At 39.0% G+C, this 72089-nt stretch overlaps 2 protein-coding genes across 3 annotated transcripts; one reads left to right on the plus strand and one right to left on the minus strand.

Moving 5' to 3' along the window:
* Window positions 1–8657: 8657 nt before the first annotated feature.
* Window positions 8658–40826, minus strand: GALC (galactosylceramidase). 2 transcript variants are annotated; one of them, XM_054275903.1, is made up of 17 exons: window positions 40401–40826; window positions 39347–39415; window positions 37394–37457; window positions 35313–35426; window positions 33796–33935; window positions 31661–31699; window positions 26058–26188; window positions 23742–23897; window positions 21595–21719; window positions 20266–20393; window positions 19721–19810; window positions 18206–18295; window positions 17726–17870; window positions 17168–17348; window positions 14788–14951; window positions 13153–13229; window positions 8658–11382 (listed from the first exon to the last, which is right to left on the minus strand). In XM_054275903.1, exons 1-17 carry the CDS (start codon window positions 40824–40826, stop codon window positions 11239–11241), a joined length of 2283 nt encoding a protein of 760 aa, XP_054131878.1. In that variant the 3' UTR covers window positions 8658–11238. The 2 variants fall into 2 exon arrangements, with proteins under 2 accessions (XP_054131878.1, XP_054131879.1); XM_054275904.1 differs by lacking the exon at window positions 26058–26188 and adding an exon at window positions 28154–28281 and having other exon boundaries at window positions 8659–11382; window positions 40401–40601.
* An 8557-nt stretch (window positions 40827–49383) lies between these two features.
* On the plus strand, window positions 49384–50421 carry GPR65 (G protein-coupled receptor 65). Its single transcript, XM_054276233.1, has one exon. It carries the CDS (start codon window positions 49384–49386, stop codon window positions 50419–50421), a length of 1038 nt encoding a protein of 345 aa, XP_054132208.1.
* Window positions 50422–72089: the final 21668 nt, after the last annotated feature.

The following is a 72089-nucleotide window of genomic DNA, read 5'->3' on the forward strand; positions in this document are numbered from 1 at the left end:
CTTTCCCTGGGAGTTAGCTCCATTCCCTCACTTAAAACATCCTACAGCTAGCTCAGGCTGCTGCTCAGCCAGCTGCTCCCAGGAAGCCTGCCTCACTCCCTTGGCCCAGGGGCTGACACAAGCCCTGCTCCGGGTGTGGTGTTTTCCGTGTTAGAGCCCTCAGAATCCTCTGCTCTGCCAAGCGCTGCGCACAGCTTTCTGAGGCATTGGATTGTAGCTCTATTCTCTTACTAGAACTCCTCCTCCTCCTCCTCCTCAGCTTCACTGCTCTGTGCTCTGCAACACAGCCCAGGGCAGCCCAAGCTCCCACAGTGCTGCAGCACCATGCCCAAACAGCTGGATCTTCATTCCTGGCGGGGAATCCAGCAGCAGGAGCTCCCACCGGGTACTGGCAAGAACAGATTTACACCAGCATCTCTCCCAGGCTCTTCCTTCTCTCTCAGGAGCTAAAGGCTCTGTCTTAAAAAATTCACTCACTAAATAATGCAGGAGGAGCTTTTCAAAATTATTCAAAACATTGCTAACAGGCTGCCAAGCTGCATGCCTGCACTGGTTATACAAAGCACAGTCATCCTGGTGTTATCCTGCTGGCTGAGACAGGGCCCTGTTACTCACCTGCTCCAAAGATAACTGCAAAGAACCACTGTCCTCAACAGGCCACATGATACCCTGGGATCTCTCTTTCAGTTTCTTGCATATCCTTCACTTATCCAAGCACATTTTTGGTAAGCAATTTGCCTTCAAAGCACTGTGGGTGAAAGGGAAAACCTGTCAAAGTTTCAGTAACCACATTTCTTTCTTGCTTTTGCACAAGAGACTTAAGTTATAGCAAGGAAAAGCAAAATGAAAACCTGAGATGTTCCTGAAGATAGCTTTCTGTCAGAGCAAACAAGGAAAAGAGACATGACCCTGGAGCACAGAGCACCTAAAGGCCTGTAAAACAACCAGAGGAACTTCACAAAGAAAACAGACAAAGAAATACACAGACAGGATTAAGATTATAAACCAATAATCAAAATTTCTCTAGTTTTTCAAAAAAGACACTACTTCTCATTAGATAGAGGGGCATGACACTCCCACAGAAAACATTATCTTCTTCTCCCACGGAAACTCTCATTAAATACTGGTCTTAGGAGCCACATAAGACAAACAAAGCAAATAAGCACCAAGGTTCTTGCCTTGTGCATTCTCCCCACCCAACATATGATATATCCACCCTTTAAAAAAGCAAACCTCAGGGATGCCTTACATAAAAACAGGACTACAGAACAGCCACCATTTCAGTTTCACACATCCTCCAGTTATTGCAACAATCTCTGGCAAAATCAGAAACATTTCTGACTTTGTTTTCCAGAAGACAAGGCATGGTGATACTTTTTCCTGTCAGGATCTTGTATTTTTGTTTTAATTTACACAAAGACTTTCTGCTTCCCAGTCCCTGCATAGGCAGGGACTTTCTAGAGTAAAGGCACAGAGAGAAAACCAGGGAGCCCATAACGAAGGATTTCCTTGAGTAAGGTGTTGCTGGAGAGGCTGAGATAGCCCACACTGATGTGCAGAGTTGTGCTGCCTGACCATGGGGGTCTGAGAGGGACAGGGAAGGACATCACCTCAGGAAGCCTGGGGCTCAATTCAGAGTGAAAGCAAATAGCAAATAGCTGGCTATTAACCTACAGCACATAAAGCTTTTGAAAACCTGGCATGAGGGAGTGAATTGCTTTCCCGGTAATCACTGCTCATTTACCTCTCCCATATTTCAGATTATGATGTTCTGAGACACTTGCTAATGGACAAACCCATCCTCCCTTTCTGCTTGCACACTGTTGACCTCTTTCTTTTCATAAGTTTCTCAATCACCCCAAAGTCAGCCAGTTCCAATCCCAGACATGATCTTTGTGTCCCCCTTCACATGTTTACAGGGCTGCTGCCTTTCCTTGTCTCCAGAGCCCTCTGAGCAAAGGACTGCCTCGCTCAAGTCTAAGCTGGATGACAATTCATTTCAGTACAAATCTGATTCTTTCTCACAGTGTCTCCATCCCTTGCAGCTGCCCAAGCTATCAATTTCATATTTTAAAACTTCAGCAGAAAAATGAGCCCCACACCTCAGAAAACCTCAGACTGCTGGGAAATAACCATCTTGCAGCTGTACACTGTAAAAATCTCCTGCACAGCATTCTCCTCCACTCGAGTCTGGGGTTTCACCCTGTGATCCCACCTGCACACGAGCACAGCTCTCCCAGACAGCCTCAGAGCTCACACAGCTGCACACAGCTCACAGGGAGACCTTCTGACAGTGGGGCTGGGGCACTGCAGAAGCTTTTAGGATATAGGCTGAGGCAGTGAAGAGCAAACTCATTGTACTCTAAAAATAATCACTGCAGATCCTTTCTTAGCTTGAATGAGAGTTTAAAATTACCAAGACTCACACAAAAGCTGTGCCACTGGCAGCAATTAGAAATTGGCTTTTTCTTCATTTAATGGTTTAGATCCAGACAAACCACTGTAGGTAATAGACACTTTACAAAGCATTTGGAGTTTTATAGGTTAATCTGCTTTAAGGAGATGCAAAATTATTAAATGAGGAATTAGTATTCCTTGTAAGGGAAGCCTTGAGTTTTGTGCACAGAAGGCCGCCTCTAGTCTCAGCCTTATCTTCCCTCTCAAGCAAAGCTGCCTTCACTCCTGGTTTTTCATGGCTCAGAGAGGCTGGCCCCAAAGCCGCAAGGCAGCCGCTCCCTTAGCCATGCTTCCACTGCCATCTAGTGCCCCCCGCACAGACTGCAAGGGCCCCTTTCGCTTTACGAACTTGTCACAAAAGATAAAAAGTCCTGAGGTTCATGTCAAACCTCAATTTTTCATTCGGAAACCAATCTTTGCGATACCACTATAGATTTTTTTTTTCCGAGAACAGATCAGACTTGCTGTAATGAGGTGGGGTTTTTTTGCAGCCTGAAGTATGAGCTGCCCCTCCTGACTGTCTGGGCTCAGTGCTGATTTCAAATACCGTGTCAGTCACACTCAGTGAACTGGAATAGCATTGTTGTTTATCTGGTTTTGGTTAGGACTGAGAGACTTTTCACAGGGACTTGGGTCTCCAGAGGAGAAGAAGCAGCTATAGTCACACAATAATGTCAGCAGTGCTCATTAGCTTCAGGAAAACACTGAGGAAAGGGGACTGCAGATGGAAAAGTGGACTGGGCCTTGTTTTTCTCTTGTGCCGCTCTGCTCTTTTGCTGGGTACAACTTACATCATTTTTTTCAGCAGAAAAGGAGAGACCCTGGACATGAGAGCATATTATGAACTCAGGTTTTTACAGGTGCAATAACACTCCTCCTGCCTTTTTAAGTCATGTTAAATACACAGGGACCGATCAAACTCTGAGAAGACACTATGTAAACTTTACATCCTTACACTGTGTGTTTCTCTATCAAACAAAGCCATTTCCAACCTATCCTACTCATCTCTATTCTACTGGCCCCACTAGGAAGGCAACTCTGAAGCACAGCATGTTCCCTTACCTTTTCCAGATCTCCTTACAGGGAGTGGGCAGCTGTTAGTGATATTATGTTTAACTCACTGATTCCACCACTCTTGCCTGTTTTTTCTCTACTGTGAGACTGCTGGACTGTGAACCCACAGGATTTCAGTGTATACAGGATCAATGGAATCCTTTCCAAAACTTTGTGAAGAGATCCCCACTCATAGTGTGACTATCCTTAGGTAGAGCATTATCCCTGTTCTATACAGACACAAGGAACAAAAAAGGCAGCATGTTCAGTGGCAGATTGAAATGAAAATAAATCATCCCTTCCAGTCCCCTACCACCTCTAACACAGAGCAGAGGCACACCCTCAGCAGATTGTTCTCAGGGCAGTCATTTCCTCCCAATTTCAACAGGAAGTGACACTGAGCTGTTAACCAATGTTGTCCCCACTAATGCATTAAGTCTTTGTAGGAAGGAAGTTAAAGCAGCAGCTCTGTTTTTACTTAGGTCTACTAAGCAAGAGTGCTCAGTGCCATGGTATTCCTGTGTGCTTCCTTGTGAGGAAACTGAGGCATGTGAAATGATCCCAGGAACAATGCTAGGATTTACTCCAGACTCTATCCACCACTCATTTAAAGCTCTGATAACTGTAGTAAATTTAAATTTATTTAAAAACCCAAATACCAGGAGCACTATACACAATGCTCCATAATCACTTAAAATCAGAAGAGTACATTTTGAAAACTAAGTATATGTTCATAGGAAATTCATTATATTCTGATTGCAGAGCACTGTTCCAACAGAGAGAAACCTAAACAGAGACTCTCTAGAGCATGCAACACATATTTCTCTCATTTGCAGTAGAGCACACTGGCAATATCTGCATGGTGTTGAGGTCCTTGCAGATTAAAGCGGGATGTGGCCCACCATCTTTTGAAGTGGTAGAAATGGGGAGAAAAAGACATTTCAGTTACAAAATGCAAGGCTAAAAGATCAAAGGGCAGAAAACACCATCACACTTAGAATTAGCATGTTACTGTAGAAGAAACTAGCTACATTTTCAGAGAAACTGCCCTCTGAAATGACTTAGTACAGATAACTAACACCGGCGGAAGTCTTCAAAGGCATCTGAGGGTGCCGTGTAGGCTCATCAGGGAGGCTGCTGAACACAGAATTACTGTAATCAACTTTTGATGTAATAAAAGCAACCAAGTACCTTTTCTGCATCAGACTTCTGGAAGAAAAAAATAAAATAAAAAAAAAGAAAAACAACAAAGAAACATGGTTCAAAGGAAGAGAAAGAAAATCCTCCAGACTATTATATTCCAGTGCCTGCTAGTACAATAAAGTGATCAAAAACCTGCCTCACTTCCAGGAGGTTGAGTTCCACAGAGAAGGTACAGAAGATTGGCATTTATCATTCCCAAGTCACCATGTCACACACAAGAAAAACACCCATCTTCAATCACTGAGCATGTTACCCAGGTAGCCACCCTATATGGCACTGGAGAATGTGTGGGAGAAAGGAAAAATACAGGTAAGGTGGCTTGTGCCTTGGGAGCTAAAACACCACAAGAAATTTTAGATGCCTACATGGCCCTTCTGCTACCTCCTTGCAGAGCCAGTTTAGATTAATTTTATTTATTATAAAAATCAAGTGATATGACAGTATTCAGATTCAGCATAAGAAAAATATCATTAGCCGCAATACAGAGTTAAAAAGATTCAACTGTTCAAAAAAAGAAGATTGTTGTATTTTCATGTGGCTAAATATTCGTTTGAGAAGGGTGACAGATATCCCCTAAGTAGTCACCATTTTAAAAGTACAATCAGGAAAGGAAAATAAAACCAAGGTATGTACTGAATGTATTTACACATGGGGAGGCTGGAATTTTTGTTGTGGAGATTTGCTAGAACTAACATTTTGGAAAAAATATTTATATTATACTATAGTATTTGAAATAAGTCTCCCATGTGAAGCAACACCATAAGAGGAACTCCCATTGGCTTGGGAAGTGGGTGTTCACAGTTGATGTATCTGTATGAAAGCATTCATCTAATCAAAGTATTTTGTCTCTCAAGGTAGAATCACAGGTGTTTCATGAAGGGCCCAAACCATGCTGCAAGTAAATACTAAAGCTCAATAAAAACAAGATACTTTCTGCAGTATCAACCTTGCTTTTATCATGAATCGGGAAGAAAAGTTGAATGATCTCCCTGCATCCCTTACACAGATCATAAACAAAAGCAATGATGCTGTTTGTCCCAAAATCCATAGAATAGCCACCTAAAAAGAGTGGAAGCTCTGTCACCCTTTTGTCTCAGCACTCTACTAAGGCAGGTCCTAAAATGCACAGTCTGTCTAGCGAGGAGATGGGCTGAATGATCAACAGGGTATTCTCAGCCTCCTCCTTCAGGTACAGGCCTGCCCTGCTGCACTGAGCATGTCCCGTATAATGCTGGCAAAACAATTGGTTTAGGACAAAGTATCAGCTGGCTGCAAGAAAAAAAAATAAGCTGAACCATTAAACAGCAATCTTAGACAGAACAGGAAATAGGCAGCTCATGCCAGAGACGCTGTGGATCCCAGTGAAGCTTTACAGATCTCTGCACAGAGCCATTTGTGTGCACCTCTGCTCAACACAGAACCTGCCTGATCTCTGGCCAGTCAACACTACCATTTACTGCTCCCACTACAGGAGCAATCACATCAGAAGGGAATATGGACATCCCTAACAGGATTTGCTGCTAGCTATTGCCAGCTGCTCTTTCAAATGACTCTGTTAACACTATACAATCAAGCTAAGAGGCTACAGAGTCACTCCTGAGTGATCTCAGATTGGCCAATGTACAAAAAACTTCCCAAAAACTTGGAAGGGGCGTGGCAGCAACAGAGAAATATTTGTCTTCTATTTTCCATAAAGCTCTGCTGCTATGCTCACAGGGAAGGAATCTTCTGCAACCAGGAGAGGGACTGAGTCACACCACACAGATGTGCCTTTCAGCTGCATAACCTGTTCTCATGTTTTCTAACCTTTTCTGATTCCACTGTTTTTGGGAAACAGCAGTGCCTACAATTAGCTAAACAACATTTGCTTTTTAGCAACAATGAAGTCTTGTGCTCTCTATAGGCATTTTAACTGAATCATTGTCCATGGGAAACAGTAAGGAAGATGGCTGTGCTTTCCAGCAGTAACTGAACAAAGGAAGTCACGTTAAATCCAGATTGTTCTTTGCTTTTCCCTGCACTATTTGGGAACATGTGTGCAGTTGGGGTGGGTTTTGTTGGTGATGCTCTTTTGTTTTTTTTAATAGTCATTTTGTTGTTACCTCCTCCATTTTAGACCATGAAGGATTCCCAGACCATAGCTGCATAACATTAGAATAACATTACACGCTAGGTTTAGTTTCCTCTTACATACCCTGAAGTTAATTCTGTACTGAGACACCCCCTACAACAGTAATATCTTTGAAATGCCTCTGTGAGCACAGTAAAACCAAAGATTACTGTTTTCCTGCCCTAAGTGAAGTCAAACTCAGTCAGGTACACTTGATACCAAGAGAAAAGGCATTTTTAAAAAATTTAAAAGTCAACACTCCAACAAATACTTTTAGGATACTTTCATCTCTGCTTTCCTGAGACATGTAGGTTTAGCCTGGGGTACACAAAAGAAAGAGTCAGGTTTAATGCACTCATTGCAAAATTACCAGGAGCTCCTGACAAAACTGGTGTTGGGTTGTGTGTCTGTTTCTAACCTTATCCAAACATAATTCCTTGAGGGAAAAACCAGAGTTTCACAGTTGTTTGTCTTAGCCACTATGAAAACCACAGAGAAGTATCTTGGCACACAGCAAAAGCTTGGCAACACTGCTGCAGCACACATTTTCCTCTCCTCAATTACTAGTGGCCTTTTGGGCTTTTTTTAGAACACAAGTTCTAGAAACACAACCCTTATTGTTTCAGCAACACTTGGGCATAAATGGAAGGAGCACAGCAAGAGGAATTTGCTCATGCTGACTTTTCAATGTACACTACTCTCAGAATTCTAAAAGAGCTACCTGATGATTCCACTGCCAGCCTAGGAAGCCTTCAAAACTAGAGGGTTTCTACAACCTGTCTGCCACTCCCAGCATGTGCCAGACTTGTATGAATGCAGTACTTACAAAGGGTTTAAAAACAAACAAAGCACAAACAAAAACCCACAAAAATCAACCAAACAAACAAAAATACCAAAACATCAAAGAGAGGATAATAAAGTCTCCAAGCATTGTCCCTCTTTGGCCATATCACTGAAATAAGACAGCTATAATTACGATTGTTAAATTCATAATACCCACTCCCCTCCAGAAAATGGACTCTGGATAGAAACTTCAGGTAAACCAATGAAAATTTATAAAATTAAAACAAACAACCTGCTGCTATGATGCAGTAAAACTGATTCTATAAGGCAAAAGCAAACCACTACCACTCCAAATCAAATCTGGAAGTAGAAATTTAGTTTTGATACCGAGATACAAGGAGGCAGCTGCAAAAGGAGCCTAAAGAGTCTCCTGTAATTTTAAAGCAAAGGAGTCCTAGTGTTTTGCATGAGTTTGAAAATCCCAGAACTGCTCAAATCTAATTTCAAAGGTGGGGTGGCAGAGAAGGGACAGAATTGATTTTGATGCAGTGTTTGTGTAGGTGGCAGCACATAGCCAGTTACTGGAAGGCAATAATTCCAGGGTAAGCCATATCTACTGGCACAATGGACTGGGAAACATACCTAGCTCGCTGGAATTTCTCCCTTCTGTGTAAAATCAAACCCTAAAGTTTAAGTTTATCTTAAAGATAAAATAATGTGTTTGAAGACAGATTCAAAAGGATATTCAAAAAAAAGAAGCCTTTAAACTACAGAAGTACAACACTGTCTGTTTCCAAACCTAGAAACTGACTTTCAGCTAAATCTCACATGACCTTAGTATTCAGCAGTTTTGCATCACTGGTCCTCAAATACAATTTAATTCCCTTCACTAAATTAAAAAAAAAATCCAAATCAAAAAACCAGAAAGAAGCAAAATGTATATTGAATGCTATAAGAAAATCATTTTATCAATAGCACAAGTCCTAATGAATATGGATTTTGAGATATTTTTAATAAGGAATGGTTGGCTATACTCTGCAATCCAATCAAGTTAATGTCAAGCCTATTTATCAGATATCACAATGAAAAAATTGTCAGCTTTCTTGCTGGAGAAAAACAAGACCCATTTTACAGAAGCATCCTGCACAAATAAAGCGTTTTTAAGTGTTTTATTTGTCCATTTGGAATGATTAGCATTTATAATCAACAACATAAATCCACCCTCAGTGAAAAACCCAACAGCTTGTTATTGCCAAACATATTACAGTCTACTGAAGGGTGAAGAATTACAGACATATAAAGATGAATAACATTATGTCACCATTAAATCACTTACTCTGTTCATAACACTTTAATCCTCCAACATTGTAAATTAAGATTAGGGGAAAAAAATCAACATTTCCAGTGATAAAATACATGGTGCTTAGTACACAATATAACAATACAGTGTATTACAGTAGTGCATCAGAAAGTTAAAAAAATGGACAGCTCCTTTGGAATAACAGCATCATTGCTGATCTCTCTGCTTGCAGCCACAGAAGATACCAGGAAGTCTCCAAGAAGCATCCAACTACAGAAATCCATCAGAGCTAAAATAATTTATTCTGAGGTTATTATACTCATATTACCTGAATATGAAGACCTAAAATCAGATTCTTTCACATGTGGAGTGACCAGTGACATTCCTTAGGAAATCAGGCAAGCAATGAACAGATCTTCATCCATACTTGAAAATTACATGGAAAATTGCCTTTCATTTTTCACCCACTTAAGTAAACAGTTACTTAGCATATGGAAGTCTTCTACTAGAGTTTTAAAGTTTAGTGGTTTAAACCATTTTTGAAGGTTACTGGCATGTATGAAATTTCCAAGTATGAATAAGCAGTATCAATATAACAGCTAAAAGACACAACATTTTTACTTACTAGAGACAGAATTTTTAAAACAATTCCCCAAAAATGAAAATGGAAAATCAACTTTATAAAAATTTTCCAGGAATGATTTGTATAACATTAACTTTATATTAGATGACAACTTCAAAGACTGAAGTTAACAATTATTGGAATCAGCCTTCAAAATAAAGGGGATCAGAAGAATAATCTCTATAAATCAAAGTACACTGAAAACCTTTTTCTCCAGATGTTGCCTGCTACAAATGGCCTCATACAGCTATTAGAGCCTAATCAGGTATGTGGAACAACTTGCTTGTCAATTAAACAGGATGTGAATGTGAAAAGTAGATGGACACAGGAAGTACATTTCATTAAGACAATGGGTATCATCTTCCTTCAAACTGGCCAACAACAAACAGGAAAAACTCTGGAGCCAATTGAACTGCAAATGCAGTGAAGAAAAACCCATTCAGTACCTCATGTTCTCAATTAATTGCTTTTTTTATAATACAGTAACTTGGGGGAAAAAATAAAATGAAGCAACAGCTAAATAGAATCCCTCCATTCCCAAAGATCTGAATTATCCTCTGAATTTCACTCCATGATACCTAGGAAAAGTTTAAAAACAAATACCCTTGTGTCATTACCACTGCTTGGCACACTGAACAATTCCCTCTGTCCACCAACTGCTATTTACCTTTTAATCAGTTTGAAAACCATTAAAGGCAAAGACCACTTTTTTTAAAATTTCTTTTATACCAGGAAGTGATAGTATCCATATCTCCTTTGTGCCACAGTAATATAATAAGCTAAATATCATTGTTAGGCTTTAATTATTTTCTATTCAAAGCTCTAAATCTATCAAAAGAGAGAGATGTTTGCCCAAGTTTCTAGGAACAAAAGGCCAGTTTCCACATGTGACCTGACATGGAAATACCCATGATGCAATGTTTTTACTCTTTGTGCTATGCAAAAAACCCCACAATATTATCATCAACAAACTGTAAGCTATGGTATCTTTTCATCCATTTCAACCCTTTCAGTGGAAAGAGGAGGTAGATTAGAAGTAAGCCACATGCTGCACTCCCTGATCAGTCATAAGGCACATTTCCATTCCACTGAAAATAGGATATATTTTAGGGCTGGCAATGAAAGTTGAAAGATGTAATCAAATGCATTTGGAGAACTGCAATGTCTAGTCACAGACTGTAGCAAAAAAACAGACAAAACATCTTTTTTTACTATAGGAAATCTAGGTACTTTATCCAAATGAAATTTGAGAATGATGGACCTACAAAAGCACAGAGCCCACTGGCTCATAAGGCTTACTGGCATTTAATTCTTTCTTTCACAGTGAAAGCAATGGACGTAATAGAGGAAGTGCTAAAAAATGCAGCTTAGGATGAATCTGTCGTCTGTTAATTTCTAAAGTTATCTTAGAAGTGAGCTGGTAAGTTAAGATGTTGTTATTAAAAGATATTTAAATCCAAGAATTTGTTTTCATCGTTACCTTGAACTAAAATTTGCCCCCAAAAACTGAAGGGCAAAAATCCCACAGCAATAGGGGATAAAGCTACAATCATGTTGATATCTACTCAAGTAAACTTTAAACAATTACCACGGACTGAATCCAGACTCTTTGCCAAGAGATCAATCACAGTTAGCCCTCAGCTCTCCAGTTTGTCTTGGCTCTTACACAAAGTAACATGAGAACCAGGTTCTCCAAATGCCAAAGCCACCTCAGCAAGCTTCAATGTGAAAGTTGTCAAACTGTGCAAACTCAAAGGAGCGAGTTCCGAGGGCAGCCCAGCCGTTCCCCGGTTTGGAAATGGTGACATTCTCCCAGAGAGGATAACCATTCAACAGTCCTGAGGCTGAGTTGCCCTGTCAAAAAAAGGAAAATGTTAGCTTTGTAAAATCCAAGGTCTGTGTAGACACTGAGCCTGTTCACATGGGAGATTAGACAAAGCAGAAGGATGTCAAGTCACCTTTCAACTACATTTCACATATTTTTCATGCAGAGATGCATCTAAATATTGTATAGAATCCTCTGGTGTCTATCAGCTCTGTGGAATATATTCCTATATAATGTATTCCTTTACAGTGAATACATTAAAGGCTCCTCTTCTCCTACTCACAGCTTTGCTAACTCAGTGTAGAACCTGAAGTGTAAACTGGTTTTCCTCTTCCTTATATCAGACTCTTTCAAAACAGCCCAACTTTCTTAAGGTGCTATGATACACTTGGCACTGCTTCTGCAGAATGAGGCAAAAGTCAAAAGTAAAGAAAGATGTAATTTAGCAATCAAGCTGAAATAAAGAGGAGACAGGAGAACTTTCAAGTATCACTCAAGCCACTTCAAGACACAAAATTAAAACATTTTCAAGAAAAATTACAATTAATCTTTTGTGTGTTCCACTTAACAGCAGTAACAGTATTTAGAAAAAAGTGCTTCAGTTTACTTGCATTTCTTAATCTGAAAGACAATTATAGACACAGGTAAAAGCAAAGAATGTCTTTCAAGGAGTCAGTGTGAGAATTATTTAAAGATGGCTCTGTAAAAAGACACAGTATGCTGCATCAAGCCATAAGAGATACAAAATATTTAATAACGTAGATGGAAGTCTGAAGCATTGTCGTTTTAAAATTACCCACACTGTTTTAAGTGATTAAGGTTCATCTTCAGTAACCAAATGTTTTGGCCCATTTTACAGATGGCAACCATTGTCATAAATGTAAGTGTACCAAAGCCATAACTAAACTACATCCATTTCAGTGAATGCCTTAGGGGCAAGTGTCCCTTTGTCTCCAATGTGACAGTACAAGAGACAAAAACCAGCTTCTTATACTCAGTGGCATTCTAGCATGAGGGGCTTGGTGCATAATTTTAAGTTACCTTCAGTAGTAAAAATCCCCAGCCAAGATTCCCCACATTTCCAGACAGCTGGAGTTGCAAAGGTTACATTAGACAAAGGGACTAGGCACTCAGAAGAGGAACTTAAAGCCTTTTAGGTACTTGTACCAATGACACCCATCAAAGCACACAGGGATATTTAAAGTACAGTTTGGGGCTGCTTTCCTCCCCAAGTCATTATGGTTAAAAAAGGTGAAGTGGGAGGGAAAGAAAAGAATTCAGACAGGCTTCTCATTAACTGCAGCCTATTTATAAGTAACACAATGCCTGTGCTCTTCCAAGACAGTAGAGAAGGAACTCAGCTTATCTGAGTCTTCCAGTCCTTTATTAGCTCCACATACAAGGCCTTAGTCTGCAAAGGGAACTGGTGGGAGACAGATTTGTAACACAGGCTACCTTAGTATTTTACTGACTGTCCTAAGAACAGGAAGCCAGGCCATCATCTTTCCATCAGATTAAATAAGAGACTTGCCTCTCTGACCCTTCGACCTCCAGCTTTCCATTCAGCTTTCCAGTTATTTCCCATACCTTCTACAGAGTCTCAAGATCTCTTTTACAATACAGGCAGCAGAATTTAGTATGGCATTTTAATATTGATTCAATGTAACAGATGCTGTTTCTGGTTTTGATAGGGTAAACTAATACAAGTACACCATCAATAGTACAGCACAGCTTGGTCTAAACTATTTAGGACTGGAAGTTTCATAACTACTTTTCCAGCTTTTTTCCTGTGTCCTTACCTGAATGTTGAGAGTGAGTGTGTGCCATGCATTATCCCGAACACCAGCAAGTCCTTTCATTAATATTTCTTTTCCAGCTGAAAAACATGCTTAAGTTAGCAAAGTGTTACTTCAGCTCATTGCTGAAACTGATAAATTCCAAGCCAGCAAAAGGATAATAATATCTATTTTTCAAAAGTGTTCAGGATTGACATTTTACCAATTTCAGTTGCAGCATGGAAGGCTTAATATGCAAACCCAGACTCTGCACTATCAGTACATTCTCCTGTTTTGCCAGAACTGCTTTCTCACTGAAATCCTCAATGCTCTTGGCAATTTGGCATAAGAGGAGGATTCACTCTATGGAGAGTACAGGTTCACAAAGTGTGACAGTAGCTATTGCTCTGCTCATTCTATAGATCTTCTTGTTTATTTATTGCTTGTAACTATTTTAAATCACAGGGTTTCTGTTGCCACACTATCATGTTGCTTAGCTCTACCCAAAATTTAAGCTAAGCAAAAATGGGGTGTGAATGACACCTGGAGGGAAGACGAAGACCTGAAAAAAATTAAGTGCTACAAGTCTTCATTTATTCAGTAGACAGTTTTTACTGAAACATAATTTAACATTCAAACTCCCTTGTAGAAAAATGTAAAGACGACTGAAAATAGCTGTACAGAAAAAATTGTCATCTTGTGTAACAGGTCTCAGCTTGAAATAATCAGGTGGTTGATCAAAATCCACTCATTTCATCTAGGAAAAATTACTTCTGACAGCCTGAGAAACTAATCAGGTAATGTTGTTAGGTCTTATTACAAATAAAAAATTGAGTCGATCCTAAGCACAAGTAAGTATTTCCATACAGCTGAGACTTCAGTTTTTATAGAATTATACATTGCAAAGTTTCACCAGGGAGCACTGATATTTCAAGGGAAGCTATGTAAAACCTTTGTTATTCTAACTGTCTATGGTAGAAGTGGAAAGGAACACAGACACACACACAAAAAATATATCTTGTCAGATATATTGTAGATCTAGAAGCTACATTTTACTCACCATAAACTATTGAAAATTTTAATTCATATTCCTGAAGTGATAGGAAATGCATTTAAACAACTAAATAGGCCAGTGCCTGCCAAGTGCTGTACAGATGAACACACAGGAATGTTAACATCACAAATAGAACGTGCTCACTCCATTGAGCTACACTAACAGGAGGATGCATCATTTGAGGAAACAGGAGGCCACTCATGATCATCACTTTAGCCAGATGTAAGTACAGTGACTTGAACTGCTCTCTAAGAAAAGCCATTTCATGTCAATCAGGATTTTCCTCATGCATAGTTTAAGAATACAGGTCAAATCTTTCTTTAATTAATATTGTATCAGAGTATTTTTAAAAGCAAAATAGTTCATATTTTCTACTGTAAAGCAGACATTGTCAGTGAAAAAACAAAAACTCCAGAAAGCTGAGCCTGAGAAATGGGCTTCAGATACTTTCTCCACATATGAAATGTGGCCATCATTAGAACCAATAGGTTAAATTCATAGTAATGACAAATTAACTAAAAAATCTGAATGTTACCTATTTTTATCAAAGTTATCAAAATTACATGTCCATATGCCAGCATGCCCTTTTGCAAAGAACTGCTTACCTAGGTCACTAGTGACTCTGTAGGTGCCATCTGCAAAAACCCAGAAGAAAACTCCTTTGGAATCTCTCACATATATCCCACCATTGTCAACTCTTCCTGCAATAAACACTCCTCCATCACGAGGTTTTTCTATGTAGATGTCACAAGTGACTGTCATGTTTACCCTGTAAGAGAAAATAAGTGTTTTAACAAGGAAGGAATCCATTCTTTTGAATAGGCAGTATTAGAAATTATTTGATTTCCTGAGATTATACTCCAGCTCAACAGTAAAGCACCGTGTTATGCATGCAATGAGAGCTGTAAAGCAAAGTAATCAAACAGAACCATCAAAAAGCACCCAGAAAATTTACACAACTTCCTCCTCCTCAGAGCTGCACTACAAGGCTCTTAACCATAAAAACTCTTTCCCTCTATTAATGGATCTACATCCCACATCTGAAAGCACTTGTAACACAGATACAGCCACAAGGTCACTTACTTAAGTAATAATTATCTATAATTATTTACAGAATGTGAAAAGACTCTCTGTGACAGCAGCTCAGCTGATTACTGAATTGGAGAATATCTATTCTAGCAACTTTTGTTCTCACTTCTAACAGAGTTTCATTCTGAGTTTTCATTCTAATGTAATGCTCCAGATTCCTGAATATATAGTCATTACACAAAAAAGATTACTTTCTTCCCTTCCCATTTATCAAAAAAGAGACCCCCACATTTGCCTTAAGCCATTATAAAGAGACTCAAGGCAATATAGCAATAATTACATAGTAATACTTTCAGAATATATCCAGGTTCAATAAAACCATCAGAGAAAAACACTAACAAATTCACAGTAAGAGAGCAAAAAGGTTTCACACACACAAGCTTAAAATCCAAACAATCCTGAAATTGAATCATGATAAATTTCCACCAACAACTGATGTAAAGTATCATCCTACAGAGAAATTTAATGCAAGATTGGCTCAGAATTTCAATAGCAGGTGTTCATTGTTGAAAATATCTGCCTGGGACAAGTTGAGTCTTAAACAGAGGATGAAGCAAACAAACTTGAGGGCCTGAAATTGAGGACTAGCATTATAAAAAGCTACTGACTAGTAAAACTTGAATAACAAACTGAATATTCAGGAAGCAAGCTTGGTTTTGAAAGCAAGATGAAGACTCAGAAAGAAACTGAACTAAAACAAAATAATAGAAGTTTTAGGAATCTGAGTATAGTAATTTAAAAAAATGTCCTATGTAGCTGTTATAGGAATCACTGAATATAATTTACTCAATGAGGGAAAGTTGCTTATAGGGAAAATATGAGACCTTTCCTAACAGAGGGCTGCAAAAGCAAACATCAGATAACTGAAGAACAACTTCTAAGTACAAGAGGGTGGTGTTCTTCCAGGCTTTGGATCAAAGTGATTCAATCACATCTCCAGGCCTGAAACTAGAAGTGTGAAGCAAGTTCTGAAAAAGCATTTGCCAGATCAATGATCTAATTAAAGTGAAAAAAAACCTGACAAAACTGCTATTTTTAAAAATGTATCAAAAGAATTTAGGCTAGGCCTCTAAGCAGAAGAGAAAGTTTTTAGCATGAAGCATGAAGTTTATTACTATTATTAAAATCATAATTAGTTAACAGGCTCTTTCCCAAGTGCTTATTAATTTTAAATAAACATTATTCTAAAATATGCTGCTTGATCCTGAATTACCATCATTGCAGCTCCTAGCAATTTTTTAGCTCCTAGAAAGAATTACAATTTTAACCATAGTTTAATCTATGCAGTAAACCTCAGTTACTTTCAACGGAAATAGAAGTGGTTGAAGCAGGATTGGCATCAAATCCACACAATTCTAGGAACTGCTCAGAAGATGGCAGTCTGCAACAAATACAATTGAATTATAAATGAAATAGTCTGAGAGTTACGAGACTGATCAAACTCCTAACAAATAACTCAAAATACTGTAATTCAAAATTAATCTCCTTCTTGGTCCAATTTAAGAAAAAAGAAACTCAGGGCACATATTGATGTTTCTAGTATGCTATTAGTGTAAAAAATTAGCTTGAACAAATACGCCCAGAAGGACATAAGCAAAAAAAAAAAAAAAAAAAACCATTCTAAGACAGTATAGCATTAGGCTAAACAATCATGAAATGTGGTTGAATCCCCATCCTCTAGGAGTCATTTATACAGCTGACCTTTGGCCTGAGCAGGGCTCAATGACTTTTAGAAGTGCCTGAATCATCATTCTTACATGTCTACAGAGAATCTGAAGGCAAAAGCAAAAGCCCTCTGTCCAAGAGAAATGAGGCTTGAGACAAATTAATTGATCATTACTAGCACTGGTGAGTAGAACATTCCCCAAATGTCACTACAAAATAGTATTTACATACCACTTAAAATTTCCTATGACACTGATGGTCTGGTCTGCATCAGAAACCCAAGTGATGGGCCGCTGAACCACGACCTGGCGGAGCGTGAACACATGATCTCCTGGGTCAGAAGCATTTACAAAGTATTCAAACACACCTGTCTGATCTGCAAAGTTTGGGGCTTCACTGAAAGGTGGATTACCTGTTCAGAAAATAAAATACACATCAACTCTAAAACACTATTTTTCTTCGGTGTGCTTGTTTTCAGAAATTTATCACTTAAAATTTTCTCCAGATTTTTGACTTGCAGCCCCCAAATGGAAGTTTTTAAGCTGACACCGGTTTTGCAAACACATGAACACCAGGTAAGACATTAAATTAAACACATCTCATTGCAAGAGTAAGGTGTACACTCATACAGGTGTAAGTTTTTGGAAAAACAGGTATAAATGAACAAAAACAAAATAGATCTTCAGGCTACCTCATGTAGATGATTCAAATAACATAACTTACTGCCTTCCTACATTACAATTATATCTCTGTGTGAATGGAGAATTGGATAAGAGAATTCTGGCTTACGTATATTGAAATCGTCACTGTAAATGGAAGGGAAGGGCTGGGGAGGAGGCGGCTCTGGGTAACCACATTTCCATCCAGTCTTGAGTGTGGTTAAAGTGTAGACTTCATCCACGTCCAGATCTAAAGAAAATCTTCCCCTCCATACCTGGAATTGAAGAAAGCTCAAGCTGCAAAAGTTAACAACTAACTGACAAAATACCCAAGCTCCTGAAGTCAAGATCCTCTGAAGTCCAGATTTAAGTCAAAATTCCCATCTTCTTGCCTCAGCATTAATATCTCTGGGGTATTTTTAAAACTCCTTTTCCCCAAACTTGTTATTACCTCCAGGTACACTTGTACACAGCCAGTAAAACTGCAGTCAAACAGCCTTAAAACACACTCTAAATATGCAGCTTAAGCATGAAATTGAGGAGTTTCACCAAAGAGGGAAGACACACCTGAAACTGCAGAGGGACTGATAATTAAAACTGATCAACTTACCCGTAAAGGATGGAGTTGCTGGAAAAGGCTGGAATTTCCAGATTCAAAATCAAGTCTAGAATGCCACACTTGAAGAGTTTGCACCATATACTACAATGGAACACACCATACAATTTAAAACACAACAACAGCAAAATAAACAACCTTGAATATTCAACTTGAGAAATACCAGTCCTCTATGGGTGTCTAATTTTTGTTACTTTAAAGCTGTTGATCACATTAGAGTCACAACTTTACTCAGCTAATCATTACACATGCCTTACATTTTTATAGATTATACATCAATAAGGCAATGCCCTAACAGGCCCTAATGTTGCTTATAAAGACAGACAGCACTGCAAACACAGACACCATCTTTAGCTTCTCTATCACCAAAAATACACTTTGGATACAAGCTCTCTTCGAGAAGTAACCAGACAAATAATATCCCACAAGTTTCACTTTTATGAGGCCTTCAGTCTAATGCTAGTTCTTTGATTTTAATTTTTGAGCAAAGTTCTTTGCTTACATGTCTCCAGCCTTCTGCAATACTCAATTCTGCATATCAACTATATTAGTATCAGATTTTGATCACACCTAACCCCTATAATTTCTTTTCAGTTACCAACCTCAACAACAAAGCAAGCAACCTAGAGCTTGACTTGGATAAGCCATCTAATACTTCCCTAAAAGGGAGCTGTGTATCCAAATTGACACTCAGCTACTTTTCCTAAGTGAACTACTGACACTAAGCTACTTTTCCTTTTATTGTCAAAAGTATCATCCAAATTATCTCCTCCTAAAGGAAATTATTGCTGCCAAAAAAATCACAATCAAATTCTAAATAAGTAACAGTCAAGTTCTGAGAAGGAATCATCTAAATCAACAAACAATGATTCCCTCCAGTTTACACTGTGAAAGTAAGGAAGGAATCATCTAAATCAACAAACAATGATTTAGATGAAGGAATCATCTAAATCAACAAACAATGATTCCCTCCAGTTTACACTGTGAAAGTAAGGAAGGAATCATCTAAATCAACAAACAATGATTTAGATGAAGGAATCATCTAAATCAACAAACAATGATTCCCTCCAGTTTACACTGTGAAAGTATTGTTCACATTTCAGAGGGAAATATACTTTAGTGAAATTAAAAAATAGAATAAACAAATTAACAACTGGGAGAGTCTCAGACTATCTCTTCACAGGATGCAATAAAACCTACAATACAAAATCAACTACAGCTATTCCCCTGAAAATCAACTGATAACTAGAAAAGGCATGGCTGTGTCAGCCCAACAAACTATGTCAGCATGTCAGAGCATACAGCCTTGGAATATATTCTAAACAAAATTTTACTTGCATTTCTGTCCCATTAAATTTCTTCTTCAATATACAAATGATTAGAGTGAGAGGCAGCAATTCTACAATTTCAGTTATGACATTGCAACCTGTGATACTGACTTGCATGTATTTGATTATGAATGGCAATTCATTTTACAGGGCTGATCAAATGTATTCAAGATGTACTTACAAATGACCCTCTGAGGTAGAAAGTTGCTCTCTGAGGTACAACATTGAAATTTGGCAATGGAGGCCTGATACATTTAGAGTGATTATGACTCTGAAGAAAAAAAACAAATGTAACAGAAGAGACATGCATTACTGGAATGCAACACATGGCAACATTCATGAAAAACCTACAGCACAGAATTGAAATTAAAAGAGCAATAATTTATTTCACTGTTATCTTAATAGCTGCAATTGCAGTAGTTTAATCATTTTATTCTGAATACAGATTTTAAGAAAGCACATGATATAACTTCCTCTCAGTGTGTCATCCAATTAAAGCTAATGTGTAATAAAAAGACAAAGCTGGTATATATATTGGCCTCCAGGAAGTCTCAACAAGGTATTTTAAGTTCAGATAGAAAAAACAGCCTCTAGTGAACTCACTAATAAAGCTACAAGTATCAAAGAACATTCTCAGATACCAAACTACGTAAATCAAGACAGGTTCTTCATAACAAAACACCTCCTGTAACTTTTCCAGTCCACTGGAATGGCTGATGCACATACCATAGTTTCAATGATGATGGTAAGGTTCCCTAGGCCATCTGTCAGAGCTACAAAACTGCCACCTCCTTCTAAGTGTCCATCCACTTGCAAGTATGACCAGCCTGGCTGAGTGAACTGTGTGGTGTGTGCTGAGACAAAAATTAGAATACAATAATTAATTAATAGAAATTAATAGAAATGGTAACATTTTTAGGCTTTACTAAATTTCTCTCCCATACATGCTGACAAAATTGAAACCTTATTCAGAGAAGAAAGTAATAGAACTTCCAAAACAAAATTTACCTATATAAGAGGAAAGATTAGAGAATTATACTATGGGAAAATCAAAAATATCAATGCTGTGGCAGACAAAAGAGTTAAAGTGATAGCAATTATTTAGACATTAAGCACAAACAATACACAGTAATCATGTCCATTCAATTTGAATATCCATCACAGTTTAGATTTTCCCAAGTCTTTTTTTTTCTTTAAATAAAATAAACATTTCTTTTTTAACAAATAAATGGCAGGGAAAGAACAGATGGGCAACTTCATGAGGTATAACTAAATAAGTAGGGTTTTCAGAAAGTAAGTGAAACTATCAAAGAAGAATATGACCCAGATCATGAAAATCCTGAGCAACATGGACACAGGAACAACTGCTCAGCTGCTCTATTCATGGGAAACTGTGGCCAGTTTTGCTTTAATGCTTTTACAAACATAGATAACTAGCAGAAGAACAAAAATTAAAACCCTTGTCTTGTTCTTCCTTCATGGCACTGCATGGTTACTCTATAGAACCGCAGCACAGACAGTAAAATATTACAGGACTACAAAGCAGTGAATTTGTGTGTCCACAGACACTACAGGAACATGCTTCCCTTTCCCAGGCTCAAGGAAATGCTGATTTACACAAGCCAAGAACGTCAAGCAGGAAAAGAATACAGAGGTTCTTTGTTCCACTTTTGCAAACTGAGAAGTACCAAATGGAATTGATTGATACTCAAAGATTAAAAATAAAAAGGGAAAGGAAATAGGAAAGCACATTAACCTTTATGGGCACATCAGATCCAAATATTTCAATAGTAACAGCTAGAAAGGCAGTAGCTTATTTCTTTCTGATACAACTAAAGTTCAAGTATAAATATTTCCCTTACAATTATATCTTTCCACTTTCTATTGAAATGAGATTATTTTCTTCTTTCTTAATGTATTCACAAAACTTTCCACAAATCTACCTCAATTTGGTACAAAAAATACTCCACATAAAACCACTAAATAAATAAAGGCCTCGGAAAATACAGTGATGTTTGGTGCCAGATCACCAACTTATAACTGCAAGATTTTCACCTGTAATCCAGATAGGAGATTCAACTTTATAGTGGCCACTCCACGGCTCCTGTGCTGTCATTAACGCGCATCGACCAAAGGGCAGCTCCTCATAATAACTGGCCACCAGGTTCCATGCAATTGTTCTGGAAGAAAAACAGGTGTTTTCTCCTTTCATATGGATAGTATTAGATTAACTTAGTAAAAAAATCCATTCCTCCTTTTTCTCCAGCATACACTGAAAACAATTTGGGGGGTGGAGGGAATATCTCTCACACAAAGAAAACCCACAGGAGAGGAAAATAAAGCAAATCTGCAAATCAGTGTTGAGAACTTCTTCCAAAACAGGTGGTAAATTCTCTGGCTAGAGCACCACAAAAGGTTTTACATTAAAAGAAACATGTATTGAGGGTAAAGACACCATTTGTTTGAGGTTTTTTCCGGTTCTGAAGAGAAAAAATTTTGTTAGCAAAGTCTACAGCTTTTTGCTGAGTGTTGTTTCGTTGAGGTTTTTTGTCATTGCTTGGTTCTTTCTGTGCATGGTGGTAGTTGTTTTGGGTGGAGTTTTTTAGGGAAGCAGTTAAGTACCACCAAAAAAAAAATCTTTATCCATGTAAGTAACAAACAAAAAACAACTTTAACCAGCCATCCTCAAGGAGTATTTGCTCCATCCTGACAAGGATAATCACTTCATGCACTTTGATTTGGGCTTCATTGAAAACACTTTGCAAAGACTTTAAACTTAAATACCTCTGGGCCTTAAGGATGGAAATACAGCTTAACAGAGCAGTTAAGCAAAAGGCAAAAGCTGTCAATCTGTTTTGCTGTTGCACACAGGTGCATACAAAGGCCTCGTTCTAAAGTCACTGCCACAGATTTATCATACTATACATACACACAGAAGAGTTCCTGGGAGTCTACAAAAACGTGATCATAAAATAAACAACTGTTGAATTGTAAATTCAACTTGCTCACATCAAACTTGTTCTGTTGATTTCAAACTTACAAAGAAAAGTAGGAAACTAAACTTCAAAGGAAACAAACTTAGCAGAAAGATAAGCTGCCTTTTGTCAGAAAGATTTTGTTTTCAGTATACAAGCCAAGATAATTTCACTGTTGGACATCTGGACTTAGAACTGTTCTACAATAATTTATAAATACAACACATATGCCTTGCTGTTTGGCTGTGAGAGAAACGGGCATATATAATTTGAAAGGCCTTGGAAAAATATAAAAACAATGGGAAAAAATTGCCTAAAATAAGATATTAAAGTAGATGAGGATTAAGAAGCAAGCAGAATGATCAGGAATTCCTGCAGGAAATATTCACCTGTTTAAAAATTTCAGCTTGCAGAGAAGACAGAAGATTTGTAGAAACCAGGTGACTTAAGAATTTTCCCTTTACAAGTATTAGTGATTTTTCCAGCACTTCACTTGAAGCAACAAGATTTCTCTTTATTTTTCCAAAATGAAGTTACAAAGCATCTAAAAGCTTTGAACAATTTTGCTCACATGTTGACGCCTACATTTTCTTTAATCAAACCTTTTCCTTCAGACTACCAGTTGGTGCACCAGAAACATCAAACTTTATTTTCTATTCTTTTCTCAAAATGAGTTGTGGAATTTCCCAGTAAAGAGAACATTTTTTACAGTATTCAGTTTGGAAAGAAAATGTGCAAACAGTAAATTTATCATGCATGTTTAAGATGGATTCTGAAAAATAAGCTGTATGGAAAAACTGTAATTATCTGTAATTATCTGTTTAACCGAAGACAAACAATCTGATAAAGACCTTAAGAAAAATATTATAAATTAGTTTTACGGTTATTTTCCTCCAATGTCCCCTCTTCTTAAGAACATTCTCTTTTTAATAATTATCATCATTCTCAAAGGCATCTGAAATGAACTGCATAAACCCACTGCATAAACTGCATAACCCCATCAAGTGCTGGGGAACAAGAACACATTGAAACTTGTGGGACTTCTACTCCAGAAAGAGGTCAGAACAGCAGACTTCCTATCTTACAATATCTGAATTCAGACCACATTGGGGTGACTTTCAGTTTACCTGGTTTCTCACCAGAGCAGATGGATGTGTTATTTAATAGCACTTTAAATAATTCTTACACCCCACGTTGTGAAAGCAAGTAACAGCGCCCAACACTTACGCAGTCATGTTTCCGTTCACGTAGTTTTGGTTCAGGATCCGAGCCCAGCAGCCTGCACCAACATCATTATTGAAAGTACTGTAATCTTCTGATGACCACAGTTTCTTCCCAGTTAATATGGCATTCTTCACTGTTTTTGTCCCAGGATAGTGAGCCCTACACAATATTTTGAAAAGAAAGAGCACTTAGTACAAGGAGAAAATCAAAGTTTGGAAGTATATATAGCAGCAATGAATCACTTTCTTCAAACTGAAAATGAAAAATAAATTTTTTTTGGAATGCCACAAGCAGAATACAAGAATATTGAACAAGGGGGAGCTGTAACATTCCAGAGCTTATTGTATTTACATTAGTAGATTATTTCTTCTGCTACATGATAGCATTTAGTTAAACTTAGATTTATAGATGCCATGCAATTTTCACAGCTTGCTAAAGCAAATCTCTGTCCTGAAATGGAGCTTGAAGATGGTCATTACCATAATGTGCTGAATAGAGAAAATACATGCTAACTCATACTATCTTAAACAAAACTACAAATGATGTAAAACTAACAGTAAGATACAGCACTAGGCATTATACTAAGAATTTAGCTGCATGAATCACTTAGAAATAAACATGAACTTGATTGATTTTCTACATCCTTTTTAATAAACTCAGGTTTCAAAAAAACATGTTACTTGGACTAGAGAAGTTACAAGATATAAACTGATAATAGTTGAAACATATAAAGATAGCTAATTTTCTTTTCAAGGCCTTCCTTAGTATGAGACATCCTTTCTCCCAATGGAGACTTTGACTATACTCAATCACAACACTGACCATGGTGCAAGGTTTGCTGACTGAAATAAAACCTTTCAAATCACTTGCAGGAAACAGGGTTGTGATTTTCCTCACTTAGCACATTCATTAAACACACTTTATACATACACTAAAATGGAACTATTTCCTTAACTGCAGCTTGACAAATTGATTCATTTGTGGCAGGAATACAAAACCAACAGTTTTTCTAGGCTGACTGTTGGGGTTTTTTTCATTATTTTCCCTCTAGTGGACAATGACCTACTTCCCAGTGTTGTAGTCCTTCATATGCAGCTTCACTATCAGTAATGTAACAGACAGTGGGGATTTTAGCTACATTCTGCTCTGCTGTACAGATTAGTGTGTATTTCCCCTTTGGCTTGGAAACCTAAGTATTGCCTTAGTACCAAGCATAAGGTTTCTGTAATGGCATAAAGTGCACAGCTTGCAAAAATAAAGCAGAGAAGGAATAATTTGTCCTGAAAATGTGTTTCTTAAGTGTCAATATCCCTGTCCAATAAAAGTTGAAATACACAAGAGATCTTTCATTTCCCTGCTAAGACTGAATCAGAGTAGGGATGTAAAACTTACACTTAGAGCTTACTTAGACAGTGTAAAAACTGTTGAGCTTCATCCAGACATGATCCAAGACTCCACCTAGGAAAAACTGCCAGGATACTCTTCATGTTCAGAAGGGGGGGAGGGGTTAATTGCAAGGGTACATGACACTGATTTCCTATATGAATTTGCAGAAAAAAACCCTCATTTCTATACCTCCTATGGTTCAGATATATAAAGATTAATGGAAAAGACTCAAATTGAAGCAAGGAACTGACACATTTGAAGCATGTGATTGGGTCAGGCAAGTTTATGGGACCTAGTAAGTAAAGTTTAGACCTACTGTAAAAAGAAAAGTTAATGAACATTTTGTACACACATTTCCATTCAGCCATCAATCAATCTCGAATTTAGTCTACTAGTAAAATATTATTATGATAAAACCCAAAACTAGTATTAAAAATCAACTGGTTCCATGTTTCAAATACAAATTTGTCATCAAAACAAAATGGGAGCTAAGAATCAAGACATTGTAACGCAAAGAATCACAGCCCAAATTCACTTCTGGATCACAAAATTTCAATAACAAACCAGCGGAAATTACAAGGCTGTGTACTAAGTTGTAAAGCTAAAGCACTTTTTGCATACCAGTTAAGGGTAACCAAAACCCTAATAACAAACAGTGTTGTCCAAAAAACCTTCCATCCATCAAAAGTGCAACCATGCCCAACAGGAATCTCCAGCATGATAGAAGACTCCTCATTCAATTAAAGGTTGCGGCTGTTACTGGGACAAGAACTGCGTGATTTGATTGGGTTAGTAAGAGAGTTTTATAGTATCAATCCTTTCCTTGCAGGTAAGAGTACAGAGAGGTAAAGCTTTGTCTGTGTTAGTTATAAATAAGGTGAAGACAAACTATAAACAAACCACCAAGAAAGAAGAAGAGAGAGAACCCCCTACCCAATCACATCGACCACTCCGTGGAGCTCAGAGTCAATCATCATGACAAAGGAAATGGGCTCCCACAGTCTATCGCTGGCTATGATCCTCACCTGCTCCAGACCATGCTTATCCAATGTGTACCTCAACAGCTTGGGAGAAAAAAAAAGGAGAGCAAAGAACAGAGAGAAGAAAAAAAAAAAAGTTTTTCAAATTGTCAAAACTTTATATTCGGAAAGGCACCATCTTCTTCAGCACCAGCTGAAAAAACTACTATGCTTCAATTCATGTTTCTGCAACTTGGACAACTGTTACACCAAACAGAACATACAAGACTGTCAAGCACAAAGTGACTTCAAAGGACACCTTCTTCTTCTACCATTCTGAATTCCAAAATACATGATAAAAAGAAAAATTAGACATGTTTTGTTCTTCTTACAGACGCAAAAGTACAAATAAAGACAAAGCATATCTCATTTAATGCAAGATACTCTATTTGCAGATCAGCCACTTAGATGTTACAGTGCTGACAGGTAAAATATAAGATGCGAATGAACTTTCTGAACCTGAGCATTTGAAGGACAGACATCTAAATAATATTGTCTTTCACTAGGTCAGCAAGAACTCTCTATGGTAGTTAGTACCCTAAAGTCAGCATTGGTTAAGAAACATGGTGTTCTTGTTTTGTACTAACCTTAATTTCTTGATAGATAACAAAACCAAAGTTTCCTGCACAGGAAAACTTGACACTTCATTTTTTGTGATCAGTGGTGGTGGGGAAATTGGGGAAAAATCTGTATGACATTCAAGAAAAAACTCTGACAAAAAGAACTTCCCTTTTAAAGAACAACTAAAACATGTCTGTGGTTCTAAAGGCACAAACAAGAAAAAGTACTCCTGTCCTTGTTTCTGCCAAGCTCTTAAAGAAGCAAGAGTTGTACACCGTCAGTACATTCATTCTTCAAGCTGTATTGCCATGGAAATCATTACTAAAACATTTCCTAATGCACCTGTTGAGCTGCAAGTCTTGCCTAACCTAACAAAGTCTTTTTTAAGTTTATTTTAGACCAAAGGAGTTACTCTATGCTGACACTATAATCAGGATTTCTCAGGCAGCCACCTTCAGGTGATTGATGTTTACAAACTCAACACATACGAAAGCAGTTTCTTTATAAAATCCTCACTTAACTGACTTGCTATAACCCTTCAGCCATGCATTCACTTAAACTATGATGAGCATATCACACTTCGTTACATACAGAGGGTAAATGGTACATCAGGGACCACAAGAATGCTCTTATCACAGTAATGTTAACAACAGAGATAAACAAGTTAACAAATGTAACACAAGTGAGCAATTTGTATCTGCACAGATAATTACCACTGGGAACGCGTAATTTTGTAAAAACTACATATAATTTTGAGAAACCAGAGTTTACAAAAAGAGCAGAGCAGCAGAGTAAATTGCCAGAAGCAAGTAAAAAAGTGTGTTATGGAACAAAAGTGAAGGTAAACAGTTGAGTTGACATTTGCTGAAAAACCACCAGAAAAAATTGAGATAGGCTGTATTAGTTTACAAACTTTGGGCGCTTGTTTTTACTTCTAAGTTACTGTCAGTGCATGCATTGCTAATATTATCTGTTATCAGACATTAAACAAGAAACAGAAACTTCTAGCTCTAGTATATGACCAGAAAAATCTCAGCTGCAGCCACAGAAAGTCCCAGGGTGATAAGTTCCACTCTGAAAGCTCAAGTTCGCCCAAAATGAAAACCAGTTGCAGACCAAGAATCCAATCCTAAGGTTTTTCTGACTTGGAACATGCACATGCAGATTAGTTAGAAGTTTCCTGTCATTTGCTAGTGCTAAGAAGCCTAAAACACAATTCCTAAATGGACACTTGAAAGAAATGATAGAAGAGTGATAAGGTCAGCTTACACATTTACTAAACTGAAAGAAGAAAGACAAGAAAGACTAATCCATCACCACCGTACACAATGATGGAAAAATGGAAACAGCTAGGAAGTATGAAATAAGAATATATGACTCTTGAAAATGGAGAGGAAGACTTAGAGATAGGAAGGGATGTTTACAAGGCCTCCCTTCTCCCACACTTACCCGACTACCTCAATAGCCTCATTAAGATAGGGATCAACTATCATCTCGTTTGAGATGCTCCAATCTCCATCCGCAGCGATGATGCCAACGTTCCACAGACCCAGTCTGTCCAAAGAATGTCGGAGCACCTTAGTAACAGACAACACCACTTAAAGGACAGCCTTCATCAATGAGGCAACATGAAATTTAAGACTGAAAACAAGAACTTTGGAAGGAGTCAGTGGAAGCCTCTATTTACAGACCAGGATGGATAAGAAAAGTTCTCACTTCTCAAACAAGAGCTATGGTGGCAACTAAGATGAAGTTATGGTAAGTATTTTTAAAACTGAAGGGTTACCTCTGATATTGAGATGGTCATTACACAAAAATGGGCTTCTCATCACTTGGATAACTTTTGACACCACAAGTGCACACAGATATGTGGAGGGACAGAATGTAAGAAAATAAAGATAGTGCAGAAGGTAATCTCACACCTGAGGAGTTGCAGCTGTACTAATCACCAAAGATTAGGAACAGGCCTGCCCTTAATAGGCCACAGCTGTGTCCAGTAAGAAGATGAGCACTACAAAAGAGTGGGTTAGCTGGGTGAGGAGAGAGATGGAGTTTGTTGGCAGTGCTGTGAGGAGCTGTCCATGAGAAATCACTGAGAAGGTATGGAACTTTTGTAATAAGATGACAATACATATATTCCACTTGGACACTCTATACTGACTCCCTGGCACGTATGTAACTCATTACACAAAATTAATGGATTTATCAAGTCAGTCAGATCAAACTAATCTAAAAATGACAGTTAGCTGAAATATGGAAGTGAACATACATTCTCAAGTAATTGGAAGCAAAAGTTAACCTGATCCCCAAAAAAGTACATTGGAAAAACAGAGATTGAAGTTTTAAAATAGAAAAGATCTATCCATGCAGCTCTCTACAAGAACAGAAATCTCTGCCAAACACTGTCCTGTTCAAGTGAAGAGCACCTAAACATTTTTTTCACTGCCCATTTTACTGAACAAAAAAAATATCCTTGATGTTTTAAGTTTAAGTTTAATATTTAAATTTTCCCACTACTTGGTTCTCATGTTTCACTAGCTTTCAGGGAAAGCCTAGAATTGCATATTTACAACAAAACTGAGGGCAACCAACTTTGAATTCAAACATGCCAGCAGAAAAGAATTCCTATTCTGTCTTTCCAGCTTCTCTCTACTATTTTGCTGTTAAAGATGATAAACAGCTCACATCTGTCTGTGGAAATTCTTAGGTAAAATATACCCACACAAAATATACTCAGCCTTAACAGTTAAGAATGAACCACACTTACAGAGGGCTGGTACTATCTGAAAATTCAAACCAGAAATCTAAAAAAAAATTAAAAAATATATTTTCAGCAGCTTGTACATACAGCTGCATCTGAAAAAAACCCAGTTCACAGTCTAAATTTTTTTTTCAATTTTTGTTATAAAAGAATGATGCACTGTGTGCATGCATGCATAAAAAAGATTTTACAACTTGATTGAAAGATCAGTGGGCATGAACTCTCAAATTATTTCTTGTAATAGCCCTCAGGCAATGTGAAAAAGAATAGGGAACATTTCTCTTTTTCATGTAGTCAAGTAAGGACAGAAATAAAAGTCTAAATGTTGATGACAATCAAAGCCTAGATCTAAAACTAATTGGGACATACAACTTACTAAGAAGAAAAATAGCAATGAAGTTCTGTTCAGCTCTTTGAAACTTTTGAAACACAAAGTCTACAAAAGAAAAACTCATAATACTAGAAGGTCCTTGAAATTTAAAGCATTCTAGCTACCTAGACACTCAGAAAAATTGCCTAACCACAGAGACAGCTCAGAAGAACAAAATTAATGATTTCAGAATTTCCATGCTGAAAGAGAAGTACCAAGGGCACAGAACTGCATGCACCCAAAACACACTCCACATTTGCAGAAGAGTTGCCTCACACACAGTATTCATTCAGAAAGAACGGGGTTTTATTGAACAAGAATTTGGCAGCATTAGAGTCTCCATTTCTTTCTTCTTTTTTTTTCTGCTTATTAAGAAACATAACCAGTGCCTTAGAGGATGAAGGATCTAGAATAACATTTTACAAGTAAAACCTTAGCCAGATAACTAAGAGCTTATCTGTGATGTATTCAACAGGAATTACACAAAATGTTTGGTGTGGAGCAGTACATTTCAGTATATTGCCCTCTTGCAAAATGGCAAACAGAACTGTAGTGCTGAGGAGAGAAGTGCTGCCAAGTGACACTGTAAGAGAATGAATGGTAGAACAGGTGTTCAATAAAAAACCTCTTATCAGTTAACAGTGGAAGGAAGGCCAAAACCTTTCAGTAAATATTTGAGTGATTTTATGGTCAAATTTTAAACAAAATATTCAGCTCTGGAAGCCAAATGCTCAGTCCCAATTCAACAGTGTTCAAAAAGCTATAAAGAAGGATGGTGGCCCTAGACTCAACAGTTTGTTCTCCATATTCTTTCTTGTCAGATGAGCAAGCCAAGACAAGCAGACAAGAAAGCCCCAAGGTGACATGACACAGATTTGAGATTGTTCACCCTGAAGAGAAGGTTTTGGGGTGACCTAATTGTTGCCTTCCAGTACCTTGAGACTCCACAAGAAAATACAGAGAGGGACTTTTAACAAAAGCATGTAGTGACAGAACAAGGTTGAATGGATGGCCCCATCCCTGGAAGTGTTCAAGGCCAGGCTGGATGAGGTTTTGAGCAACGTGGTCTACTGGAAGGTGTCTCTGACCATGGTAGGAGGACTGGAACTGGATGATCTTTAAGGTCCCTTGCAACTCAAGCTATTCTATGATTCTCTGAGTCTTGTTTGGTTTTAAGAAGGGGTAATGCCATTGTGTCTTAGACTCAAGCAAGAACAAGGAAAGGAACAAAGCAGGAGCTTGTGCTTAAGATCTCACCACAAGACAATATAACAAACAGAAGAGAGTTTTCAAAGCAGGGCAGGGGGCACTGCAGGAGCATTCAGTAGTGAGAAATATTACAGCTATCTTAAGGTTGATTATGTGAAATACTGTGTTCTTCCAGCTTTTTAGAACAAAAGGTACTGAATTTTGCAAAGTTAAAAACACAAAGCCTTTACTGTGATTTAATAGCAATATTTAAGGGTACTGTTATCACAGAACTTAGCTACAGAATTTTAGGCAATTCTAGATCTTGGACTTCTAGCTATATCCAAGCTGGTATAAAGATGATTTAAGTTGGTATGATAGTAGCATCAACTGAAGCTTCCATAAAAATTTAGAAGCATTTAGCATACACTGACATGCCCAAAGTTCAAAGTAACAGTCTCAGACAGACAAAATAAACAATCTAGATATTTGAACATGTAATCTTTCCATGCATGCAACTTCAAGAAACACAGTTCAGTAAGAGATATAGAATTATGGTCCCTTTCCTACACAAATTCAGAAAGCTAATTGTTTGTGTACAGTACGACAAGCACTTTACAGAAATAAGAATACATACCTTAATGTATTTGCTACTAAATGCCCTTTCATTCCATATCTATAAAGAGAAAGTAAAATCCATTTAGAACAATCAGGATACGTCAATGGAGAATTAAAAGATTTCATTTATATATAGGCAAGATTATAGAATCCATTAATCAGCTCCATGATTTCCGTGATCTAGAGGGAAGTGCTGGCTGATTTTGTTATCGGCTTTTCTGGGGAAAATTCAGTATGAAAGTTCATAGTGGGCACTTGTTTATCTTTCTCTAAGGTCTGCTGACTGCCTTCTCTCTGACAAGAATGCTAGAGCTGCTTGAGCTCCACAATGGCAGCAGTGTTACATTACCAACGGCTCTACAGTTTGCTAGAAATCATTGAGAAATCATTGTGGCTTCAAGGTGTGGCCTAATGAATGGGCCCCTGTTGCAATACATGGGCACAGGAGAGCCATAATAACTAATATATTGAACAAAACCTATGAAGCTTACTGTTCTTTCTAATTTACACAGGACTACATCCAAGCTTCAACACAAAAGCATATTTTAAGTAAACAGACACAAAATGAGCTAATTTCTAAATTTTCCATCTTTTATGGAAAGAGAGTTTAAGCTAAACACAGCTGAAAATTGAAAAGCAGGAGCACTGATCTTCCATTCTACCAAATCCCCTGGCCTATAACACACATAGGCAGAAACCATTTTTCTTTCTTTTCAAACTGCAACATGAACACTGTGACTCACATTCACCAGTAAAGGTTTAGTTTAGGAGTAAATACAATTTATTTTGATATTTCTACATCTTCCTATAAATGCTAACATGAAACTTCAGGAATGAGTCAATTAAAACATTACTTAGTGCAAGGCTCATCTCATCATAAAGCAAACAGTGATACAGAACATGGACTTACAGCAAAAAGAGTGGTAAAGACTAACCATGTACAACCATAATAGCATTGAAATTGTTTTGACAGGTTCTGAGCCTTCACAGACCTCTCAGTGTTTCCCTGCATTTCAGATTATACCCACAAAGAAATGAGACAATATGTAATATCATCACATTGCCTGGATAAGCAGAAATTACCTTTTCTTAGGAGGACAGAATTTAGAAAGCTAATTACCGTGAAGTAACAACACTGAAGTCAATATTACTCAAACACATGAAGTAAGCAGAACTTACTTTCTACTCCAAGAACGCAGAGCAGAGAAAAATGTAACAGCAACTGTTCTTCCTCTCCCCACAACTGAAGTGCTGAAGTATCACTATGTTACCCACAGTGCAAGACTGACCCAACTGAAATAAGCCAGCAACACCAAGGGGGATGCATTCCCCAGGAGATACAGGAGAGATCCTGACCTTCCCACATTGCAGCAGAAACATCTGACCACTAAGGGATGGGAATCACAGTTTTAGAAGCTTTGTCTGGACTGTTGAAGTGATTTTCAGCTTTTCTGCAGTTAAACTTCTCACATTAAAACATTTAGGACTCCAAAATAAGTGTTCAGTAAGTATAGGATTGATTTTAGAGAAACCCTAGACACACTTTCTTGCTCAAATAGTGAACTTGAAACGCTTTTTCAGATTGTCTGCTTCTCTCTCATCTCCAATTTATGACATTTTTTCTCAGACATTCATTCACTACTTCCCTATACTGCAGTATAGGACACCACAACAGTTGTACTGTAAAACATGAACTTTTATCTACCATAAATGACTCAGGCAAAAATGCAAAAAGTTGTAGAGGACTGCTCCTCTGCAAAATAACAACCATACCCTATGCTAAGTCATGTTAGCTGACTTTGAAACAGTGTTAACTGATGCTTTTTGTTATGTGGTAACTGCTGAAAGGCAAGCAGAACAAAAGGCAGAAAAGGAAAAAGAACTCTCAAGTTATTTGGTAACTGTTTTAGAACTGGGAAAGTAGGAACCACTTGACACTTTTTCTGCTTTAACAACCATCATTTCAGGAGGACTGTAAACTAACACTACTGCCTTTCCCCTGCTAACAGTACAAGCTGAAATTGCAATTACGAAAAAAATTTCTCTTGCCATCCTCGTCCTCCAATCATCAACAATGAGAGGCAAGACCAAGATTTTAGGAGTGAAGATAGATAAAATATACATAAAATACACAAGAAATTTTGCTTTACTGACCCCAATATAATCAATGTCCAAATCATGATACTGTTTTGCTCCTAATATCCAAGAAACAATATAGTAAGCAGTGATATCTGGATAGTCATAGGGCCAATTTTCACCCTTCCCTATCCATCCTGGAAATGCCCAAGGTAACCCTGGAAAGAGAGAAGAAAAACAAACCAATAAGGTAAGTGGCTGGCTAACATTACTCAATAAGCTTAAAGAGCAAGCTGTAATTTGCTCTGCCTGAAATGAAGGAACAAATATGCACTTGAAACTGGCTTGGTTCCAGTGAAGGCAATGAAATGTAACTTCTCCAACTGCAGAGCATGGTCTAATACAAACTATGATCAAACAATTAATAGCTGCTTTTTTTAATGAGCTAGGAAGCATTCATTACTAGACAACAACTGACTACATATAATTTGTCGGTTTTATGGTACTAGCTCTAACTAGTTTAAAAATCCAAAGATTTTAGGATAAATATTTACAAAGCTAAAGCAAAGGTCAATACAGAACATGAAAAATTGTTTATCTCATAAACATGAACTTAAGAAGACATGATGATCTGATTATAACAGAAGGAGGAAGATTAGGATAATAAAAAATCATTTCCCAGTCTCAGCTGTTCACTGGATCTTGTGGTAAATAAGAAAAACAAATTAATCTAACCAGATGCTGCTAAGCATCCAGCCAACTTGTATAAGAAACCATAAGCTAATTTAAAAATAAACCCTCCTTCCTTTATTGAGAGCTTGATGTGAGGGAAGAGGGATATTATTAATAATTAAAATTACTCATAAATAGTTGGCCTAACAGAACATGACTGGCAAATCCTGCACCAAGCTTTGCTTCATGGCTGGATATGATAAAGCCCCCTGGAAGCTGAGAAAATTAAGACACCTTTTAACCAATAGACTTCTTACCTTGTTTCATGTGAAACACATTTGTGTTTCCAAAATACAGAAATACAGCCTAGGGTTCCACATTTGTATTGTCACAACACACACATAACTCACAATCAAAACAGGAAGAGAGGAAACTCCTCTTACAACTCAACTACATATGTAGGACATATCAGAAGGCGAAAATCTTCTTCACTACAGTGAAGGTGTGTGATTGGTTTGTAATAAGAACGTTTAATCAAATGCAGTGTGTGTAAGATTTACATATTTATGCTTGCAGTAACTTCACTTTATCCCTCCCCATTTTTTTTACTCAATTATTCAGAAATTCATCTCTCATGATAAATCAATCATGTTCATTGCTGCAATATACTAGAAGTATTAGTTACTTAATACAAGCAAATTATTAAAGATTTGTTATCTTATGCTTCTTGTCAGGATGTTGTGCTGCAGTAACAATGTAAAACACAACAAGCATCAAGAAAAGCTTAACAAATATTAGAGATTATGTTTTGTCTACTGCAACATCAAAACATCTCTCCATTAAAATGTTAACTAAGGGTCAGATAGGTAATTTAGTCAGGGGAATAAAAAGGCATTTAAATGTAACAGCTCAAAGCAATTTACCAATCAATTTAATTTTGGGGTTCCTCTTTTTGGCTTCCTTCATCAGCCACCATTCATAGCCCCGGAAGTAGTTCTCATCATTCTCATAGTGCATATGGGAGGGTTCAGTGCCATCTAGGAAGGAAAGGGACAGGCAGCTCACAATTATCTCCTGTGTCACGAGCTGTTACACATCATCAAGTTTGCTGCATTGCTCACTAACATAGCATGCAGGCACGTATCTCCTACATGGTTCACAAGTTCCTTGGTATGTATTTCAAAGCCAAAGGAGTAGTGGAAGGTAAATGCAAGATTTTCTACCCTTTGCTCTTAGCATGTTAACTTAGCATAATTTTAATATTTTTATTTTGAAGGGGTTTTGCCTGCTCTTAACATCAGATGTGGTTAACTATTAGGCATTTTCTATCCCTAGCTATGATAACACTAAATCTATATTTGCTATTGTCTCATATCTTGATACTAACAACCACTAGGAATGTTACAGCATTAAGATTAAGAGGAAAAAAAATCATTATGCAAGCAAGTTATCTCTAAACCAAAAACAAACAAAAGAAGGTTATAGTTTGTTTCTTCTGCACAAGGCCAGGGAGAGAAAAGAAAGGAACTGCCATGATCTTTTTCAATTACGGGAAAGAGGTTGTGGGGTTTTTTATTTTTACAGCAAAATACCTAGTTTATAACTTTCATGGTGCTCTGTGACTGTAGGAAAAGGTTTTGGAATTTACCACAAGGTGCACAATTTCCTCAGGCAAAGGTAAACAAACTAGAAAGGTGCAAAAGAATCAGTGTTGCATGGGAAATCACTACACACAAAAGTCAAGTAACACGTGACTGCAACAATTATGCAACTGATTTTAAATTGTATGCAGAGACCTTTCCTAATGAAACTTTGTTTAAATGAAGTCTGCTGAAACAGCACATTTCATCACAGAAAATAGGATTGATTTTTTTTTACTTTACTAAAAAAGGTAAGGTAAGTTTGTCAAGGACATAGAACAATTAGATTGCAAATTTAGGCTTCAGATCACATTTCAAATGAACTCCTGATCCCACCTCTCAGGCCAGAAGAAGAGCTGCAGTCTAGTGCATTGATATATATGCATCTTATTGTTCTTCTTTTCAAAACTGGACCATTACACAATGTGACATGTGACGGTCTCCTGAGCCAGCAGTAAGAGTGTTTGAAGAGAAGGTCTGTGCATGCCTCAAGAGGATTCCACTCCCTCCACCCAGCAATTCATTGCCAAGCTCTTAAATCCAGCATAGTACTTTTCAGCATGCTATTTTTTGTGACGTAAACACAAAAATGAAAAACAGTATCTAACTTTACAAAACACAGACATTACAGGAAAAAATGTGTATGTATACAAATATATATATATATATATACAAGTATACAAATATATATATATACACAAGTATACAAATATATATATATATATGTATAACACCACAACAACACAAAATCAAATTCTGTGCTATTTATTAACTGTGTCTGATGTGGCCAGATTTACTTTAAGAAAAATACCAAAAAATACCAAAAAAGGATACAAGCTGTAGTCTCTGCTTCTCAGCTTTTGGTCGCAACAGTTACTAAATAGTTCCTCCTGTATGTAAATGTAGTAGGTAAGCTAGGCAAATTACATCAAGACATTTTCATTTGCAACTCTTCCCAGGAAGAAAAAAAAATTCCTCCCTACTGGAATTGGCTATTCCAGCCAATGCCACTCTAGTGAAACACTGCAGCTAATTAAACCAAAGAAATGTAACTGTTTCTGATCAGATGCCTTTGCATTTCATGCTTTTAAGCTATAAACTATCTGGGATTGCGAAACTTGTGCATGAGAAATGCTCTGCAACTCAGAAACCTACAATAGGGGGGAAAAACCAGAACTCATTTGCTTTAGAATGGAACCTATTAAACACAGGATAGTGAGAGCTGCTTCCAGAATGTATGTGTGAATCTCTCTGGTACAAGCCATTATGGATTATTGCAGCTCAGTTCAGCTCCCTGTGCAGCACATGTTACTTACAGCATCACTGAAACAAGAAGTTAAATGCTGCTCATGCAAAATCCATACCTGTTGACTGTGCATCACCTCCAATCTCTACCTTGAGAATATGTAAAGATGCACCAAAATTTGGCTGTGGAAAAAAGAGACAGAAAAACAGATAGAATCCTGCTGTTAACAAGAAGAATGAGATAAGTCAGTGTACAATCTTGAGCATGCTGAAAATTCCTTTTTTTACTTTTTTAAATACCCATTATAAATGTAATAAGAGATTATATGAATTTCTGCTCTTCAAAAGAAAATCTTCCAGGATAAATAGTACACTGATCTTTAAACAGTTTTATTGACTCTTGCAGCATTAACAACACTTCTCCACAACTATGCAGATTTTAAACAGGTTATGCTCAAGAAAATACTAAAGCACTGCTAAAGCAGAACACAGAATACATGAGGAACACAGCAGTATTTTAATGTTATTAGAAGCCAAACTTGTTTTCTTTTTTAATCAAATTATTGAAGTCAGTATTTTTTATTCTTGTTTGTAAAGTGTTACACTGCTTATGTGAAAGAGCATACATACAGGTCAGGAATAATCTGGAAACTACAGACAGATAGGCAAGAGAAGAAAGAACCCACCACACTGGAAAACCATTGGCTAGTCCACCATCCCCCTCCCCAGGCATCCGGCTGCTGGAGCCAAATATAAAACTCAAGCTCATACAGGTGGTTCTACTGCCAATATGTTCTTCCAGCCATTAGTGGCTTAAGAGTTGCTCAAGCCAGAAGTTACAATTAATCATTATTTTAACAACCACTAATAAGCTGGCCTCCTCCATGGAATGACCCAACTATAATTTTGGTATCTAAAAAAATGTTTTAAGACGTAAGAATGCAATTTGATTTTTAAAAAATGCTGCATACATGACATGCCTTTTTGCTTATAAGTCTGGGATTTTTGTTTGTTTTTAACAGCAAAGTAACTATTTTCAATTTACCATTTCTCTTTTTGACATTTTTTTTGTTTTAAACTTCTAACACACTTGTTGTCCCATTCATGAAAGTTGACTGACACTAAAAGACAAGGAGAATGAGGTAAGATACACCCCTCCCAAACAAGACAGTTTAAGAGGTTTTGGTAAAAGAGTATGTCAAAAGTTCTTTGAAAATCATGATCTCTCTAGATTTTCTGTTACCACATGCCTAATCAGAACATTCATATTAGTAACACACAGCTTTAGTCTCAAAAAAAACCATCAGCTTTGGTTCCCCAGGCACATATTACTACTTACTCTATCCCTGAAAATTAATTCTTTAAACTGCATGGTAAATTATTCTACTCCAGCCATCTGGATTGCATTACTTGAAAGTGACATGACATCCTCTTCCAGCAGAGTAATTTACAGTGCCAAAAGCAAAACAAGCTATTAATGTCCAGTGCAATAATCTTACCATATATTAAGTTGGGTAACTCTGCAGGTTACACTTGTTAACTAACACAGCTTCCAAACCAATGAACTTCCTACACCTTCTAGAGTCACTGCAGTTGTACTTGAGACTACTTTAGAATAGATATGCTGTTACAGACCTGAAGCCTTCAGAGTCATTTTTATGGTATGTTACTCTAGCTGTACTCCAAAAAAATCCAAACTGTCTCTAAGACCCCCTTGCTTCAATCACTATGAACAGCTAAACCCCCCATTTTAGCCACAGAAACAACTTATGATTTAGCCCCCACAGATGATCAAATATATAGTTAAACACATTTTTGAAAACATATTTTCAAAACACATTGTGAAAACACAAAAGGAATTTTCACAGCAATATGAAGAAACAGTCTCCTGAACAAAAACACCACCCAAAATTTAAGGTTCTGACAACAATCAGCACTAAAATAAATGCTTTACAACATGGGATTTTGTCTAATTTCAAGTGGCATAGAATATACTATAGGAGTTCCCATATTACACAGTAAGAAATTCTGCATGAAATCAAACGTTATTGCAGCAGTGAAGCCAACTTTACCTTGAAAAGGTAATCTAAAATCTCGGAGCGGTAAGGTTCTGGGTAGTTTACCAGGAGTCTAGATGTGGCCTAAAACGGAAAGAAAACGTGAAAATGTGACACACAACTTTCAAATGTTTAGCTACATCCCAGCTTTTCATTCTATGCCTTTCACAGAGCTAATAAACCTACAAAAATAATTATAGCACCAGGAACTCAGCTAAGCCCTTCATAACTTGTTTCTAAACCTTGAGCTGTGCCTTTCTGGTTTCACAGGTTGCAACTGCCTTGTTGCAAGGCAAAAACTCGTATTTGCAATCCTGTGATGTGCCAAGTGCCCACCCTTTTCAGTTGGTACAGGAAAACATTCTCTCAGTTACCTGGAATTTACTGAAAACAGAGTCCAAAGAGCAGAGAAACAAAGGGATCACACGGCTTTATGACAAGCACAAGGCAGCTCCCTCCCAGCACCACTTCTCCTGCTCTACTCAGCTCTCCCTGCTTTGGCTCACCATATGCCACAGCAAGGGGAGCTCACAGGGCACACAGGTGGGAGGCCAAAGAAAGCATCTCAGCAGGTCGAAGAGGGGATAAAAGCTCCGGGACTCTCACGGCTCTGCTGCCTGGACCACACGAAAGACGACGAGCGGCTGTGGCTTGTCCAGTATTTTAAAACGCAGGGACTACTAAGACCCTCTGCACAAAAAGCCAGCCCGGCTTAGCTCTCATTCACCAGCACCCAGGACACGGCTGGCCCTGGGCACCCCGAAAAGCCACGGCGCAGGTGGCGCGAAGCGGAGCCCGGCTCCAGCTCCCCTCAGCGGCTCCACCGCCCGCACCGCTCCCCTCAGCGGCTCCACCGACCGCACCGCTCCCCTCAGCGCCCCCAGGCCTCCCCCATCGAGCCCCGCTCACGTCGTGGGCTCTCCCCACACCCCGCCAGTCCTCAGGGCTCCGCTCCGCCACACCCCCGGCCCGAGCCACCACACGCTCCCACTGCCGGGATGCCCAGCGCAGGTGTCCCTTGCCGCGCTGAGGAGGGTACCAGCACCGCATCCCCGGCGGAGCAGCTCACCCCGCCGCCGCTGACAGCGCCGATCCCGTCGAACTCCCTGCCCAGCCCGTTGGCATCGTCCAGCACGTAGGTGGCCGCCAAGAGCGGAGCGGCACCGACCCTGGGGGGCCCCGGGCCGCAGCTGCAGGCAAGCAGGATCGCGCCCCAGAGCAGCGCCGCGCAGCCCATCCCGGCCCAGCTCCCCTCCCGCGGCCGCCCCGGCCCCCGGCGCCTCCGCACTGCCCGGCAACGCGCGCACGTGACCGCACCGCCCGCCTGCCCCGGGGCGGGGCGGCAGCGCCCGGCACCGCCCAGCGCCGCCGTCCTGCTCAGGGGAAAGGAGAGCGGGAAGCCTTGCCAGCCTTTATGGGCAGCCCCGCCCGGCTGAAGGCTGCAGCTGCCATTTTGAGAAAGGGCACGGCGAGCTGGTGAGGCGCGTGTCGCCATGCTGGAGTTGAGCACTGAGCCGCGAGTGAAGCCATTGCGGGGCCATCCTGAGTGCGGGAAAGCCGCGTGGCTGTGAGGCGAGGCGGGGTTTGTGCGGGAGCGCGGGGGGAGCGGCGCTCGGTGCACTACGAGCAGCCGCGCCTAGGGGCCGAGTCAGGCTGGCTTTTTCGGGTCCTCTGCCTCTCCTTTCTGGGGCCTGCTGCTTGGGGCCTCTGGCCCGGCACGATACTTGTTCCGGGCGAAGAACGGCATTTCCTAGTGCGTCTTTCATTTCTAGGCCCTCCCAGCCCCTCGCAGCCAGTTTCCTGCTTTTGCGCCACTCTCAGGCTGCCCAATGCCCTGAGGGGTCGGCACGAAGCGGCGCTGTGAAGGAGCACATTCCAGCCCGCCCTGAGAAGGATCCTGGGTCGCCGCAGGGGCAGATGCTGGGAGCGGCTCCAGGCCCTGCCCGCAGAGGCTGCCCTGCCCGGGGAATCCCAGCTGGCTCCAGTTAGATCCGCGGCTCCGTCAGCAGGGAGGATCCCCAGAGAGGGATGCTGAAAGTTGGGGTTAAATTATGATGGGCTGAACGTGCCTGGTTACGCCTTCAGGGGTGCGCTGTAGGACAGCCGCGCCGAAATGAGAGGAGCCGAGGTGGTGCTGAGCCAAAGATTTCCATGAGGGTTGCTGGGGATTGCCCTCACACTCCAGCTCATACAAGCATGCGGCTCGGAGGAAAAGTAACCCGGAGATCGGTCATCAGCTTGATTATCGTAATGGGGATCTCTCTTGTCTGTTGACCTCAGTATTTCATAAGAGATGCTTCATGTGCTTAAAGGAGGAATGAGCCATGAGGAGATGCAGTGGCTAAAGCCCTGCGTTGTGTAAGAGCTGTGAAAAACCCCGGGTTTGCACGCATTCTAACCATAAAGAATGCTGTTATTCGAGCCTCGGTCACTCTTATTGTCACTGTGTCTCTGCCACTCATTGAGGGATATAATGTCTCAGTGATGACATTACCTGACTGACGTTTCCTGTTTATTTCTTTTTAAATAACAATACCGAGCACTCACAAAACATTTTGCACTTTACAGCAATATCGAGTATTAGCTAATGAGCCTGCTCACACCCAAATGAGCTATATGACACCATTATTACATGTAGACGGTCAGAATGACTTCCTCAGGGGTATTGTGAGTCAGTGCCAGAGGTAGCATTATGCTCCTGGTCCTATTTCACATTCATTCCAGCAGACTGTAGAGCTTTGCACACCTGGAAGGTTTGTAAAACCATTATGAATTATTAATTGATTCATTTTGATAGTTTAATTGATTACTGCATCATTTTATTTCATGTAAAAGGCTTCAGCTGTGAAATTCAGTCTCTTATTCACTCATAGGATCCTAAAATTGTCCATTTTCAAAACTTGTATTTGCAATCCTGTGATGTGCTAAGTGCCCACCCTTTTCAGTTGGTACAGGAAAACGTTCTCATAATCTGTTTTGATGGAAGGAAAAGTATATTTTGGTGTGACTCTGTCAACTTTCATTCTGCATCTTGACCTCGTGTTGAACTATTTTTTTCTTTACACTGAAAGGAATGAGAAGGAGGTGTCTACAAATTGTGGGCCAGATATGGAGAGGTGAAGGAAGCAGTGGGGGGGACCATGAATTCCATAGGAATTCCACTAATTGACACAGACTCTTACTCACTCAAGACTGTCCTACATGTCTGGATTTAGAGAAAAAGAACAGAGACACAAGGAAAAAGAAAAACGAGGGGGGTATACATTAGAAGGGGTATTACATATTTTAGGAAGTCTGTACCTCCCAAGTGCCAATGAGGAAAGAGAGAGGGAAATTTGGCCAGGAAATTAGGATAAAAAGGAGGCTGCATCCCCTAACAATTTTGAGAGACCCCATGAGGAATGCCCTTTATTGAAATAAAGTTACCGGACTCCTCTGTCTTCTTTTTGGTCATAAACCTCTGATGTTTGTGGATTAATTTTCCTGACAACACCTTTGTTCTTGGACCCTTTGTAAACTCAAATTTAAACAATAAACTTATTGAGGACTTACTCATTGCTTCTTTTCTAGATAAGATCGTTTTCCAATGTTAATGTTTTTCTGTTTTAGGGTTGGGGTATTATGCCAATAATACCTGTTGGTTTTGGATGACTGGTCTAAGATACTGTGTATGTCCAGATCTCACAAAAACCCTGGAAAATTGTGCTGCTTACATCAGAAATGAATTTTTTGCATATGGACACAATTAAGAATTTATTTTAATATACAGGTTTACTTCTAGAATGCATAAAAGGCATCGTCTCCTCTCTTGCTTCCTTTGATCTTTCGATTCTGCTGTCATCACAGCAAAGAACTGTAGGGATGTTCCAATTTTGTTTCTCTATTCCAAATAATTATAAGAACTGTTTTTTCTTTAGCAAAATATAGGAATGCTCAACAAAACACCAGAACCAGCATAATGGACACTTCGTATGTACAATGTTAGAAAAAAGCACATGGAAAGTGATGAAACAGGTCTTCATGTGATGACTTTTCTCTCAGTGAAAATGAAGGTGTGACTGAAATTTATTTTAGAAATTTATCTAAGCAAGTGTTCTTCCACTCACTAGACAGGAAGGGGCTATTATAACAGTTTGAGAATGGCCACAAGTGTTGGATAGTTTAGGCTTCATGTAACAATCAGATCAGTAAAAAACTGTGGATGACAAGTTCACACAGACTGAAAAAAGGGAACCAAATCTCTGCATACAGTGCTTAAATATTATGGATCTGCCTGGTATTCTCAAGGAAGTCAGTATGCCCCTGTTTTAGAACTTTTCAATTTGTTCTCTTTCATTTCTCCTTAGCATCTGAATCATCAAACGATAGTTTTGGTGTTACTCAACAGAGGGACATTTCAAGTGAAATTGAACCCACTTTCTTAAAGCAGAACAGAATTTAAGAAAAAATACAATAAATTATTCTGATCACAGAGAGGGAAAAGAACCATGCTTTTGTAACAACTTTCCACCAGTCCAATTGAATAGAATTATCTGTTAAAAGAATCACTCCCCTGAAAACTGCATGCAACCTCAGAGTCAGTTTATATAAAAATAGGTAAATATGTAACCTGTCACCATGCATGAAATGCTGTTATCCTTTGTTAACTAGAACTATTCATGAACTTCTGATAAATTCTGAAAATACTTAGTTCTTTTTCCACAAACTCCTAAAGTCATTGTAAAACATTTTTGAATTCTTCTCAGGTGGATTCTTATTTGATTCTGTGACCAGTTTGTAGGGAAAGGCAGGTGAGGTCTTTCAGTCAACAAAAATCATACACATTTTGAACTTAGACAAGTAAACACAAATCAAACACAGCATTTTATTTCTGTGGATTGGATTCTCTGCAGAACATGTCTCCTAGATAAGGAGTGTATAATATGCTATGCTCATATAATTAGGCAATATTTTAAACTAAACTTTTATGAAATCTCTAAAAGTATTCCTGTATCTGCTGAGGTTGCTTCCCATCCTTTGTTCATAATCTTTTTTCTCATGGGTAAGCTTAGATTAACAAGGAATTGGGGACAGAAAAAAAAAAATAAAAGGAAGCAAAACCAAGAGATGTGTGAACTGCTGCCTGTTTATCTGCGAGCAGCTTCCTGTCTCTGTGTGATCAAGCAGAAGCAGACACTTTTCTTAGAAGCAGATTCGGGTGGCACTGCCAATGCCATAACGGGAACCGCTGCACGGGGACACGTGGCGGCCGAGGTGAGTGCTCGGGAGCCTGGGACAGGTTTCAGCCTGGCTCTCCCTAATGGGATGCTGACATCAGGCAACTGAAAGAAGGGACAGGAAGGGGGCTGGAAAAGGTTGCTGTGGGAGAAGGATTATTTCAATCCCAGCACAACCAAAACATGAGACTGAGGCAAAAGACCTCAAAAGATTGAATTAGGAAAGACATGCCTAGGATTATGAAAGAAAACTTGATTCATTGTTTGTTGTAATAGCATTGTCATGATCAAGCTACTGTTGATTACAAAAGGGGGGAAGAATGGAGAGGAACTGTATTTGGGGGTGAATTTTCAACACTCTGAGCTGTCCCATCAGTGCAAAATGTGCCTCAGGCCTCACAGAGGGTTCCAATAACTCTTCTATTAGTGTTCTCCACTGTTTTCAGACACTGTTAAGATACCCAGTGGTATTTATATGAATATGCAAAATGCTTAAAACTTAGCAGAAAAATAAGCTCTGGTAAAAGTAGCTTCTTTGAATGCCATGTATCATGTATGTGAAAATATATTGTACATCTTTCTGTGTGCATAGAGGAAAACATGATGCACTTAATGATAGAGCAAAATAATACTTGCCTGCATGGCCTACATTCTAAAAAAATGTGGGGTTTTTTTCCTATTTGCTCACACTAAGTGAATGTTTATGCTCAATTAAACAGTCTGTAAAGTATATCTTTAAACGGCTGAGCTCTTTCAGACCTGTTTGAGCCTCTACAGAATCTCATGGAGACCTGTGGGTGAAATTTAATGTTGCATGAGGAAAATTGCTGCTAATTTTAAGCAAAAAAGACCATGTTTCTGAAAGGCATATTTCAACTCTCCTAAACTGTGAAGTTTTTCAGAATTGAGATGTAAGATCTGCTCAAAGAATTAGCTATGGAATATCCCCTGTACGTGAAGAACTCAACTTGGCAATAGAACTTATTTCAAGAACCCAAAGCAATCTACTTTGTTGAAATTTCTTCAAGAGAAAAAGGAAAACAATCTATCTTTCCATCTTATGATTGATATACAGTATCACCAGTACAGCAGCTACTGCAGTAGCTCACACAGCATTGTTCCTTTCTTCCCTTACAAAACTTTTTACAGAGAGCAGTATGTAATATCTGTATTTAAGCTTATGAAAGTTTAACTTTGTACTTTGCAACTTTCAAAATGTCATAAATGGAGAGACCACATAAAGCTCTCTGTGAACCTGAAGGAGATGCTGTAGAAATGTGTTGATACAAATACAGTGTATAATGACTACTTTTCACTAAAAAATCTCACAGGGTTCCTTTCAGGTTTGTTTGCATACAGTACTTGAAGCGTAACATTTGCTAGTCCATTTCTCTAAATTTTTGTCTTAGTGACTCTTCAGAAATCCTGTACAGTAGGTTTTCTGTAGCAGAATGACAGAGTCAGGAACTATGGTAATAATTGAATAATGTCTCTAAAAGAAAAAACTGTTAAGAATTTTTATATTTTTTTATTTGAAACATCCAATACCAAAACAAGTCTGTAAAATAAATCACAAGTATATGGAATTAGTCACAGTAGGTTTGGACCATGAAAGTCAAACCATTAGACCATGTCATTAAACCAAAATTCCTTGACAGTTAAAAAGAGTATATCATTGGGGAAAATAATCAAATGTTGTTTTTTAGGATAGCTGTAAGCCAATACCATCCTCCTAGGTGAAGCCAGCAGGTGTGCTCAGTAGCAGAGAGAAAACCTGGGAATGCTTCAGATCATGCATTCAGGTAAGAAAAAAATCATCTTGCATTACAAAGTCCTAATTATGAAAAAAGCAACTCAGCAAGAAAGTGTGATATGGACTGCTTCCTCTGAAATGAGGCCCCAAGCAATTTGAGTGAAATGTTGTAATCAGGACAAAGTGGTACTTTCTGCTTTTATATTTCTGGGCAAGAAACTGCAGCATGTCTTGTGGTAGGCTTCATTTGCTGGCTCTTTGACACATTTAAGTATAGGTCTTCAATACTTGCCAGAATGACACACTTCTCGTTATTGCCATCACTGAAAGCATGTCCTCCTGTAAGTACCACCAATGTGTCATCAAAGTTCAACATGGATTACCTGGCAATGCTGCAAAGCCTCCAGGGCTGTGTTCAAAGGAACTAAGGAACATACTGGTTAAGAAGAAAAGAAAGCAATGGGGTACAGTCACTTGTGATTATGAAGGACAGAAAAAACTTTCTGAGGTGAGAATTTTCATGTAGTCTCAACTCACTTCTTTGAATTTTGTTTTTAGTGTCCCAGCCTGCCATTAGCCAATGACACTTTCAGATATTAGTTCCTTAAGGCAGATGGCAGAAGAGCAAAGCAAAGTCTTGCCTCAAAGAACATGTGGTTTATTCAGATAAGAGCTATATAAGGACAAGTGTTTTACCTTATCATCAGTAAGATCAACAGAGTGAAATTCTTCGAAACAATGAGCTAAAATAAAAAAGCTGAAAAAATCCAAGTGGTATGAGGAAACTGGCATGTTGGTCTAAGAGTAGATACAAAAGAATCTGTTGTGGGTAATAAGAGAGAAGTTGGAAGCTTACGAGTTTGTTGAGTCTGTAATACAAGTCAACAAAAGAGAAAGAGTTTATGGGGGAGGGAGAAGGAATTCCAATTTCTCAGTCACAGGACCAGGAAACACTGCCTCATACACTTGCTGCATTACACACATGCTTCTGAAAGGGCATGTTTCCCTCTTAGACATGAAGAGACCTGTCACAGGAAAAGAGATGCTAAAGTGTGATTAGGAGAAGAGGTAGGTATTTTATCTTTGATTCATCTGGTCTGTCTGCATACATTTGATTTCTCTTTGGTGACAAGTGGTTCACAAAACCCTGGGATCCAATTTCTAGAGCTAGATTTTTATTTTGTGATACTTACCTGTACCGATAAGCTTACAATGCCTTACTTACTGTTTGGTTTTATGAAACCAAGCTGAAATGCAGACATCTTATGCTTGTCTTAAATATAGACACTGCATTTTTTTAAATTAGTCATCATGTTGATGACGTTCCTCAATGGACCATATTGGTCCTTCTCAAGAATTTTCTTTGGCTTTCAAGCTTGTGAATGAGTTTAGCTCTAGCTGATCATTTAGGCAACTTGATCAAATAAGGCAGTGGCAGGTGAAATTGAGTATGTGTTTTCTGGGTAGTTTTGTCATTGCTCCTTTTTTTATTAATAATAATGAAAGAGGCTGTTTTGTGGACAAGAGATCCATATAATAACCTCTCAGCACAGACAATAAACCTGGTTTGGGTTTTTCTGATAAACCCACAAATACATCCAACCTATAGAAGGCTGATTTTTTCTTACCACATGGTAAAGTTTTGGCACACAAGATGCGTTGCATTGGAGTTCTTTCCCACGTGACAACAATTGCAGATGTGCTGTCTGCAACCTACTCATTCTTCAGCCTCTTCTCCTCCTCTGCTGCAGGCTCAAAGCACAGGTCAGCTATCACAGCAGTCTCTCAAGCAGTTAGTATATTTGGCAGTATAGCTGGTCTGCAACCAATATTTTCCATTCTTGTATTTCCTGAACATAACAATTAGTTCTCTAGAGAAGGGAACTGCCAAGTGTCAGAGTTGTTATTCTATCAGTGAGTACCAGTTGTCTCACAACTACAGTTGTACACCCTTTCTTACCCTTTCTTCACCCTTTCTAAAGGTCAGCTCTTCTATGTGTTCCTAAGGCTCACACACACAACACCTCCAGTCCCACTGCTTTAGTCAGGGCTGCCATTTTACTGATATTTTCATATTGAAGCTGTTGATAACCACAGTCCTGGAACTGACTGAGAAAAATGTAATTGCTAATGGCTTTATGAGCTCGTGCATCACAGCTGCAATTTTTAGAGGGGAGAAGTGTTAATGATAAACTCTGCTCAGTCTCCACCTCACATGTTCACCCAGCAGATTGTCATGTGCATGCAGGAGCCAGGTAGCCCAGCAGGTTTCACATGAGGGTTTCTGGTACATGCAGTGAGCCTTGCTGGGACAGCACACTTGATGGCAAGTTCATGTGGGATCACATACAGAGGAGGAGAGAGGAAGCAAGGATATGTGAGGATGCAAACAAGACAGGAGTGATTTGCAATACATACAGAAAGATACCAGACACACATTTTCCCCTTCTGAGCAGATCCCAACATCCAGTGGTATCTGAATCCCTGTATTTCTATCCTTGTCTCTCCATTGCCTTAGGGGGGAGGAGGTTGTTTGAAATAAGAAATCTGCCATATTCATATGCCCAAAGCAGTGCTTGCCATAATAATAGAAAGGGCACTTGTGTTATTTTATTTGTGGTCCACTTTCTGATCTCCTTTAACTCTCCCACAAGAGAGACCCAGGATTGCAGGACAGCACCCCACTCTTAGAGGAAGTGTTTTAACTAGTCATCCTACTTCTGCTGTGGAAGCTTCTATCTAAGTGACCTTGACAGCCTTAGATTTTGGGTTCCTTTTCCTATGCGTTCCTAACTCCAGGAGCACTAACATCCTCCGATCTCCTAAAAAAACAGTTTCTTTCTTCTAGGAAAAAAAAAAAACCAAAAAAAAAATTAACCAAAAAACACCACACACCAAGAATCCCATAAAAACAACAGAAATGTAATAGCTGACATTTTCCATTTTTTCTTTTTGGTAGCAGACGGCTGGAATCTCGTCAATCAGGTCCTGAAGAACTAACAGATGACAACCCATCAGACTACAGCAGGGGGTTTTATTGCACCCAGGCTGGAATTATCTCAAGGGTGCTTCCGGGGTGGACAATGAACAACAGCACTGCCTGCCATGATGATCACACCCTGGATAAGTATTTGTTTCCATTTGTGTACAGCGTTGTGATGATGATCAGTATTCCCATCAACTGCATATCCCTCTATGCATCTTGCATTCAGGTGAGGAAAAAGAATGAGTTAGCAGTCTACATCTTTAGCCTGTCCCTGGCTGACCTTTTGTACTCCTTGATTCTGCCTCTGTGGATTGATTATGCCTGGCATGGAGATGACTGGAGGCTCTCTGCCTTGCTTTGTCAGATTTTTGCCTTCCTTACATATATGAATTTCTACACCAGCACTGCGTTCCTTGCTTGCATCTCTCTTGACAGGTACCTGGCATTAGTTCACCCCTTGAAGCTCCAGTACTTGCGCACAAGAAGATTTTCATTGATTGTCAGCATAATTGTTTGGCTTCTGGAAAGCATCTTTAATTCTGTCATACTGGTGAAAAAAGAAGTATTCAATGATCCTTGCAATTTCACTGATCATACATTATGCTATGATAACTACCCCCTGGAAAGGTGGCAGGCGAACATAAATTTATTCCGGATATGCTCGGGGTACCTGGTCCCTTTGATAATCATTGTGTTTTGCTACCATAAAATCTACCAAGTAGTGAGGTGTAACCAAGCCACAGTAGATGAAGAAAAGAAAAAAGTGAAAAAACTTATTGTGAACATCACGGTTAGTTTCATTGTTTGCTTCACTCCTTATCATGTTGTACTACTTATCCGCAGCATCAAAGAACCTTCTACCTCTGACCCACATCTTTTGTTGCTGCTGTATAAGGTTTACAGAGTCACACAGGCCTTAACAAGTTTGAATTGCATCGCAGATCCTATTCTGTACTGCTTTGTGAGTGAAACTGCACGCACAGAGATAGTGAATTTGCTCAGGTATTGCTTGTGCCTACGAAAGCGTGGGGGAGACCAAGTGAAAGGACATGCTCTGTGCAGTTCTGCTACAAAAAACACTGCACTGGTCACCTACAGAAGTTCCTGTGAAACACAGACTGTCAAAATTTCCTAATGAGCACATGCAAATGAAAACTGGATAACCTAAAAGGAAAAGAAAGAAAAATTGTTCTATAAGGAACTTATGTACCTCGAAAATGCCCCAAAAGTCAGAGATACCAGTCTAAGCAAAACCAGGAGCTGGAGCCAATAAGAACTTACTATAAGGTCAATGAAATCAATGAAGTATCAACACCTATCTTTAAATCATGTGTGGTATATAAATCAGTGACAACAGACAAATGCACAGTCAAGAAGGATGGCTGTGACATGCTGACAGAATTACTGAGGATCTCCCACAGAACTGTCTCCTGTGGCAGCTTGCTAGCCAGCCTGCTGCAATGTACTAAGCTGGGGGAAGGCTGAAGTCCTCTTTGTCCCGAATAGCAAAGGACAAGACAGAGGGAGTGTGGTAAATTTCATATTGTGATTTATGCTGCTATGAAGGTTCTTGTGTTTCACTAAAGACTCCAATTCTCCTTTGGCGTACCCCTAAGACCAGACACTTCTTAAAATTGTTTACCCTGCTGTGTACAGACACTTACCTGCGCTTAAGATTTTGTTTTCCTTGAAAAATATACGGTCTAATGTATAGCTGTATGTCATGCAGTTTCATTACAATACCAGTATGGTGTTTCAGACCATAGTTGAAGATTCATTAATTCAAGTGCCTATAAAGAAGTGAATTCTAGCCACCAGTGTTTTAATTTGGATGAAATGTTTCCTGATACATGCAGGGGAGGAAGAGGATAGAAAGGTGAGGTTTCACATCTCAGCAATGTAAAGGGCCAGCCTTCAGAGTTGCTTATTGTGACTGAAATCTGGAGTGTGGTTCTGTTTTCAGACTCAGTAATGTTTGTATCCATTTACTTAACTGCGCATGGAGGCCTCAGCTAGAGGTTCCAGGGCTCTCAGTCTGGCAGTCTTAAAAAAATTAAACAAGCTAGCCAGCAATACTGGCAAACCAGCAAAGAGGATGAATGTACCAACAAACAGTAAGAATGGAAGCAAAAGAATCCATACTTTTAAAAAGTTGGTGTTAGCACAAATCAGAAGTGCAGCTGTTAATTCAGGGACCTGTTCACGTGCAGGCAGAAGCAGCTGCCTGGCTCCCTGGTTCCTTGTCCCATCCAGACACCTGACCCTCTGAAAGGAGTTAAAACATTACATTTTTTTCTCTTCTCACAACCTTTTAACTTTTGCTCAATTCCCAGGAAAAATATTTGGTTATGGTAGTTTTTTTATTTCATAGGGAAAAAAATTTTATTTCCATCAAAAAAAAAAGAATTGCCCTCTAGCAAATTTCTGTGGTGGAAAGATTTTGACCAGCATTCTTCAGACCTTTTAGGTCTGACATTATGTGTGGAGGATGTGCATAAAGTGGTCACAAGCAATATGATATTTCTTATGAGAATGTGCATCTGTGTTTAAATAAAAAATTTCTCCACTGCAAAGGGCATTTCCATTGTTTTCATGAGTTGCTGTGTGTGTCTGTACTTTCTGGTATTTTCACATTCTGAAATGGGACCTTGCCAGGCTGTGCAAGCTGGGCTTGCTCAGCCTGGAGAAGAGAAGACTTTGGGGTACCTAATGACAGCTTTGCAGTCCTGCAAAGAGGATATTGAGAAGATGGAGCCAAGCTCCTCACTAGAGCTCATAGCAGGAGTGGTGTGTTTTCAGCCTGACTGGAAATTAGGGACTACACAGCCACTCAATCAGCCCCCTTCTGTCCCCCCACAGACAGGTGGAATGGAAAGGAGAATCAAAGTAAAACTTGAGGGTTTAGATAAGAACAGTTTTATAATCAAAAATAAATTGTAAATGTAGAATAATGGTCAATTATAATAATAATGATAATAATAAGGGGGAAAACAAATGATGCACAATATAATTGCTCACCACCCACTGACCAATGCCAGACCCCACTTCATGAACCCAGATCAGCCACCCTTCTGGATAACTTCCCCCAGGTTATGAACTGGGCAGGACATTCTATTGTGTGGGATATCCCTTTGGCCAGTTCAGGTCACCTGTCCCAGCTATGCCCCCTCCCAGTTTCTTTTGCAAACCTCCTGACTGGCAGAGCATGAGACAAGAAAAAAGTCCTTTATTTAGGATAAACACTTAACAAAACCAAAACACATCAATGTGTCATCAACACCATTCTCATTCTGAATTCAAAACACAGCACTGTAACAGCTATTGAAAGGAACTTAACTCTACCTGAGCTGAAAACAGGACAGGGAGGGACAAGAAATCATGTGTGAAACTTGAAGCAAGAAGGGTCAGAGTTGACATTAGGAAGAGTTTCTGAGCTATGAAGAACAGATAAGCTATGGAGCAGATAAGCAGGAGCAAGATGTTCTGTGTGCTCCATCCTCAGCGGTTTCCAATACCCAATTCAACAAAGCTTGAGCAACATCTGACCTTGTAGGTGACCTTCCCTTTAGCAGAAGGCTGCACTTGAGATTCCCTGAGGTTTCTTTGAATCACACTTGTCCTGCAATCCTGTGAGTGGTCACTATTCTGGCTGCTGCTTTCCTCCCTGGAAAGTTACATTCCCTTCTTTTTTGTTTCCATGTACTGAATTCCGTTTTGATGTAGGTTTGTGTTTCTGATTTGGGTGGGTTTTTTTCTGTAGTTCCTTCTTATATATGATGAAGGAAGAATTATGCAAGCAGCAATGTAAGTTACTTAATCATGATCTTTTTCCACTGCTGACCTATGTATTTTGCAACAGAATGTGAAATTTCACTCTGGCATTGAAATGAAAGCAGAACCAAACTTCACTGTAACTTCATGGAAAAAAGAACTCAGTGGTTCATTTTTAAATCTTTCACATGCCATAAAGGTTGGAAAGACAATTCTATTTGGGCTTTAAATTTAAAGAATTTAAGAATTAATTTAAAGAATAATGAAAACTGAAGCTAAGCAACAAAATTGAGTCAAAATAAACCCCTGTGTCAGGGAGTAGAGAGAGCTGGCAGCTCCCCAAGGGGCAGTGAGCCAGGAGCTGAGGGTGACAGCCAGGCAGACTGGGCAGCATTGTCACCAACGAGCCACAGTCCCATGGCACCCAGCGAGGCAGAAAAGCAGGTGTGGCCAGCTCTGACTACCAGACAAATCTCTGGTGGCAAGGCAGGCCACAGGTCAAGCTGGGAAGCCAAGTCAGGAAGGCAAGGTTGGGATCAGCAAGGTACAAGGCTGGGTATGGCAGCACCATGTCAGCATTGGCCCGTGCACAGGCAGTTAATTCCTAGTGTAGTGGGAGAAGAGACCACTTTACCACCGTTGGTAAAGTGACCCTGAACCTCTGCAAAAAGCTTCATTTCCACAGAATTTCACCCTGAGATTTTATATTCTTTAATATTTCACCAATGCTCATGAAAGCCATAGCATGGACCAGCTTACATGGGTATCTGTGGATGTTTTTCATAGCATCATTTCCTGTGGTACCTGCTGGAGATTCAATTCAAAATAAAGGGAAACCATGACTGTAGCTGCCCCCATAGGCTGGCCTTCATGAAAAAACTCAGATAAATCCAGGGTCCTATCCCTTTATGATAATAAAATTTAGGTTTCTAATTTCTTAGATTGCTCAAAAATGCTTCTGCCTCAGCCAGCAGCTCCTGGTGGTCCCCAAGCCCTGTGAGATGGCAGCTTGCTCCTGCCCAAGGGCACCAACTCCTCTGCCCCTGCAGGGTCCCCAGTGGGGCTGATCCAAGGCAGCATCTGATAAGTGATGCTCTAGCACTGATAAGGTGAAAGAGCAAAACACATAGTGCATGTGTTTTTCATGAAGTTTTTTCTTTCATTGCTGCACCATAATGGCTGTGTTACTAACAAATTGCTAGCCTAAGCAGACACAGGGAAATTTTTTCTGTTCAGGTATAAATTAAAAGTAATCAAGCTATTTCACCTAAATCCTTTAATAGCTTAGAAAGAGATAAAGTATGTTCTGGACTGGGACTTCACTTCAAAAGAGAAACACAAACCAAAGCAATAATAAAAAAAATTAAAAAAAATAAAAAAAAACCAAAAAAACCAACAAAAACGAGACAGAAAACATTAGGAGAAGACTGCATCAGATGATATGTAAAAAGCCTGATCAAGGTGAATTATGAAGATGCTGCACAAAAGAGAGTCAGATTCTCATCTCTGCCAACCTAGAGATATTGCCATCAGTGTATCACTTACAGCCTGTATCCAGCCTCTATACAGCAGAGTGTGTGTCCTACAGCATCTCTCACTGAATATCAGAGCACACACATCATATCACTAATGTGTCATGGAAGTGCTAAAATAGTGGGAGGTGCAAAAAAAAGTGGGCAAATAGGTCAATTCCTTTTTTGTTTCCTTTTCAAAATTAACTTTGAATATTTTGGTGATGGGACCACAGACTCACAGCTTCTTTAAATGGAGTGTGACAGAAATTGAAAAAATAAAAGATGATGTCTCAAGAGCAAAGGTAGCTGGTACTTTGAATTTTGTATTTTGGGAAATGTTATTGCTATAGCAACTGCTAAAGGTTCAATACAGGGATAGAAGATTCTTTTCTTTATTTTTGTTTAATTTTTCTGGTAATGCCAAGATCTGTTGCTGGATGAAAAACAGAGTTGATGACCAAGTGGGTAAAAGCACTGTGCTAGTGCCCAATCACATATAACCTTTGTGGGATGCTGGGGGATGAGAGGCTGGACATGACCCTGCAATGTGCACTCACAGCCCAGAAAGCCAATCCTGTCCTGCATCCAAAGCAGAGGGGCAGCAGGACAAGGGAGGGGATTCTGCCCCTCTGTTCTGCTCTGCTCAGACCCCACCTGCAGGGCTGCATCCAGCCCTGGGATCCCCAGCACAGCAAGGACACAGACCTGTTGGACTGAGCCCAGAGGAGGGTCTTAAAAATTATTAGAAGAATGGAGCAGCTTTCCTATGAAGAAAGGCTGAGAGATTTGGGGTTGTTGGGTGAAGAGAAGGCTTCAGGACGACCTAATTGTGGCTTTCCAGCACCTGAAATGGGCCTATGAGAAAAATTGAGAGGGACTTTTTACAAGGGCATGAAGTGATAGGACAAGGGGGAAGAGCTTCAAACAGAGAGAAAGTATATTTAGATTAGATAATGGGAAAAAACTCTTTACTGTGAGGGTGGTGAAGCACTGGAACACATTGCCCAAGGGAGTGGTGGGGGCTCCATCCCTGGAGGTGTTCAAGGCCAGGTTGGATGGGACTTGGAGCAACCTGGTGTGGTGGAAACCTTCCCTGCCCATGGCAGGGCGGTTGGAACCAGGTGATCTTTCAGGTGCTTTCCAGCCCTGGTCACTCTATAATTCTATGATGATTCTTCAGATCATTTAGATATGGCATCTTGGTTGCCTTTTAAATGACTTACTGAAGTTCACTTAACATAAACAATGACTTGCACAAACTTTTTGCAAGACATGGTCCTAATATCCCTAAATTTTGCTAAATTTCATACCTGCTGCAGCTTTACTTTGATTTCTTGTAGAATCTTGGTCTTACCTACCATTTCTCCCTGTTTAAAAAAATCTTCCTTCCTTTAACAACAGGGGAACAGAGTAATGGGTGTTTTACTGACCCCACATGAAGAACTACACCAGGAACAGTCTTATTTCAAATCCCTAGCATTTTACCACAGATTTTTGTTGCATCTCAATCCTACTCATATCTCAGGCATACATTGAACGTCTTGAGGAATTGTTACCACAGTTTCCTTCGTCTGATAGCTGGTACATTACCAGATGTCCCAACAAGTACTAAATTCAGAAAGCTACAGTCTAAAGGAGAGATCCATACATTGTGTTCTGTTTCACATACTTAATTATATGTGTGATGAAATGCTGTGAGGAAAGTTCTGTTGATCCTGTAAATCAGGAATTCCTTAGACTCACATCCTTAGGCTCACCTCCTTAAATTAAATGAACTGGTGAGGCTGAGGTGAGTATCCTTATTTGAGGTACCTGGTCTGAATAGGCGGTCTGGCTTATGGCAGTTCATCTTCTTAGATATCATTTCACCACAGGAGACCCAAGGACTCTTAAACAAAAAGATAATTCTTAGTGGGCAAAAGGAATTCTTAACTCTGCCAAGTACCTGAGATTCATTGTGTGCTCAGAAAGAGAACACAAACACATAGCTTCACTGTCTTTGCTTATCCTCATGCAGTGCAGCCCAACAAATAATTCTGGGTAAACCAAAGTTTCTGTTCCTTCTCAGAATGTGTTGCAGCAGAAAAAAAAAAAAAAAAAAAAAAAAAGCAGAAAAGGTCAAACTATTGAGGGCTGCTGTATTCATGGTAACCCCATGCAATCTTGTGAGCTCTCCTTCCTGGCATGCAGAAAACAAGCACATGTCACTGTCTGGCAGCTCAGTGTATGTGAACCTAATATAGGTTCTGTGGAGCACAACCAGCCTAGGAAAAAGCTTCATCCTCAGACATTATGCAGGGAAACAATGCTGCAGTCACATTTGTTACAGAGTTTGTGCCAGAAATGTGTGAAATTCAGAATATAATTTCTTGGACATCTGCTCTGATGCGATCAGTGCCAGTCTTCCTTCCCTGTCTGATGGCTGTTGGCTCCCAATGCAGGGTCTAAACCCTGTTCATGCATGACACAGATGTCGTAACAGAAAGACAAAGATACTCCAGTGTATTGTGAAGGCTGCTGTGTATTGCCTGTGACTCCACATGTAACTTTGCATTGAATTTTGCAGCTGTGAAAATTCCCCATGCTCTAAAAAGGCCATTTCATGGTGAAGTCTAGTGTTCAAACTCAGAGGATGATTTACTTCTGTGGAAAGCAGGAAATAAATTTAGCCAGTAGCATTTAGCAGTTTAAAATTAGACATTTTTAGAGAGGAAAAAAAAATCCTGGAGGTTTTTTTGATCCCTAGTACACTGCTAGTAGATTTCAATTTTGATTTTATATGTCTGACATATGTGGTTTCAAAAAGATCTAGAAATATTCATCGGCAGTAAGCGCCATAACTGTATTATCTCTACCAAGGCAAATCAAAGAAAATAACTTTATCTGAGGGAAAAAAATCTCTGATTCTTCCTGTCTCACTGTTGTTTATACTCACATTTTCTTCAGAATTCTTTCATGTGGTTACCTGAAAGTCACAGCTCTTGCATTTGGAGGTTCATGTGTATTTTCCCTTACTTCCCCTTGTGTTTTATGTTCATAAATGTACAGTCTTTACAATGTTAATTTTAAAATACTAAATGTAGGCCAGGAAAAAATAATCTAAAATATATTATATTTAACTGTAATTGATTTTTAAATAAAATATTAAGAGTGATTTGCTATGCATTTGTTTAAACCTTAACAGTGATTTTATCTCTTCAATGTAACAGGAAACAATTTACATATGGTGTGTCATGGTGGAAATAATAGAAAAGTCTCTTGATCACTCAGATCAAGCAAAAGGAACCTGCAAAATGGATTTAGCTGGAAGCCCTTCAAAAACTTGCCAACATGGTACATAGGGGTTTATCTTTTCTTGGACATTCACTTCAACTCATTACAGACATACTAAAAGTGAAACCACTTCTTGATACTTCTTTGGGTTTTGGCCAGTTATGCAGTCTGTTTATTTTTAGCACTTCATTCAGAGAAACAAGGAGGAAGAACTCAGAGACCTTTTGCAGCTCTACCTGTGCAGAAGGCAAAAGACACCCAACAGAAACATTAAATCTGGCATTAGACACCCAACACAGACAATAAACCTGGCTCTTCACTCAAGATTCCTGTAAATACATTCTGAAGACAACAAAGTAAGCATCTTAATGATTGCAGGAACATCTGTGCTTGGATAGATATTATTTTATGGAAAATGTCTGTGTTCCTGTCACTTCAGAAAATACAGCTTTTCTTAAATTCTTGGGTTTTTTCTTGCAAAAATATTGTTTATCGTTATCAGTTAAACTTAAATGCAGTGGGATATTAGGATTATCTCAGTAGTATTTACAAAAGCCTTGTGTAAAGTGAGTGAGCTGAGAGGCTGTCCTCACTAGGTGGCGATTTTGGCCTGTTTAGGCAGGCTTCAGGGAAAAGCATGAAAACATCCCTGGTTTAAAGCTGTGTTTCTAAACAGAAGCAAAGTCTGAGAACGGAGCTGGCCGCTGTGCCCGAGCTCCCGGGAGGCTGCAGGAGCCACCACGGTGCCCTCAGCCCCCGCCTTGAGCTGCAGCGAGCTGTCAGCCTGTCAGTCAGCACCCCCAGGAGCAAACCCAGCAGCCCAACAGGGAGCCCTGAGAGCTGTCTGCAGTAGTACACCATGAGCTCTCGTTTTTCTGGCTCAGTCATCTGTATCCAAACATTACATTTTACTAAGAAAAATGTTCCGTGCTATGCCGTGCAAGTCCATCCAATATGAAGCCTTAGGTTTCTCTTCTTCCTTCTTCTACCTCCATTTCACTAGTCCTTATGTTCATTTGCTTTTTTTATTTTTCCACAGTTCATTCTTCTATATCGCTCCACCCTGGTCCATTATGTGTCCTGAAGAATATTTATTAAAAATCTCTGCTCAACTCCTCACATCTTTATTACCAATATAAGCAACCCTGAGCCATGGCACAGCACATGGAACTGTCATGTTGTTGGGGAAGGGAAAAAAGAAGCTCACTAGGTATCAGTATTTTGGCTGGGTCAGGGAGAACATATTTACCACAATGGCAGCTGCAAGCAGGATTCAGGAGAATTTTCTCAGAGCTTAAATGAACTCATATGAACTTCATATGAATGCGATGGCAAAATAAATAGATGTTGTGCAGCCCAGGTTCCTTGTTACTGCAATATTCTGTGCTTTTCCGTGCTTTTTCCCCCTTTTATTTGGGCTGTTTTTGTCCCTGATAGCTACTACTCTGAAGAGCTCTTTAATATGCAACTGAAGTAACTTAGAAAGTGCACTTTTAAAATTAAAAGTTGTTTGCTAGAATAAACATCATTTACCTTACCTTAGAATACTATGAGCATGATCTAAATTCATATTGAATTTCAAGAGATTATGACAGAAAGATAAATTAGCTTGGTCAGAAAAGAGAAGATCTTGCTGAGCTCTTACATCATATTAATAATTATATGTGAATAAACACAGAACAACTGTAGAGTGCTATTTGGGCAGGAATAATAACTACTTATTTAAACAACATGATTTTTCCTCTTGCAATGAAAAGCATGGAAAAAAAGACATTTTCTCCATATTCTCAGATATGAGTGGCAATTAGAAAAGTATTAAATGTCTTTATTTGCTTTGAAAGGTTTTGTAGATATATAAGCATTGCAACGAGGTGCTCAAATACCTATATGAGCTATACACATTTAAATGGTCTCCTAGCTATTGACCATGGAGCTTCATACAAGAACACAAAAATCCTTCCCCTTCTTTCCTTTTGCAACCTTGCAATAGTTGTGATGTGCAGAGCTGAATGCAGGGAGGATTCCTGCTCTCACCTCAATCAGTATTGACTCTCTTGTGGTCTGTAGTTGTCAACAATGCCAACAATGCTCATCAACAACAAAAGCAGAACCAATCAATAATGTGTCAGGAGGACCAGTGGTAAGTTCAGATGCTGGGAATATAAATCTTTGTCAAGAAAACATGATTTAAGCTTCAGGCTCTGTTACTTCAAGTGTTGAATGTTGGAAACAGACTTTGTTTTTTATCTCAGAATATGTTTTGGTAATGTTCTCAGTTCTCCCACCAATATTATTACTATCACTATTAATATTTTTTAAAATAATTATAGTAGTAATAATAATTATTATTATTATTTCCCACTTACACAATCTTTTTTCAAGAATAAATGGTTGTTTAATTTACCATAAGAATAATACATCCCAATAATTCTCACTCTATGCCATTCAAGACAGAACAAGAAAATATGTGCCAAATATTCTTATCAATAAGGAAGGTATCTGAAACATTTGATTCTGTGGGGGCATGTTCATATGAAACAGATACCAAAGGAACTGAGAGCCCTGATGCTGTGCTGAGTGTCTGCTAGGCTGGAGTCACTTTGCCCACGCTCTTCCCTCTCCTGCCCCGCTGCCATCCCAGGATGGTGCTTTGCTCTTTTCTTGTGTTGGGCATCACTTCTCCTTGAAGGTGCAGTGCATGCAGTCAGCAGGGGAGCAGCATGTGTGCAGGTATACACATGCACTCACAGGCATCTAAGACTGCTGGAAAATGGCTTTGCAGAGAATCACTGTAGCCAAGAAAATTTCCATAATTCCCACTGAGTTATGGGAAGCCGTGATCCTGTGTTGCATAGCCACTCCTACCTAACCAGTATTATGTCATCTTAAACATACATCACTAGCACAGTCCCTATTTCTTTATGAATTTAGAATCACAGATATAATAGCTGTTATTTTACAAATACACTTTTTTTTCTATATTAACTGCTAGCAAACTGCAACTACCAATAGTATTTGCTTTACCAGTGACTGTGCCAAAAAAGTGAAAAAAGGCTATTGCTGAGCTGTTCAGCCACACACCTGGTTATAAATCTCCCACAGCAAAGATATAAATAAGATCAGATTCTGAATACAGTGCAGCTCAGAGTCTGAATACAAGTGCAGCAAGGAGTCCAATTATATGTGTGTTATATATGTCATGCACATATCAAGTGTTATAAAAAACCAATGCCAAGCAGACAATACAGAGCTCTAAAAATAACTTCTTTGTCCTGAGATAATTATATTTCTTCCTCACTGTCAGCTATTTGTGGACAAGTATTAAATTTCACATGAGGTGCTAGACCACAAAAATTCCTATAAAGAGGATATTAAAGAACTCATCATCTCAGCCCAGAAGGGAAGAACCCCCTTGTCTCCAACACGGCTCTCATTTTTCTATCTATTTCAATTGAGAAGTCACATAAAATATGCAGCTATTAAAATTACATGTACATGCTGCATAACTATAACTACTGCATGCACTAATTCAATAAATTAACTCAGCTAAGTGTAAAAATAAAAGTGTTTCCTTGGGTATGGCAACAGTGAAGGGAAGCACTTGTGGCAAGGTATATTACTTATTTCTCTTTCTCATCATCTTGTCTCACCGTGTTAATGTTTTTTCATGCAGCAACTTTCTTTCCAAAATCAATATGAGTGTACAAAAGGCATAAAAACTGCCAGATTGTGAAGAAAGATTCTTGGGGAGTTTGGTGAGCTCTGGGTTATGCTCTATTTCATCAAATGAGTAGCACCTGTCATATTAGTAATGGCAAGTTCAAATTTTAAATAGAAAGTAGTATTTAATCAGTGTGATTCATTTTTCCATAGCAGTGTCATGGCTAAACATTTTATTTGGTTAGGCTGCTTTTATGTAGCATCACAAGTATTAATATATTGTTTGAAAACACTCTATTGCAAGTGAAACTATGATCTCTAACATTACCAAGAACTGCCTTCTTCAATCAAGTTGTGGCATTCCTGTACTTATCACCATTTCAGGAGATGATGTGGTACAGTGTCTTCTGCTGGCAATGTGCTTGTCACCTCGCTGTCCCTGACTGCAAACTGTGGGCATCTGGGGAGCCCTGTCAGTCAATCCAGAGCACACTCAGACACTGCAGCAGTCATACCTGAACACATTATGTGGTTTCTCACCCTGGCATTCTGTTCTGAAAGTGAAATTCTGCCCTTGGCTATTGCAGCGCAGCTGCTGAGCCCGTGCTGGCTCTGGGATGAGCAGCACTGTGAGCACTCCTGCCTCCTCAGCAGAGTTATTTTGGTATCTGCTGAGGACTGCTACAAGTGCACATTGCAGGCTGTTCCTGCTGGCAAGAAATTAGCCCCAGTGCTCCGTCCCAGTGTAAACCAGTGCGTGAGACGTGAGCCACACCCAGACCCATCTGCTCGGCTCCATCTCTTCCCATCTGCCACCCCGCTCTATGCTTTCCATAGGACATGGCCCCAGAATTGTGATCATCCTCTCTAGGTTCTCAATATCCTACTGTAACAGATGGGCACGACATATATTCCATTATGTCCATTCTGGATATAGCTCTCTTTGTTACACTAATGAGAAAGGAGCCAACTAGCTGGCATTTCTACATTACTGACCTTTCAGGTAAAAAGGGCTGAAGTCCAAGTTTGTGTTAGTAACCCCAGAGAAGGCACACCTGTGAAATGATGCATTTCTTCTTGGTTTGACTGGAAATCAATACATGAGGTAGAGTCCAAATCTTTGTTAGTACCACTAACTGTGGCAGAGTAATTCCTAGAAATAATTAGTGCTGTTTTACAACTGGCACTAAGAATAAATAAATGTAATGTTCAACACTTATGACATTTTGTCAATACATCAGTAAAGAGAAATAAATATTTATCAGGAGTCAACCACAGATGAGTCCACAATAGGAGAGAAGCATCTCTCTGCTGGTTGCTTTGTATGATAAAATGCTATGTGCACGCCAATTTTTAAAAGATGTGAACTGCTTTCTGCTGCACAGTCTAAATTTCACAAATTAAGATCCAGGCACTAGAAAAATGGATTGCACGTCTCAAGGATTCAAGATATTTGATCACCCAAGAAGTAAGCTGAGGAGTAATTTGATCACTTTCTTACATGTTTAGACCTTGAAAAGGTGTGTGTGACAGGAGAAGCTTATCTGCCTGGCTACCCAGAAGGGATCACAGGTCCAAGTGCTTAGAAGGTGCAGTTTGACAAATGGAAAAGACCATTTCTGCACAACAGTGGTATTTAAACATTGTTCAGCTCCAAGGCAGCAGACTGTCACTTGGAGTGTCTAAAATGAGGCAAGATGATTTCAAAAGACCTATAATCCATTTTTTTCCCCATAAATATTCTGCATTTAAAGATTCAGGCTAGATAAGCAGGATGTGATGGCCCATGAGTGACTGAATCCTTGCCACTTATCCTGAATGCAAGCAGAGATTTTCTACAGTGGCTGAAGGAGCTGCAGCAGCCAGCAGAGGAGTGTGTTTTACCACTCTGTGCAACACAAAGGGGGGACAGACTGTGCCTTGAAGTTTCATTCCTGCTGCTCCCTCAATATCACAGCTACAGCCACTAGTTCTGAAATCAGTAACTCAGTACTGAGGACAGGGACAGCAATACACAAAAGCATGAGGCTCAGTGTGTCCAGTGCGTGATTTAAAACAGTATTCATGATAGGAAATAGTTGGAGAAACATTATTTTAAGAGCTGTGGGATCTTTTTTTTTTTATTTTGGTAACACATTATAGGCTAGCATAAAGAATTGCTGAGGCATTTCAGAATCAAAGAGCACAAAGGGATCCTCAGGTCTCTCACTATAGAAATCTCTGTTTCCATTTCTCCAGCAACAGTGGCAGGGACTGGTTCCCATTGGGCTATCAGGTTTTTCTTAGACTTATTGTTTCCACTGGATGTGAGGGATGGAGGATATGGGGTGTGGAGGTATTCAGGTAGGTCACCAGAATACAGCAAATGGTCTCCAGTTCTGCTGAGGATAAACATTTCTTCAGCTGCTTTGTAGATCTCTTCATTGGTGATGGGACTTTTTTCATCAGCACCTCAAAACTTCCAAAGGAAACAGTTACTATAAAACTGTAATTGGGAGTGCATGTGACACTCTAGTAGTGAAAGTGACAAAGCCAGGCTGCATTTTATATAAAGCACATGATTTTTGAAGGCAGTTGTCCATCTAAATTCAAAGGATGGAGGACATTGCTAAACAAGTAGCTTCCTTGACTTATACATACTGATGGCATCTCCATAAGAGTCTACTGTCCCTTGCTTCCAGGCAAAAAAGCCAACTTGCTCTTAGTATTGAGAACCAGGAATAAAATGTGCTTTTTTGCAATGGCTGTGGTAAAACTTAATTAATTTCTTTTTCTTAATAAGTGACAGAATTCATTATCATAATTTAACAGGTTTTATCTAAACATTTTATTTTGTTTTCAGTAATCTTTTATTTGCACTCAATTCTACAGTGGCTAATTAAGATTTACAAGCAAATAGAAAAATTAGACAAATTCAGCAGAATTAACTGATAAAACAACCATAATGCACATTATTATAATGCAGCTTTCTACTTATGAATATCCCTTAGAATGTGTAATTCCAGGCTATTAAAAAAAATGCTTTCCCTGCATTTATTCAAGATTCATACTAATGGCTCTAAGCGTGGTATCATCATTAATAACAACAATAATTAGATTCACAAATCATTAAAGGAGTTATTTCTGCAGCATTTCATGCTGTTCTTCCACCTTTAAAAATCTATTTTTCTCCTGCATTGCTGAAGGAAGGGCTCTGAACCCTCCTGTGGTTTGCTGTGGATGGCCCCTAGCGCACAAAGCAAACCCAGTGCACCACTTGTGGCTGAGGCATCAGAGGAAATGATGCCTTCCCTGTGCTAGGAAGCAGCTGGCAAGAGACCTCCTTTGCTGTGAGATTGCTCTTGGTGCCACCTTATTTAAAAATATTTCAACACCATCTAGAAAAAGGGCATACGCTGGCAAGAAAACATCTCTCCTTACATTAATAGCACTTTCTCCTCATAATCCATCTAATAGGACAAAGAAAGAAGCAGCTGATTACTATGACTGATATACTAAAGGGAAAAAAACCTGTCTTTGCCACTATTCCCATTGCATGCCATTGCCATTCTGTAAGTGTACTGCACTTTTGCAAGAGATAATTATCTTCAACTTGTTTCTAGGGAATAACTTTCAAAGTTTCTCTGGAAACAGCACTATCATGATGGATTCATTTATTGAATAACCATGAGACACCTAATATTTCAATTAAAAAATTCCTCCCTCAACCTGCATTTCTCCATTCTTCTTGAAAAATGCCATGAAATACCTTTTGATAGAAATTATGTACTTTCATGCTTTCATCCATCCAACATTTGCTTCAAGATCACCATCAGTTAAACTATGTCAGACATCAAAGAAATAGAAGAGCCAGTTTCTGACTTGCTGTAATGAGATGCAAATCCAGATCCTGTTTATTCATGATCTGAATTTTTCTTGAATAGAGCAAGGTTTAGTGCTGGCTTTTTGCAGGATTAATTTGCAGATATCCCACTAAAGGAAAAGTGGGTAAAGATAGGAAGGAGTAGGTTTAAATTTGTGATTTGGAGTCCAGAAAAATTTTAGCACAAAAGTGTGTGTTCAAAGAGGGCTGATGGTAAAGGCACCCTGATGGCATGTGTGAAATTCAGCTGTGGTTTGAAGACAAATCTCATAGCAATGAACATTACAAGACACTCTTATGAGTTTAAAAAGAACTTTGGTCTTAAAAAATCATTACTACTTCTGTGTACCTACGTTGACAAATATGAGCCAAGTTCAGCCCTTTTTTGTGTAATAGACTTCAACATGAACAGATCAAAATCCTCTATGAAAAACAGTCAAACTCTCACTTACCACACAAAAGTTATGTGCCATTGGCAGGCATGTGAGACATTTGGGGATGGTGCTGGGCAGGGCCTGGAGCTGTGCTCGGTGATCCTTGTGCTCAGCTTATCCCATGACTCTGTGATATACTGAGAGTTCAGAACTGGAAAGACTGAGCACAGAGTCATTTTTTGTCCCTCATTCATGATCCATATTCAGAAATTTGATCCATGGCTCTGACAGACAGACAGACAGACAGACAGAGTTGCCCTAATGCTCTCCATCAATGGCAGAGGATGGAGACCACCCCCCTCCCTCCCCAGGCCCAGTTCTGCTCTATCCTCTGCAGCTGCACAGCTCTCTCCCAGAGCTTCATAAAAGCAATGAATTGGTGACATGGTTATGGGTCTGTTGCAAAGTTTGTGCAAAATCTGTAAACAAAATCAAAGCTGACTATTCTGAAAAGGAAATAATTGCCAGACTGAATTGGGAAAACAGATTGTTATAATTAATTCACTTGGATGACACTTCAATCTCTGTAAGCATGTCACAAAGACTCTTCATTCAGGAACACAGATGTGATTGTGTCTTTCAATTCTTTATCTATTCCACTATAATTGAGCATGAATAATGTGCACTAAAAGCCAGTGTCACCCAAATTAATGCCATTAAGAAGGAACAAACATCTATCTGTTAGTTGAACTGTTGCTGAACCTGCAGGCTTATGTGATTCTTGTCATTAAACATACCATCAGCATTGTATAATGGCATGTAAATGAATAAGAATTGTTCTGAATGAAGATGAAATGGTTTGAGAAATAGGAGGCAAAAAACATTTGCGCTACATATCAAAATATACACCTAGAAAGTTATTTTGTCTCTGGTGGGGGTTGTCAGTCTGATCTTTTTGCATTTCACTTCAGGTGAATCTGCTAATGGCCATCCATGTCCTCCTCTCCTTATTCCCTTCTTTTTTCTGCTTAGGCAAGTAATTCTCACCTGTAATTTAACAAAATAGATATACTTAACTTATGTATTATTAGATAATAATGCCTTCTTAGACGAACAAGACTAGCTTAAATACAATAGACTTGGCCAAAACAAATCTTTACAGTTTTATGTGAACAGGAGAAAATAATAGAAGCTAGCAAGACTCCTTGTTCTGCCTGTCCTCCTTGCCTGAAATATGTTTTTAAAGGCTCCAGAATGCTCCACAGAATGAATTCATCATTTCCACTTTGAAGAAGGAGAAACTTAGGACACACTGTTCACTTCATGTGAGGTTCATATGGTCAATTATAGCTTTCAATCATTTTGTTCAAGCATCATAAGGTTTAATGTCCAACTCTGAGCCCTGTACACAGCCCCAGGGCTCACATTGCCTTTTAATCCACAGTGAATCTTGTACATATGCCCTTTTGTGTTCACATATAAATGTATATTTATACTTCATTTTCTTTCCCTGCCTTGTGTGCATACAGATAACACTTAGGCAGAAAGCTACAATTTCAGCATGAGAAACATTTTGGATTTTTGATTACACATTGAAATGTAAACTTACAGTAAAGTGACTATATAACCTAAACAAAAAAAATAGCTATGAAAAATACTTCCAAACCCACTTAAGCTTTTACTGCTTATCCTCCTCATCAATATGTGTTGATTATTAATTTTAAAGCAGACACAGTGCAGAGCCAAGACAGCCTCTTTACGCTAATGGCTCAGAAGACACTGTTAGTATGCTTATAGCTCTTTTCTGAAAATCAAATTATTTCAGTTTCAAACAGCATTCAACTAAATTACTGGAGGTGCCCTTTGCCACTTAGTGCACAGCCAATTACCAAATGCCATTAGTTCCAAATACAATGAAATGTTTTGGTACCACAAGGTTAAAGAGAAAACCTATTTGGAATGAATGAAAGGGCATAAAATGTCACACACAGAAACAGAAAGACAGATTGAAGAGCTACAGCAGGAGTCAGAGGTCCAAAGCACAGATGAGCTGGTTTCCCCAGCATGATTGCTGCCTGTGAATGAAATGGGATATTCACCTGAGATTCAGGAGGCTCTGCACAGTAAGGGATATTGAAGTAGATGCTAAATGCTTTGTGCAGCCTCCTGTGAGAAAGATAAAAGGTTTTTGCTTTTATGTGTTAAAAACATGCAATAGAAAAACTTTTAGTTGAAAGAGCTGTGCTGTGTCAGGTTAATCTTTCTGTATTTCAGTAATACCCTTTAAATATGTGAATATTGTTGGATTTGTTGCTTTGTCTTGTTGTTTTTGCTTTTTGGAGTTTTTTTTTCGTGAAACATCTATGACAGGTTTACAAATTTACAGATTTACATTCTGTAATGTCAGTACAACAATCTGTAGGTAAGAATTAACTTTGAGGATAAGTTTGCCTGCTCTTGTTTCACATTCCCCTTTCATGAAAGGCGTTTTGCAATCTAAACTGAAATAATTTCAGATCAAAAACTGTTAAAAAGTCTGGAGTCCAGTTTCCATGAGAGAGAGTGTCAGCTTGAAGAATAAATAAAAGTTTGGAGCTTACAGCCACCTTCTTTAAAACAATATTATTAAATATATGAGAAATCCTGGTGGTTGTATAGGTACACACATTGCCCATCAAATCAAAGAAACTGCTGACATCAGAAGGCTTTCCAAATATGTGCTCCATGATCTGTCCACAATTGTAAGTAATCACTATCAAAATAAAGTAGCAAGCATGTAGGCAGAAATTAACCATCTAAATTAATAAAAATACATCATCCAGGATATTTAGTTTCTCTCTACCCACTAATTGGCTCTCTAGAACAGCTGTAGATTTTATCTTTTGTTATTGATGTCATTTTAGCTGTACTAGTGCCTATTCCCCAGCACTGTCTCCATTTGTCATTTCATTTTCCTCCAGCTACTGATTTATGCTTCCCCTTCTGGCTAATAGTATCTCATTTCAATTATTTCACTTCCTAAGTCCAGTTCCTACAATTACTTCAGAAATGTCTGTTTTCTTTATTGCCCTGGGCAGGTTTTTTTTTTACCACAGCACTCCCTATACTATGGCATCTCAGAAAGGTTTGTGCCTGTCATCTAAAATTGTCTTTGCAGTATATTTCACCATTCACATTCTCCTTTTGGTTTGTATTCTGCCTTTCAAATCCTTGAAACTTCTTTAAAGACTCCACTTTCAAAACAAGCTTTCTGTGATACATAAGGATGTGAAAATCTTTCCAGATCAATTAAAAAGGTACTGGAATGGTAGAAATGTAAGACTAAAAGTGAACATGTGAGCTTCAAACACATGACTGCACAATGGTAGGCACCGCCACATCCATGGAGTATCGATTCCCCTTTACTCCCACAAGCCATAAAACATTTCCCCAAACCTCCCTCACAACCTTAAACCTTTAATAAAATACATACAGGCACAAATAAAAAATTAAAAATGGAGCTAGCAGGTGAAACCAAAGACATTGTTAATGCTCCAGGTTCTTTCACATAAGGTAATCTGTTTGATAAAAGAGATCCAAGGCTGCAATCCCATCCTACACAACCACAGAGAAAACCATGAAGATATGAAGCATAGACTGGCCAGTTACTGCCATGAGATGGGGAAAACTTCCTAACAAGCTCCCATCATGAGAGGAATTTTTTAATCAGTTTCTTTTTCAGGTTCATATTATACTTCTAGTTGTGTGTGTGAAATTTACTAATTAAAAAACTTCATCAGTTTATGTAATGCATGATATAAAGTCTAACCCTGCAGGCAGTGTAAAGTCTACTGTATCATATGGAGTCTAATTACCCTGCAGAATCCCTGTCATTGAAGGTTTATTTTATTAATATACAGTTTAAAAGGAGCTTCCATTGGAAAAAACTTTAATCCCTTGGTATATATGTGGAAAACATGTGACCCAGGCTAATTTACTTGACTGAAGGAGTATGTTCAAGCCATGCTGCAGTGCTGCTTCCCTACAGGGCCAAGGGGGCTGCCTTCATTTAGGGCTTGTCCAGCTTGCTGAGGTGATGAAGGTAAGCTGACTTTGATATCCTTTCACTGTGCATCCCCCATTTTCTCCCTGAATGACAGCTTCTCCATCTGGTAATGCACCTGGTCATGGGAGAATATTTCAGCACAGAGAAGCAGAGAGAAATGCAGACATGGTAGCTGAGGGATCTGCACAGGAGGTGTTCAAAGAAGAGTGATGTGAGGCCAGTGCAAGCTTTCTCTCCAGTACTGATCTTACCAAGTAAATCCTGCTTATAATACATCCTTTATCACAGCAGCTAAGAGCTTGTTTTTCAAATCTTGCACCCATGACAGTGGCCCTCATAGCTGAAGAAGAAAGGCAAGGAAGGTATTCAATGACATGAGTGGCTAAAGGAGTGGAAAAAGATTAATATAGGAAAGACCTGGGATGGGTCTCTGTCTCAAGCACACTAACATGTGTGCCACATGTGCCTTCTGAGAGCTGACTGACACTCTCTCAGTGGCCAGCCTGCTAAGCTATGAAGAAACTGAAATAAAAGTACTGCTTTGTTTAGAACTGTCAAATTATAGGTTAAAAGGGTTAAAATAGGAGTCAAAAGTTTCAAAAGCACAATAATTTGTGTTTCTGCTTCCTTTCTGTGCCTTTGATAAATTTCCCCAAAAGGCATTTCCAGAAGTAGATATGTGTTTCTCTCTAGGTTTGATCAAGCTTTTAGAGGCATAGGGCAGCTAATAATCTGAAAGTCTAACTAAAGAGAAAGAAATTTAAAAACAAAATTGTTAACATCATCCCTGCCTTACTGGAAGGAAGAAGAGAGAAAGCCAGTGTTTTCACCTAAACTGTGCATAAACTCTGTTCATGCACTGCAGCCAAAGGTGCTTGTGCAGAAGGCTGAGCTTTGTCCCCCTCCAACCTGAGGCAGTGCTGCTTGTTGGTAATTACCTGCACACAGGTAATTAACAGCAGACAGGCTCTAAGTACTTGGGACCAGGTCCAGAATCAAGCACCAAGTGACAGCTGTCAGTGAGATGCAGAGCTGCTGCCAAGGGCTCCTGAGCCGCCATTCATGCCATCTAACCCACGGCTCTGATTTCCAGCCACTCCTCCATCCGAAGCAATGTACATCGGGAATGCTCTCCTGGAATCAGGTAAACAGCAGGAAAGGCAATGCAAGAATAATGGCATGGACAATCAGACCTGTCATTCAAAGAGCTGCTCTGAAAAGAGACAGCAACCCTGAAATGCAGCATGTAAGGTGAAAAAGAACAAAACCTGCAACAATAGTAGTGGGAACAAAGTAAACCACAGACAAAGCACAGTTCTCTTTCTGCAAAACTACCTATTTTCTAAACTTGCTCTAATGTGAAAAAGATATTTTGAAACTTCAATTACAAAAAAAAAAAAAAAAAAAAAACCAAACAGAAAAAAGGGGGGAAAAAAGAAAAATACAGCAGCAGGCTTTGCTTTTACCAAAGCCAGTTATTCGTTCCAATTGGATTTTAGTTTGTTTCAAAGTGTCCTCTACAAAACAATCCAAAAGGACAGGGATAGGACCTGTAAGTGAACCAGAGCTTTGAACCAAAATCAAAACCAGAAGATATAACAGTTTCCTTATACATGCAGTGATCATTAAAGGAGAAGGGATTTTGATTACAGGAAGACAGCTGATTTTGGTTTTACACAGAAATAATTTTTTCAAAGAATAAGAACCTTTCCTATTTGATAGATCATAAAGATTTGTATATCCTATAATGCATTTTCTCTGTAACTACTCCAAACCTAAAATACACTGGAGACAGTGCAAATTCAGAAAAAAAGAGTTCAGCATAAATCTCTGAATCTTTTCTTTCCATAATCCCTGTTGATATTGCTGGTTATTGTATACAATTTTAAAAACTTTGCGTAGTTTTTAATCAATTTCAGAGTTGTATTGTTCCCTTTATTTTTAATGGGATAAGAGAAATCATTGTACATGGGGAAGCATCACTTTAAGTGACCAGGAAAACAAATGAACCAAGCTATCCTTCCATTAATCAATAGGAATATAATCTGTAATTATTGCACAGAAATTCTAATTTCCTTGTTTCTTTTATATCCTTTATGAAGAGGACAGCTGAACAGTCTGACAAGCCCTGAACTTATTAATGTTATTATATTAACTGATGCCCTTGGAAACTGAATTATCCAATGGTTGTGTTGTGGACAGCTGGAGCCATGAGGCCAAATTTTTATACAATATTGTATAAACCTGCAGTGGGCTTAGTGCCACATCACCTCATGTCCCTGTGCATTTATTCATACATTAATT

This window comes from Melozone crissalis, unplaced genomic scaffold (assembly GCF_028551555.1).
Source record: "Melozone crissalis strain CALT ecotype California unplaced genomic scaffold, PUWL_Pcris_2 ptg000018l_1, whole genome shotgun sequence".
In the NCBI taxonomy this organism is placed as follows: Eukaryota; Metazoa; Chordata; class Aves; order Passeriformes; family Passerellidae; genus Melozone; species Melozone crissalis.

What these genes read in the sequence shown, in the direction of transcription:
- GALC (XM_054275903.1), bottom strand. Translation starts at nt 40,826, where the DNA reads ATGGCGACACGCGCCTCACCAGCTCGCCGTGCCCTTTCTCAAAATGGC. An exon ending in TTTTAGATTACCTTTTCAAG is followed by an intron (nt 37,458 to 39,346) that starts GTAAAGTTGGCT and finishes TTTTTTCCACAG; the next exon opens with CCAAATTTTGGTGCATCTTT. An exon ending in ATCTCCTATCTGGATTACAG is followed by an intron (nt 20,394 to 21,594) that starts GTGAAAATCTTG and finishes TTTTTGTCTCAG; the next exon opens with CACACACCACACAGTTCACT.
- GPR65 (XM_054276233.1), top strand. Translation starts at nt 49,384, where the DNA reads ATGAACAACAGCACTGCCTGCCATGATGATCACACCCTGGATAAGTAT.